Source organism: Saccostrea cucullata, unplaced genomic scaffold, assembly GCF_032062105.1.
Source record: "Saccostrea cucullata isolate Sc308-1 unplaced genomic scaffold, CSIRO_AGI_Scuc_v1 ctg14, whole genome shotgun sequence".
Classification (NCBI taxonomy): domain Eukaryota; kingdom Metazoa; phylum Mollusca; class Bivalvia; order Ostreida; family Ostreidae; genus Saccostrea; species Saccostrea cuccullata.
In genome coordinates this window covers 1,041,229-1,113,317 of record NW_026941090.1, presented here as the reverse complement: position 1 = coordinate 1,113,317, position 72,089 = coordinate 1,041,229, and the positions used below count along the sequence as shown (strand labels likewise).

The window sequence follows — 72,089 nt, the reverse complement described above, 5'->3', positions numbered from 1 at the left end:
CCCAGGCCCGGTCCTTAACACGATCATATTGTGATTGATAGAGTGTTCGCTAAAAATGAATTTGGTTTGCGTATTGCCAGCTATCTACAATTGATTTATCTGACCAAGTTTCTGAAAGATGTCATGGCTTGATGATGTGAATCACAAAGAATCTGATTACGATATCCATCAAATACGACACTAATTTATATACACTGTACTTTTGACCAACTAAGCACTCCCCGAACGTTGGTACTGGTACAGCTATACAGTTTACGTATCTCTTACTGGTCCCAACATATTCTTCGTTGCATATGAAAACCAGAGGCTTGAAATGCAGTTTTATTTCTTAGAATGTGTAACGTATACATCGATTGCCAATCACTAAATTATAAGATAATTAGTCCCATCACAAATGTTGGAATTTATGTCCACATAATTCATAGCGCTGGGGGAAAATGACAAAATCATATCACTTTCAATAATGAGAATATTTCAAATTCTAATAAAAAACCGATTCCTTATGCAAAATGTTTAAAGGATGCATTTAGGCTTTAAAATTATTTATTATTATCCTACGAAAATTCATCATAATTAATCTGAAAGTCCAAACATGTACACTGTATCAGTGTAGTAAGTCTATACAATCTAGAGGCTCCCTACTATCTGAAAGTTGTAGCTTTAATCCTAGTGTACGTGTCTAACAGCATCAGTTTGTTGGTTATTCCATGGCTTATGTATTGTCACCTTCAGCTTCCCGTGACGACAGTTGCGATTCCATTTCACACTAGTAATACAGTGCCAGACACTGACACAATTTGAGAGCTTTTCAGTTCTGCTGAAAGTGGGTCATCTCCTCATGAAGGAGGTTGACAATCTTTTTTAAACATGACAGTGATTGACTCCCTCACTAAACTAATCAAAAAGGAGTCTTTTGAATTCTTGTATAGATATGCTATACATTGTATACAACTATTTTTTTTTTTAATTCAATTCATAGCAAGAGGTCCAATGACCTAGAATCATTCTTCTGATAATTCTACCACTGTTTTTTCTATCCTAAGTCTCTTTTTAATTTGCATTCTTCATTGCCTTATTTTAACAATAATTGAGCAAAGTTGTGCATGTTTTGTCTTGACCAAACTTTTCCAAGATTCCTCATACTTTTATGTAGAGAGTAAGACAAGGAAAACTGACACCTAACATGGTTTCCTGCAATCTCTGATCATTATTCCATCTCAACTGAGTTTTGTTGATGTTGACATAAGAAAACAAGCATTAGAAATGATGCCTCCATTTCTCAATGGAATCATTCTTCATATCTATGAACAATGTACAAATCACATTCTACATCAGTAGTCATAGTATTGTCAGGACTAATCCCTATTTTAAGTGAAAGATATTCCTTATAAGAAATAGAGAAAAAAAAAGATATTACACAAGCATGAAATAGTGTTCTATTACTGGAATATCTTTATATAAAGAGAGAACTTCTTGAGATTTTTTATTAGGATAAATACAATATGAACTTCGACATTTTCTGTCTTTGAACACTTTCTGTTTTTGAACACTTTCTGGCTTTGAACACATTCTGTTTTTGAACACACAGAAAATCTTAAACTGGTATAATGAGCTGACAATGTTAATAATATCTACTAATACTAACTACTAACTGTTTCTAACTAATGCTTTTAACAGTCAAAAATTAAACTAATTACAGGATGCGCAAAAAAATGAATGCATCAACATTCAAAATGCATACAGCTTTATAAAGATAACAAAAAATTACTTTCTACAGTTAGCATGCTAAATTTTCAGTTTTTCTTTTGGTGTAATTCTTGTTTTCCATCTCATTTAAACACAATAATTGTGTAAAACAGACATAACATGCATCAGTATAGAACAATAAAAGGTACAGCAATAAAATGACTGTTCAAAAGAGAAAATTTTTAAAACCATTTGTCTTTAAAGGAATTTTAAAATATGATAATGCATATGCTGTATATATATTTGAATATGCTTGAAAACAGAAAAAAAAGTCACACTTACTTATAAGCATGTACTACACAGAAAAACATTTTTTGCAGTTCTCTTTAAAATATCAATCATAAAGCTTTCTTTAAATATGTCTGTCCAACAGTCAGTTTATAAAATAATCCTTTTGCTCTTAACTAAACTAGAGCAGTTTGATTATCTTGACAAGTTTCCTCTCATCAAACCACTGAATTCCACACATTTTTCAATAAAATGAAATCGCTTTCCATCAATATTTGTTGCTGGCCAAGTTCTACATGAACACATGCAACCTGCCGCTAGAGTTACCTCCCACTAGCACATTTCGTGTCGGGTGGAATACATTGAGGGAACAGACTGATCCCAAACAGTCAGGGTCCGTAAGGTTACGTAGGATCTTACCCTTGCTGTCATACACTTGTATCTACAAAATATGTGAAAATATAGAGACATTTTCCATTATATCTATCATTTATTTTATATAAACGAGTTGAAGTTTAAGGTATCAATGGTTAGAAAAGTTGCTTTACTTGGTACATGTCTAGTGTTACCAAGTCAACTTTAGGTACTGTAGATTCCTTATTTTTCGCGGGTACTTGTTACGAATGGACTCTTCGACATTAAATCGCGAGGATAATAATACACAAATGGACGGTTGGTCTAGATATTTTACATAAATTTTATCAGCATAAAAATAAAGGCGAGTAATTTTATTTCGCATGTGGTGCTTCTCATATTACATGATAATTAAGCCCCCACGTATATTTACAATCTACAGTAGTACTTGTCGTGTGGTACTTTGTCTACTCTAGCAGTATATGTCTAGTAGAAGTCTACTTTTGTCAGTTCATACCTAGTGGTACTTCCTCTGTGTCTACTTTAGTCAGTACAAGTTTAGTCTATCTGTTTACCTGTCTAGGTCTCTCCATACTTCCCACCACAAACACATCTTCACGTAATGGATGCCATGATGCCCGAAATGGAGTCAGCCATCTTCCTACGTGGTTATTGTGTCTAAAATCAAAAACAAAGAAATCTTACATTTATATGCTATTTGTGTACTCACTCATGGATGCAAATACACACAAAAAATCTTTTTTAAAAAGATTTGTTGTGCGTATTTAGTAAAAACTAGTTAAAATATTTCAGACTTCATTACTGCAATGGAAAAAGCAGGTTTCCCTTAAACTGTCTCGTTAAATTTTTCACTTTCTATTGTTAAAGTTTCTTGCACGATTTCAGATTCTTTCAAAGCAAATTATTATTATTATGGCCATAATAAAAATATTCCTCGATTCTCATCCCCGCCCGCCCCGATTTTATACCCCGCCTCGATTTTTTTTAATTCTGTTTTTCTTCGTCTTAATTCAGGATCGGTATTCATCTACCATTCTACTTTCGTTTTATATCCCGTGAAAGTCGACATGATTTTGACAGCTGAAAAGATGGTAATTGCTGTAATACATGCGTATATATTTTAAACAAGGGTCATTGGTTGAAAAAGATTGGCGATGATGTGAAGTAAGAGATAATTGAACCTTTACTATGACTTTTATTCGGGTATTGTAGATAAAATTACACCAATTGACCAGGTCAATAAAAAATCTGCAAAATAGAAATAATAAAAAATATAAAATAAAAGCCGCCCGCCCGCCTCGATTTTTAAAAAAAATTCGGATGAGAATCTAGCGATTTATAATTGTTATGGCCTAAAACGTTGATTGATTTATTTATTAATATTAAAGCCACTAGGTCCGATTCTAATCGCGAAAAAATATATTCGTTTTTCTTCTTGAAAAATAATTGTCCATAAATTGTTTCAACTTTTGTCAAATTATATCCCTAAAGTCTTTTTCTTTTAAAAGATATCTAAATTCAAAAGTTAAAAAAATAATTTTTGTTAGGTCACACAAAAAATAATCCTATGTTGATATGGCGTGAAATCACCTTCAAAAAATTAACTTTATCGCGTACATGTTTATCTCATGAAGAACAAACCCGAGCATTTTTTTCACAAATACTTATACATGTACCTGTACACAGACAATATTTTAGCCTTCGTCACTAAACTTCCTTAAAAATATCTTTAAAAATATCTGATTTTCCTTTATTCTTTAAATATGCATATTAATATAAAAATTACTTTGGATTATATTCAATTAATTTCTTGATTTAAAAAAAAATATTATGATTTAGGCTTCTACTAATAGAAAACATAGGTAATCAGAGATTACAGAGCTCCCCTCAACGAATGTTGTCTTTAAGTAAGGCAAAGTCACACAATAAACCAACAAAAAGTGTACATTCCAAAATGAAAATATTTATGCAATTTTGATTTACTTTGGAATAGAGCTATATAAAAACTTCAAACTAGTTCTTTTTCATGAAAATGTAATTAAAATCCATCATCTGAAGCAAATTTGAGAGTTTTCATCCCTTGATGCATCATTTGTGCAAGTTTGGTTTACACAATGTTATATAAGCCTTATAGTTTTTTGGTAGTAGACCTTCACCCATAACTTTTACCTGGTCCATTATCTGAAAAATGTATGTCTAATTCAGCATCCAAAGCAAGTCCATTAGTGTGCATCCTAATATGCATCATCCATGCAAGTTTGGTCATTATAGGGCTCATAGTTACTTGGAAATGAAACCTGCACCAAAAACTTTAACCTGTTCACTCAACCGGAAAATGTAGGTCAGATTCAGCATCCGAAGTAAGTCTGGTAGCATGCATCCTTCGATGTACCATCCATGCAAATTCGGTCAAAATAGGGCTCAAAGTATCTTGGAAATGAGACCTGCACCAAAAACTTTAACCTGTTCACTCAACTGGAAAATGTAGGTCAGATTCAGCATTTGAAGCAAGCCTGGTAGTATGCATCATAAGATGTATGAAACCTGCAAGTTTGGTCATTATAGTGCTCATAGTATCTTGGAAATGAGACCTGCACCAAAAACTTTAACCTGTTCACTCAACTGGAAAATGTAGGTCAGATTCAGCATCCGAAGCAAGCCTGGTAGTATGCGTCCTTAGATGTATCATCCACGCAAGTTTGGTCATTATAGTGCTCATAGCTACTTGGAAATGAGACCTGCACCAAAACTTTAACCTGTTCACTCAACCGGAAAATGTAGGTCAGATTCAGCATCCAAAGCAAGCCTGGTAGTGTGCATCCTTAGATTTATCATCCATGCAAGTTTGGTCATTATAGTGCTCATAGTTACTTGGAAATGAGACCTGCACCAAAACTTTAACCTGTTCACTCAACTGGAAAATGTAGGTCAGATTCAGCATCCGAAGCAAGCCTGGTAGCGTGCATCCTTAGATGTATCATCCATGAAAGTTTGGTCAACATAGGGCTTATAGTTCCTTGGAAATGACACCAACACCAAAAACTGCACCAAAAATGTTAACCTGCTCCAAAAACCTTAACCTGGTTTCCTTTGCTGAAATTGCAGCATCTGAAACTTTGACTGGTACAATGAAACACACTAGAAACATCTTCCAAGCATGTCTAATCAATATAGGTCACAGAAGTACTTTAAAAGAAAACTGCTCCAAAAAACTTAACCTGGGACGCCGACACCGACGCCGACGGGGACGCCGAGGGTATTACATAAGCTCCCCCAACTTCGTTGAGGTGAGCTAAAAATACTCAGGTTTGAATTATCTTTATAATTAGATACATGTATAAACGATAAATTTATTTTTTTTCAAAGGTGACTTCACAACAGATCTTAACTTCCCATCAGGAACTTCTGTTTGTCAGTAAGGTTTTTGATCTCCGTTTTCCATGTAAGAACTGTTGTAGTAAACTATTAAATCAATCTTATAATTTATTTTTATATATTATCTATGCAATGACGTACTTCTATTGTGTAAGATAATATGTGCCTGTTTCGGATTAAGCGGCTTTAACCACCTGGTGCATTTTTGGCAACCTTTCTCAAGTTGTTGGAATCAAGATATTGTTCAGCAGATTTATTTTTAATAATTAAAACCAAAATGTCTCTGATAAGACTGTTTCTTCACTTATTTGTACTTATAATCATAGAAAAAATAGCACTTGGACTTGAAACCATGGCAATAACAATAAACAGAAAAAAGATTTTAGTTCAGATTCTTTATGTGTCATTTCTTTTTGAAATTGGACTAAAATCATCAGAAAAGTAGAAATTTGAAGAAAAAAAAGTTAACGACAGAAGGTCAGTTATATTGAGATACTACAGACACCTTTTCCTACAGAGCTAATTATTTAAATACCTGATAACTTTTCTCTTTCCCAGTTTTCCAGACCATGAGTCTGAACATTCCACTACACTGAAAATCAAGGATCAAAAATTTAATAGAACAGTTTTCCAATGAAGATCAGGAAAGACTTGCCCATTTCTTTCATCATATATCTTGGAAACTAAGAATGTCTATCTGAAATTGAAGCGGATTCTTTACCATTTTTAAATAATTAATAACTTCCATTAATTAACATTTTACCATGTATTTCATAAACATGGAGAAAAATTGTTAAACTTGACTATAATTTTTCTTAGTTCTGACACTTAAGTTGTAGTTAGTAAACTAATGACTAATAATTATTAAAAAAAATTCAAATGCTTTCATGTAATTTTTAATTTCTGTTTCTATAAATGTTATAATTTATCAAATGAATATTGATTTGTTAAGAATTCTATTTCCTTACTTGAGGGTACCGTCCAGTGATGTGGTCAGTATGTACTTCCCAGTGATTGGTGAGAAGTAGGCACTGTAAACATTCTTACTGTGACCAATCTCGTCCAGCCATTTATTGGACTTCCCTCCTGTCTTCAGATTCCTCATGTCCCATATCTTCGCCGTGCTGTAATGTCATAAAGAATAGTAACTCTTCTTGCATAATTCAAGACAATAACTATATTCAAGAACAAGATGTGGTTTCTATAAAAAAATGAGGATTAATGAACATACTATTCTTTAAAGTTTATGATTTCTTAATCCATAAACTAAGTAGAGAAACTGGATAAGATGTAACAGAGGGAGGTACACATGTAATTTGATGATCTGACACTAAATATAGAATAGTTTACAATGACGTCAACTGACCAGTCAGTGCTGCCCGTGAGGATAACATGGTTGTTCAGGGGATGTACAGACACAGTACGTAAGGACTTGTGATGGAGAGAGTATACATGCTCTGCATTTGTCCTGTAGAATAAAATATATAAAATAAACAAATCTATTCTGTCTTGTATTCACATCTAATCATGATTGTTTTGAACACATGTAAGCTTTCACATTTCATCAACTATGGACATTAAAATAAGACAATGTTTTTTTTTTTTTAAATTGGAAAAAATAACACATTTACAGTATATTAACATGTACCAAGTATAGAGCTTCTGAAATACATGTATCTGCCTCTTTTTTCTTAAATGTGAATATCTATGACTATTTCTTACCCAGGGGTTCTTCTGTCCACAAAAGCAACAGTGCCATCCTGCTGGGAATAAACAAGAGTGTCCGCAGAAACAAAGTCAAAATTCTTCAAAAGATTGTCGTCATCTTCATCTGTCACGTACACCTGTAAAATTAATTTGCAAATTTGTTACAGGACACATAAAAAATAAGATACTAGAAAATCAATATTGATGAATATACCTTAAGCATGAAAAAACATTCTTCACTCTGCATTTCAAAATCAACTAGGGCTAATTGTAACGGGGACCGTTACAGATGTTCCCCAAACGCTCCCCAACTCCCTTTTGGTGCCATATTTCTTTCAGCTCTATTAGATAAGACATACTTTGTGCAATTTAGACTTAAACAACGTTTTCCCAGAAGACTACAAAATATATTTAAATTTAAGCATGACATGCGAGTTCATGTGAATGCATATGGGTTATGATCTATCATCTTTTCAACACTATGTATATATATTCAAAGAGACTTAATATCAAAGCATTTAATCCAGAAGTATTAAAAAATACACTTATTCAAGCATATTTTAATTTTACTCATTTCACGTGCACACACGGTCAAGCATGTGCATGATGACCATACCTTCTTGTAGGGGATCATTATGTCTATCAATATTCTAAATACCATCCTATTTCTTTGAAAACCAAGGAAGTTATAACCATTTAAAGTTTAAGCCAATCAGATTTCAGCGCACGTGCATGCGTGTGATTTAATGACAATTTTTATATATCATATTGTAGGACATCCTATTGTATGCTTATATTTTAAATTTCAAAGCATTTCGTCTAAAAACGGAAAAGATATTGAGATTTTTGTTTCAGCCAATCAGAGTGAAGAACACGTGCACGCACGTGCATGACGACCATACCATCTTGTTGGAGTCTATTATGTCTGTCTATGTTCTAAATCCCATCCTGTTTGGTTGAAAAACAAGGGAGTTATAGCCATTTAAAGTTTAAGCCAATCAGATTGCAGCGCACGTGCATGCGCATGTTTTTACGACAACTGTTATATATCATATTGTAGGTAATCCTAATACATGACTATGTTTAAAATTTCAAAGCATTTCGTCAAAAATTAAAAAAGATATTGCGATTTTTGTTTCAGCCAATCACAGCAAAGCACACGTGCACGCACGTGCATGCATGTGCATGACAATTACACCACCTTGTAGGAGTCCATTATGTCTGTCTATGTTCTAAATCCCATACTGTTTGGTTGAAAAACAAAGGAGTTATAGCCATTTAAAGTTTAAGCCAATCAGATTGCAGTGCACGTGCATGCGCGTGTTTACATGACAATTGTTATATATCATATTGTAGTGCATCCTAAAGTATGCCTATGTTTTAAATTTCATAGCATTTTGTCAAAAAACAGAAAAGATATTGAGCTTTTTGTTTCAGCCAATCAGAGCGAAGCGCACGTGCATGCGCGTGAGTTCGTGCTAATTTGACAGTGTCACATTATCTACAGTATTAATATATCTTTATATGATGAGTTTCAAATCATTTCATAAAAAAATGTAAAAGTAATAGCTATATTAAGTATATCAGTCAATTCACTCATTTCACGCGCACGCACGTGCATGCGTGTGCGCGCAAAATGACCTTCGTTCCGCACACCTACACTACACACCTATTAACCCTAAAAAGGTTTTAGCTCAGTTGGGTGAACAGTTTCTGAGAACACTCGTGGACAAAAAAAGTACCGGAGAAGAAATAAGAAAAAAAATAATAATAATAATAACTAGGGCTAATTGTAACGGGAACCGTTACAGATGTTCCCCAAACGCTCTCCAACTCCCTTTTGGTGCCTTATTCCCTGTAAGCTTCATTGAATAAGACAAACGCGATACATTTAAGACTGTAACTAAGTTTTACCAGAAGTATTCAATTTCAGCATTGCACGCACGCGCATTTGAATGCATGTGCGTAATGACCATATCATCTTGTCTACAATATTGATATATTTTAATATACTAAATGTTATAGCATTTAATCCAAAAATATGTTTAATCTAGTGTATTTGGAATTTTACTCATTTCACGTGCACGCACGTGCATGCATGTGCATGATGACCATTCCCTGTTGTAGGAGTTTATAATATCTATTTATGTTCTGAATCCCATCCTGTTTGGTTGAAAAATAAGGGAGTTATAGCCATTTAAAATTTCAGCCAATCAGATTGCAGCGCACGTGCATGCGCGTGATTTGATGAAAATTATTATATATCATATTGTAGGATATCCTAAAGCATGCCTATGTTTCAAATTTCAAAGCATTTCGTCAAAAAACAAAAAAAGATATTGAGATTTTTGTTTCAGCCAAACAGAGCGAAGGACACGTTCATGCACGTGCAAGCATGTTCATGATGACCATACCTTCTTCTAGGAGTCCATGATGTTTGTCTATGTTCTAAATCCCGTGCTGTTTGGTTGAAAAACATGGGAGTAATAGGCATTTAAAGTTTGAGCCAATCAGATTGCAGCGCACGTGCATGCGCGTGATTTGATGAAAATTCTTATATACCATATTGTAGGATATCCTAAAGCATGCCTACGTTTTAAATTTCAAAGCATTTCGTCAAAAAACAGAGAAGATATTGAAATTTTTGTTTCAGCCAATCAGATCAAAGCGCACGTGCATGCGCGTGAGTTTGTGCTAATTTGACAGTGTCACATTATCTACACTATTAATATATCTATATATAATGAGTTTCAAATCATTTCATTAAAAAATGTAAAAGTTATAGCCATATTAAGTATATCAGTCATTTCACTCATATCACGCGCACGCACGTGCACGCGTATGCGCGCAAAATGACCTTCGTTCCGCACACCTACACTACACATCTATTAACCCTAAAAAGGTTTTAGCTCAGTTGGGTGAACAGTTTCTGAGAACACTCGCGGACAAAAAAAGTCCGGAGAAGAAATAAGAAGAAAAAAGAATAACTAGTGCTAATTGTAACGGGGACCGTTACAGATGTTCCCCAAACGCTCCCCAACTCCCTTTTGGTGCCATATTCCCTGTAATCTCTATTAAATAAGAAATACTTAATGGAATTTAAACTTATCAAGGTCTTCCCAGAAGAATACAAAATATATTTAAATTTAAGCATTGTACGCGTGTTCATGTACGTAACGGCCATATTATCTTGTCTACACTATCTATATATTTTAATATACTTGATATCAAAGATGTTATCCAAAAGTATTAAAAAATACATTCATTCGAGTGTATTTTTAATTTTACTCATTTCACGTGCACGCACGTGCAAGCAAGTGCATGATGAACACACCTTCTTGTAGGAGTCCCTTATATTTATCTATGTTCTGAATCCAATCCTGTTTGGTTAAAAAACAAGGGAGTTATAGCCATTTGAAGTTTCAGCCAATCAGATTGCAGCACACATGCATGCGCGTGATTTCATGAATTTTTTATCTTAATCGTATTGAAGGATATCTTAATGAATGACTATATTTAAAATTCCAAACATTTCGTCAAAAAACAAAATAAATATAGCCATTTAAAGTTTCAGCCAATCAAATTGCAGCACACGTGCATGCGCGTGATTTAATGATTTTCTTTCTATATCGTATTGTAGGATATCCTACTGCATGACTATGTTTTAAATTTCAAAGCATTTCGTCAAAAAACAAAGGAGATATAGCCATTTAAAGTTTCAGCCAATCAGATTGCAGCACACACGCATGCGCATGCTTTCATGAAAATTTTTTTATATCATGCTGTAGATCTTCATAATTTAAGACTTTGTTCAAAATTTCAAAATATTATTACAAGAAACATGAAAAATATTGAGACTTTAGTTTCAGCCAATCAGAGCGAAGCGCACGTGCATGCGCGTGAGATCTTGCTATTTTGACCATGTCATCATGTCTATACTACTAATATATCCTTATATTATGAGTTTCAAAGCATTTCATCAAGAAATAGAAAAGTTGCGGCTATATCTATTATATTAGTCATTTCACGTGTTGCACGTGCGCGCTCTTGCAAGCACGTGCGCGAGGAACATGTCATTACGCATATACAACTAATATAAACTTATATTATGAGTTTCAAAGCATATAGTCAAAAAATAGAAAAGTTACGGCTATATCTATTATACTGGTCATTTCACGTGTTGCACGTGCACGCTCTTGCAAGCACGTGCGCGGAAAATGACCTTGATTCCGCAAATCTACATAACATGTCTACTAACCCTATAAAGGTTTTACCTACTTCGGATGAACAGTTTACAAGATCACTCGCGGACAAAAAAGTACCCAGGAAGAAGAAGAAAAATAATAATAATAAAAAACCGAGTAAAAACAATATGTTCCCCAACTTCGTTTGGGGAACATAATAATAAGAAACAGAGTAAAAACAATATGTTCCCAAACTCCGTTTGGGGAACATAATAAGAAACAGAGTAAAAACAATATGTTCCCAAACTCCGTTTGGGGAACATAATAAGATACAACTCAATTTAAGACCTACCTCATCAAACACAGCCTTCTGAAGATCACAGCATCGAGAAGTTCCGTCGTAGCTGGCCGAGATGATTTGTTGATGATTGTAAGGAGAGACTCGAAGATCGTTGATTGGTCGAGAATGAGGGTGGTAAACAACTATACCATCTGTTTCGTCCGATTTATCTCGCACCTAATTCAGATGTAAATTCTCATGAACAAAATTCAAATGTATTTTGAAAACAGTGGTTTAAAAATTGAAAAGTGTCACCTTTACCCAATAAGCAAAGTGAAAAGGTTTTCAGTTCGGGCTATTCCAGAAAAAAATGTATGGGAGGGTTGGACGGCAGTTCATATATTTTTGTATGGGTAATGGGGACTGTAGCAATTAAATTTGTATGGGTGGTTGTCCTCATCCGATATATTTTTAGATGGGTGGTTGCACTTACCCTCACAAATTTCTTTCATTTCATTTTGTATAAACCGGTAAATCTTGATATTTATTTTAAAAAAATAATAAACTCGTCCTGAACAGTTGTAAAACTGTGTTTACATTGAAAGTGAAAGTAGAATCGAACAAACCGGAAGCAAGGGCAGATAATTATAAAAGCATGTGGTGTCATGACTGGAATGACAGTGGAGGATTGGGACACGGATTCTTTGTGTTCTGGACCCTGGCTGTGTTCAAGTTTCTTTCCAGCAGTTTAATAAAACGTGATTATATTGGTAAATTGAATGATATGACAAATAATCAGAGATCGTTTTCTTTTAAACCGAAAGAAAAAAAAAAACGTATCTGATAATGAACATTCAAGAGCATTGTTATGAACTTTGCAAGTCGAATATTTTACTTTATACCAAATACGGAGTCAAATGATGTTGATATATGAGTTTGTAACAATATAATATGTCCAGTACATACCAGTCCTTAACCTGTTGGGTGTTATCTCGAATTTATTTTTAACTCATTATATACAAAAGAATTTTTTTTTTAAATATTTCAAGAAACAAGTACCTTTGGTTGTTACTTGTAGGTGGGATCAACACTTCGTTGTTTTTTTTTAATATTTCTCTCTATTATAGACAATGCCCTACATAACTTTAGTGCCCCCCCCCCCAAAAAAAAAGAGAAATGAAAAAAAAAATTAACATGCAACTCTTAAGGATTGGCTTTAATTCATTATAGGAATATCATATCTACTAGTGCATGTTAACATGTCTTAGTTTTACTTGAACTTTACACATTACAAAGTCAAGCGTCAAAACAGATATATAAAAATCATTATTATACCACTTTCAGTGGTATGTATGACAGACCTAAAGGGATACATTTTTTAACCTATAGGCTATAGCAGGAACCCTGTGGCCTGTTTTTCAAAAGAACTTTGGACTTGAACTAAAGATTTAGTTGAATGTAAAATCTTACAAATCTGTTGTTTCTGTTAAAATGTATATGCATATTAAAAAAACTTTCTAAATTCTTTTCAAACAGATTAATATTAACCTTTTTCAAAGTAATGGGGAAAAAAAAGAAAGTTTTGTGCATAACATTTCGATTTTCATCATATTTATTAAGTTTTTTCCTTTTTAAACGAGGTCCTGGTTTGGATAGATCCAAAAAACGAACACTCATTTCAAGTCACATAAAGTGCAAATGCTTGAAAAAAGTACCAAAATCTGAACACTCATTTCAAGTCGCATAATTAAAGTGCAAATGCTTGAAAAAAGTACTGGTACATAAAATTTTATTGTATATACCGATATACATAACTGAAAACAAAGATCTTGCAAAAAATTATTTTAATTTAGATGGGTGGTTGTATTTAAAGCATATTTAATTTGATGGGTGGTGGGGGAGAAAGCAATTAAAAATGAATGGGTGGTGGGGTAAAAATAAAAGTGCCTTCCAACCCCCCCATACATTTTTTTCTGGAATAGCCCTTCCTCAAAAATTTGTTACAAAATTGATATATTGACTGTATATCATACTGGAGTGTATATTAATGCCTACCACATCCCAGAATCCCAGCTTCCCCCATTTGTCCCCTGCCATCACTAAGGTACGACTTTCTACAGGATGTATAGCAAGAGAGAAGATTCTGTCTGGCACAACCTTAGACACTCCGTCTCCATGCAACCTCAGCTTGTTTAAATCTTTGACAAAACTGTAAGCATAAATGTAATACTTACTATGTTGCTCTTGGAGATATGTTTCTGAAAAGAATTTCACTATGCCACTTTTTACAGCATCTTGTCCCTAGTACAAATATTTATGTACAACTCTTAAGGTGAGTGATTTCAAAACATTTCTAGATTAGACTGTTTCTCTATGGTTTTCCAGTGTGTGCATGCCAATTTATTTAAAACACCTTTGATATTTACAAAAGCTTTCAAAATGGTCAAGTTAACAAATATTGAAAATGATATATATAAATTCACCTGGTATTTATCCTCTAATTCAAATCATATTCTTTTCTCTGTATGTCTCATTAAGCCTTTTTGATTGGTAAAATATAACAAACAAACCTTGTTAGGGGAGAGTTATCCTCCCTTTTACAGCTGACCTTCACCTTAATGTCATCAAGACAAGACATAAGCAGGTCATGGTCCTCCTTTGGGTTACCTGTAAATAAGGCATCCACCATAGACAAGGGGCCCGAGGGTTTTCTGGCCTAGAAAATAAATAGGAAGCAGAATTAGCATACAGAATTTTCTTGGGAATTATGAAAAAAAAGAAATTTAACACATTTTTCAGAATTATGAATATGGAAGGAAAAGGCACACAAAGGGAATAAAGAAATATTCAATATTAAACAGATGAGTGTAACATCTATATTCAAATATATTAAATTCAATTCATGAACATGTATTTTCTTTTTCAAAAATGTTTATGAAAATCAAACCTTAACTGTATGATGTCTGTATCTTTGAATTTCTTAAAGGATTTCTCTTTTATATATAAAACATAAAATTGTTCATACATGTTCAAACACTGGAGTTTCGACAACAGGAAGTTCTGGGAGTGGCTGGCCATCAGGGTCAATTCTCTGTAACCGCTGGCTCCTCCTACTGGGTAACACTGGTTTAGGAACCTTCATCCTGTACAAGGTTATAACACTAACAGGTTAATACTCAGCCTTAACACTCAAATTAAAGGTTATGGACATCTTTTAAACAGCAAGGTACAAATTCATATTATCTTTCTTGAAAGTTAAATTTGTTTTTACTTTTGAAATTTTCATGGTGATTTTGAGTTATTCAATACAGAACTTCTTTCAGTAGAACTTTCCAAATTAAATAAAATTGGTACCCCCCCCCCCAATTTTTTATTACTAAAATAATTTATCCTATATGATACATGGAACAAAATTGCTTTTCCAATCAATTTATCAATTTCAATTATCAAAATGAAGTGCATTTTTTCTTAGTACAAGAATCAAGTTAAAAAGTCATATAAAATACCTCTTTGTAGCAGGCTTTGGTTTGTATTTTTTAGAGGACATCTGTAACTCCACTTTAGCCTGAAATAACAATTTTTTTTTATAACATAACAATAGGCTAGTCCAAGAATAATATAATATGTATAATATAATAAAAAGTTCTCATATAAATTAATCAGACATAATCTCCTAGTTATCATAATATGTGGTCCTAAATAACTGAAGATCATCCACTAAAAGTAAGTATTACCGTATAATCCCTATTAACCGCCCCTGGCGCTAAGAAAATTGCAAAAAGGGGGTGGTTATTTTGGCATTCTCTTTTTAATATTTAATGTCATATTTTAACTTCTCAAAATCTTTCAAAAAAAAAAAAATAGCAACCACTAAAATAATGTCTAACTTTACTTAAAGTGAAGATAATTCACCCAAATTATGCTAAATTATTCATTTTCCATTGAGAAGTTGGATAATACACAAGTTTCTTTTCACTTTCTTCAATTTTTTATACGATTCTAGTTGACTTTAATCACTGTACAGAGGGCCCTTATTTCCTGACAATTGAAAAAAAATCTAAGGGGGCGCTTATAGGGGCAGGGGCGGTTAATAGGGATTATACGGTAATAAACTTTAGTCCTGCTTTTTGGGGGGTTGAACGGGTGGGGGTGGGGGTGGGGGTTGTGGTTAGAGATTGTCTTCACTAGTCTGTGAATATCAGATTTGTCTCGAGTTTACTTCTTAACTTCTGACTTTGTGAACTACAATAATATTTGGGGGAAAAAGTCAGGTGTCAAGGGGGATGTATTTCTCTACACTTTTAATGATAAATATTTTATGTAGAATTTAATGTTATTGATTATTATTCATGATGAAATAAACTAAATTAATTAACCCCAAAAGAAATATTTCTTACATGTATTTACAGTACCTAAGCAAATCTGCGTTTTAAATAAGAAAATTCTACATTGTTATACCTGCTGAAATCCTAATCTGGAGAAGATTTCTGCATTGTCCTGTATGTTTCTCTGTCTTCTCTTCTCTAAATCCCACTCCTCCTCATCATCATCCTACATCAAGTATAGCAAAGAAAATGTGTAATTATGTATTACTCTGAATTTCCCATGATAATTTAAATCTCTCAAAAAGCTAAAATGCCAACTAATGGAAATTTTAATCCAATAAAAATAAACGCATATACAAATGAATTTTTTTTTCATTTGAAAACATTTAGACTACAGTTGTATTTTTTATTATCTCCAGATCTTCAATCACATTTTTTTAGCAAAAATTGTTGATGTTTGGTTAACATTCTGTTACCAATTACTACATAGATTGAATATCCTGAAAGATATTGTAGCAATATTAGAATGAACTTTTGTTGATTTCACTTTATTGATGTTAACACTTGTCACTAATTCTACTGATAAGTTCACAACTCTCTCTTCTCTGCTTCCTTTACCTCACTGCTGGAGATTTCCTCCTCCTTGACCTTTGACATTTCCTGCTTAGGGACAATTGGCATACTGGGTATGTTTTGTGGTATCGATGTCAGGGGCTGCTGTGTTTCCCTCTTTATAGATGTCATTCCATTCTGCAAATGTAAAATTCAGGATAACTAGAAACTGAAAACACTGTCTATTCATAATAGGCCTACAGCAATTTTACTCTGTCCTATATCAATCCAAAGTAGCATGAGCAAAGCTTATAATAATTCAATCTGGTTTTAAATTCTAATTTGCATCATTGCCTCAACGATGAAGGTTATTTAAATAAGTATACTGTTACAAATTTTCTAACAGAGTATGCCAAAAATTTATTGTTGCACTTGTTCAATTATGCTAGTAACGTTTTTACTAGCAATAATGCACCTTTGCACCGCTCGCTATGTGAGCTCCATAGACAGCATGTACAAATGGAGGAAATTCGGGTTGAAATTTGCACAATTTTTCCAAGAAAATTTTATGAGTCCACGTGAAAAATTCCAAACTCCCAATAATTCTTTACCGCCCAAAGCAACATGGTGGCTTAAACATAACAACAACTTACATGAAAAAAATATAAACAAAGATTTAATTGATCTCCATGCAACAAAACTAATGTTTGCATCCACAAAAACAGGACTTTTTATTTGAGGTAATACTTTCTTTACATAAATTTCTCCAGTATTTCCCATTTTGTCGAAAACTTCTGAGATATGTGTGGAATCTCGATCCAGATGCATAAGAAGTGATTTCTTTGCTTTGTTTTGTTTTCTCCTTTTATTCTTTCTTTTAATGAACTGAGGATAAGCACGCAGCACAGTAAGGTTACGAAAAGGGGGCAGAGCCTAATTTGCACGGGAAAACTTAACTATATGACATCATACAAAACCAACAATTCTCAAAAATACCACAGAATGAGGTGATTTGCTATTATAATAAACCCGTAGAAAACCATTAAACTACATCAAAACTTACTGCAGCATACTGTTTTGTCTTTAAACTTAGTGAAATCCTACATTTCAAGTTATAAACAAGTCACTGATCACAATGCACTTGTTCATGTGACGTCATTTCGTAAATCTTGACGCAGTTTGTATGCAGTTTGAGGCAAATCAAGTTATATTTTCTCGAAGAAAAATCAATTCTAATTTCTATAACAGACCCTTTCACGGTAACTGCAGTACTATACTCTTTTGACTTTTGCAGGGCAAAATGATATCTTTTGGTGAAATATGATACGTTATTAATTTGCCCTGCAAAAGAGTAGTACCGCAGTGACCATGCAGGGGCTAATTAAATAAAAAAATTATTTACAGATATTTTATTAACTATTTCCATTGTTTGGGTAACTGTTCCCTACTTTTTTGTGCGGTGTGGCATGGATGATCATGATTACTTCATATTGAGCTGAATAATTACCAATCTATTATCATGATAACCTGAACTGAACTTCTTTGTTATTTAAATTAATTCATGGAGTAACTGTTTTTAACTGTTGTTCCAAAACTTTCAGAACTTTTGATCGAAGATTGCAATTGCGCAGAAAAAGACATATACCTTGAGTCTCTTATGGCGTTGTAGCTCGTCGCTTTCTGACGGCACACGGTTCCTTTTGCTTCTTCTAGTTGCCAACATTATTGTGTCTTGTATTCTGATAATTCAATTTAACATAACAGAACTTTATGCATAGACATAAAATCGAAGATGTCTATGCTTTATGTTACACAACAAAATTTTGTTACACAACGTTCCCGCGGAGAAGTCGTTTTAATCTTCAAACATAAAAGAGTTCCAATCACTAAAATTAAAACCGGTTTCGTACAATGCTATCCGAATTATAACGCGCCCATCTCCACGATTATGGACAGGCACCTTCCGACTTCGAGTGTCAACCCTAATCAGACCCGATAACTTTGATTTCTCCATTATGAAACATTCTATAAGTTTTATTATCCTGAAGAATCTAAATCTCAAAATTAGGTCAATAGGCAACAATGCTCACCTGATTCAGTAATAATAATAGTAAAACTTCATTGAAAACAATCAGCTAAAATATACTACATCATGAGTGACAACGAAAATAAAGACAATACTTTAATTAAAAGGATATGCAATAGTTGCAATTCATTTTGTATTAAATTTAAGTATTCAGTTTTTCAGTGGCGTAGCATCGTTTTTGAAAGTGGGGGGGCCAGGCAGAGAAAAAATTATATTTTTTACTTACCTGAAAAAGTTGACAACCAAAAAAAAAAAAAAAAAAATTGCCCGAAGTCGAAAATCTTATTTCGTGGGGGGGGGGGGGGGGGGGGGGGGGGGGGGGGTAAACTTTTTTTCAGTCTCAACTACTTTTAGTACCAATTCTTATACTACATTTTGGGTACATTTCTAAAAGTCGGGGGGCCAAACAGGCTTTGAATTAACATTTCCTATAGTGTAAGTGATGATTTTGGACACTTTTCTGTATGCTCCATTGTGGGCCCAAATTGGTTGAATAAATATTGAATAAATATTCTATTCTATTCTATTCTAAGTAAGGTTGGGAAAAAAAGTGGGGGGGCCAGGCCCCCCCTGATACTACGCCCCTGGTTTTTCAGTTGTCGCAAGTTATTATATAAAAATTTCCAAAAGTGACTACTACTGAATCCAATATCTCATACGATTGCATAAATCTTTTTCCCCTTCTTTTGTGTATTTTTTAGCCAAATAATTTACATACTTTATTTAAAAAAATAAATAAATAAAAAGTCAGAGCTATTGAGAATGTTTTAGCCACCAATCTTGCCAAGATATCCAAATTATAGTTCTATCAAAAGCAACAATATATAGATATAGATTGTGAAAAAATTTAGATTTGAACCCCCAGTATCTTGAAGTTGTATTATAATCCATCAGAATAACACAGACGACTTAATAAGTTTAGAGCAAGTCAGTAGAAGGGAGAAGTTTTGTAATGTAATGTCTCCCAAACATGAAGGATGAAAATTAAACTATGTTGTCTCCCTTCACACCACAATAATATTACAAGCGAGCATGCAGGGTGAAAGCTGTGTTGTCGAAAAAAAAAAATGTCAAGGTTATGAATATATCTTCATTAACTCTTTACAACTTACTGAACTGTTATGCAGCATACACTAAATGTTCACGTCATAGAAATAGAAATTTACCATTTCCCCGCAAGCACTTTTTAGCGTGGTACACGTTTCTCTAAAGTTTAGCGTAAATAAAATTATGACGCTATATTTTAATTCAAAAATAACTTTTCTTATTTGATGAGATTTTTGCAAGCATAGAATAGAAGGAAATTGGCATTAAATTAACGATTAAATGAACTTTTTAAAGTGCGTGAAAATGCGTGATTGCGGGGAAACGGTTTATGCGTATTTTGCGTTAGAAATAGGAAATGGTATATGCGTTAAAATGCATGACTGCGGGGAAGGGGGTTAATCAGCAAACAAAAATACATGGCCATTTATTTATGTCTGACAGTTTTATTGTCACAATAAAAATTACAATAGTTACTATAAAATACAACACCACTGACAAGTATGAATATCTTCACTAGACAAACACAGTTAACATACTGTAGTTAAAAAAAATTAAAGTTATAAAATTATCAAAACAACCAATCTTATGCTATAAACAACTATTGATACAAACACTACATTAAAGATATACTTGTTCCTTGTTTCTTGAATACAGTAATGCCGAAGTTGTAAAATGCTTATCATTTTTAGAGAATGAATCTAAAGAGTGATAAATATTGTTGTAAATCTACCTGGTACCTTAAAAGAGCTCTCCCCTCTTTATTTTAATACAATAGTGTACATATATACATGCAATTAGAAGACCTCTGAACACTTTAGCTTTCATTGTTGTCAGAAATTTGAGGCAAAATGCCTCAACTTCCAAATTTTGGTTAAACCTTTTGGCTACTACTAATTGAAAATAGGAGTAAAATTATACACCCCCACCTCCCGTAGAATGATTATGACATTTTTAACGTCATACAATGGTGGGTTAATGTTTTCACTATCCTTGATCAGGGATATGAAAATTGTTTTCCATAAATTCCATGGTTTATGGAAAAAATCAAGATAACAGAGTAGATTTACAGCAATAACATGTTTTTTAAAGATTAGGAAAATGAATTTAATTTAGTAATGTTGAAAGACAATACATAGGATATATACAAGTTTGGGGTAAATGACTGATTCATAAATACTGAAAAAGATCTTGAATACATTAGATCATTAAATAATTACCAGTGAGTAATATCTACAAAATCATAATAAGTGTCATGTAAACTTTGCCTCTTGGATTACAACCATTTGTAATAACTGCCAAATATTTTTAAAAAAAAATGTATAAAGTTAAATTATCAAAGGAGGGCAACATGGCTGCCCAATAAAATTGTAAGGAAGAGTCACAAAGGTAATTTTAATAAAATAAAAAATTAAAAGATATCACAAAAATAAAAATTATTTTCTTTACATGTGACTGAAAATATTGGTCTTACTTTATCATGGTCCCAAAATTGTTTGATATTTCAAAATCTTAGTTCAACAAATTTATTATGTTTATAAAAAATTTGACTTAAATTTAACTACAGTTAATTCTCGAAAAACCGCCACCTTTTGTAATTTAGAAATCATGGCGGTATAACGAATTTGGCGATGAATTGAATTTCCCATATTTTAGAAAACAAGAAGTAGAGTTACCGTTCTTAGAAATACCATTTAGCATTTCTATTCTTAATATTACATATACATGTATATAAAAACATATTTCTGATTGAAAATACTTCAAGTAATTTTTTTTTCACTCAAAAAATGTGCAGTTATGAAATAAAGACAAGAACATGTGTATGCATGTACATCTGCACGTCTGATATTGAAAAAAAAACATGCCGGGTGGATCGTCGTGATATATTGCCGATAGTATGTAAAATGCATTCTTGAATAAATTCATTGTTTATGGCATCATTGTTAATGAAACGTTCACATTTTATACCGTATAATTATCATTTTCAGCAAACTTTGCATTGTTAAAAGTAGAGATCATCAAAATAATATCGTTTTCGGCTTACTTTAACAACGACCGCTTTCGTGGCGAAACCGTAACTAAATATTTTCAGTAAACAGAAAACAAAATTATTATAACAGTTCATGTTAAAATTATTGTTTATTTTATTCTTCTTTAACTACTTAATTGCATGTACCTTGTTTGGCTTTGCATGCTTTACAACAGGGATAGTGTCAACCAATTAGCCGCGCTTCACTGACCACACGCACCTGTGGCGGTATATCGAGATAATTGACACTTAAAAATGGACGTTTGTTGTGAAAACAGGGTGGCGGATGGCGGTATGCGAATTTGGCGTTATAAAGAGAATTTTATATAGCAGGAAAAACGTTCTTGGGAAATCATGGCGGTATTGCGAAAATGGCGATGAATCGAATGGCGATAATTCGAGAATTGACTGTATATTGATGTACAAAATGTATGTTTGTATGGTGAAACACAAAAATAAAATAATAAAAACATTTCCTATGGAAATGGAATAAAATATATGCAATTATTTTTCTACTTAGGCCAGGTAAAATTAATCTTTAGATTCTCATCCTAATTTGCAAAAAAATTGGGGCGGGTGGGCGGATTTTATTTTTTATTTTTTATAATTGTTAATTTATATATAGGCCTAAGTATCAACAAAACAATGGACGCCCCGTACACATTTTTTTCATTACCTTAATGCAAATATGAATATATTTAATTCTTTTCATATTCTTTTAAATATTTAAAGAAAATTTTTGCTTTAAAAGTTAAATATTTATTGTTAATTAACAAATTATCAAGTACACATTATACGGCACACCCTGAACAAAATGAGGTGCATGGGGATACCAATAAATTGTGTATGCGTGACTTCTTATTTTGCAAAATCTATATAAATGTTCTAATAATTATTCTACTGAAAAATCTAGGCCTTCTCTTAAGTCTGTCTACGATGTTGTAGATTTTTTTTTTATTTCAAAGCTAAGTCACACAGCTGGAGATCGTTATACATAACTTGACCAGGTGTCATTTTCCTCGTCTATTTTTACTTAGTTACAATCTCTCTACATACTTGCTCCTGCCAGTGATGGTATCTATATGTGTTTATGCTATTTTTTCTTCTCTGCCTTCTCTATACTGACAAATTATCTTTTCCTTACACATTTAAACTGCTTTTATTGCCGATTTTTCTCCATTCTTCAATTGGCGTTTTTGCTATAAATAGCGACACGCGACTTTTAATACAGACGGGAGATAACTCTTAAACTTTGACCCAAATTCTTACTGAATAAAAATACATGAAAATACTCAAAAAATCAAAATAAGATACATCGGGGCGGGACATTTTGAGAGGGGCGGGCGGGGATGAGAATCTAAAGATTAATTTTATATGGCCTTACAGTGTTTACTTTAATTCTTTTAAATAGAACAGAAAAGATATCACAATAATACATGGCTTTTGTAGAAATCAAATCCTAGTTAACTACATAAATGTTTATTATAAATACACTACAACATATTAATTCTACAAATAAAAGAAAAATTATCCACTTTATTCCCAAATTGTCGGAAAGATTAAAAGTCGTTGAAATCAGGTTTTAAATTTTCTGAATGCTGAAGCTGTATCGGCTGTTGACTATGATATGATCACTAGTATGACAACAAAATGGAAAATACAATCAAAAGCAAGTACAAATATAAAGATGAACTGCACAATAACTACCGGTATGTTACAAGTGAAAAATAGAATCTAATTCTACGGGGCATAATCTATGATCTCCATAAGATGAACAATATTTTTACATCTCTCAGACAACATGCAATATTAGAAAATTTACAACAAATGAGAGTCTGTCATCATTAATCTACCAATGCAATTTGTACATTTCTTGTCCCTCATATGAATTAAATATCTAATATTATTTAACTAAAACATTCCACCTCTGCTCAGATCTAAAATGTTCAGCTTTAGAACCACACACGAATACACGTAAACAAAAAAGACAAGGCTTTTTTTCCAAGACATAGGAACCTATATACATATGTAATATTTTCATTCAGTTAATGATATATGATCATTTATCCCATCCTATACATTTATGTAGTATGTTATACAGATGTGAAAAGATTTTGTAGAAATGTTAAATACATGTATGTCTTGAGCACAAGTACATGTACAATGTTCATTTTAATTCTATATTGTACCTAGGAGTGCCTACCAATAGGTTACATTGTACCTATTGAGCATAAATACATATACATTTTTGTTGTATCACTGAAACAACAATTATTGCACATCCCTTCTCAACAGAAAGATTCATGAAAAACATAAAAATACAAAGTAACACTCATGCATGAGACTCAACAAGTTATACTCATCAATGAGTCATATTCAACATACATATACATGTACTAAAAAATGAATTTTTCCATTTTTAAAAGTTTCAAAAGTCACAAACAGTAGAGCATAAAAAACCCCCACATTTTTAATGAGGACCTTTCTATTTTACCTAACATGTACACACTAGCTTATCAAACCTTTCATAGCCTAAGTAAAAAGTATGAAGTAGATATTGTACAAAATATACAGTTAAATAAAGTTTTCATCAAGAAACCAATACATGTACCTGCAATGGTCGAGAGGAAAAATATTTATTAACAATATATTTAGACAAATGATGAAGTACAACCCTTAGATCTACAACCCTTAAATTCCCCCATGTAAAAATGTGGAGGTTTGTCAATAGGAGTCTATAAAAGACTCAATACCTGTAAAAGCTGATCTAAATACTATTCTAAATGTGTTCAAATGAAATCTCACATCCAGGAATGCTAGCTTTAAAGCCAATGCAGCAATGTTTGATGGAAGCCGGAGTGAAGATGGTGTGGTCACTGGTTTCTCTTTACATGTAAGTGATGTTCTGGTTTGAGGCTGATGATTTTTATGAGATGATGGCTGGTTCTAATGATATGACAGCAGCATTCTATATTTAGTTATTGTACAGATTAGCATAGGGTCCTGCCCCTCGTGTGGGATATGGGGATTTCTCTTGACATCTGGCCATTTCGTACACGACATCATCGTTATTTGCATCATATGGTGTGTATCTGCTGTTGTAGAGGTGAAGCAACACAGAAGCCAAAATAACACCAAACAACTGCAAATAAAACACAAAAGCTTGCATTGCCACATAGAGTACTTTTGAATCATTTTAATTCAGAGATTGGGGAGCTAGGGAGGTTCTATGTTTGTGTGCAATCAAAAATCTTAAATTACTGAATTATGAGGACTACATTTCTTGGATAACACTGTATATTCACAAAAGATTCAACAACCTCCATGTTGAAAAGTTTAAGGTTTGTGTAAATGTAAAATTCATGGGAGAGGGTGACCCACAAAGTTCACAAGCAATGGCAGATCTGAAGAAATTTAATAAGTACCTCTTAAACATTAAAAATTGGTAAAAATTCATATTCTTTTATTCCAACATCTTTTTTACACAAAAAGACAATTTTTCTAATTAATTAATCATTTGTAAAAACTATTCCATTGATGCATATCCAAAACGCATTGTTTCTTACAATTATCAGTATATGAACTGTCAACTATTCCACAAATGGAATTTCTTTCAAGTAATTTCAGTAAACATGTAGGGAGGTTTACATAGAGTGAATTAACAGAAAAAAAGGACAGAGAGAATGAAAACATAATTACCTGACAAGCTAATACACCTATGGCCACTCCTGCAGCAATCCCTAAGTTGTCCTTGAAGAACTTGACAACTGCTTCATTGCAAGGCTACAATAAAAAGATAACAGACTTTATTACATATCCAACTGTGTATCACTTAATTTAACTGTTGAATTAACATAATCATGTGACGCCCTGATCCGACTTTCTGGATCACTACATTGTGGTTTTCTGAATCCATATCTCCACTCTCTGAAACTGATCATGTAGTACACAGAAATATGATGTTATTTTTCTTGGGCATCGACGACAAGAGTGGATCATCAGATCAAACTCAACGCTTTGCCTCTCGTTTGATCCAATGATCCGCACCTGTCGAATTGACGTGATATTTCCCTTCAGATCAAGTTACTGTTATGATAATACATATGTCTTTCTTACATTTCTAATGCTGATATACTACAATTTATCCATTGAATGAAATTAACTTTTTCCCAAACATGTAATTTTCAAAATAAAAATAACATTTTTGGGAGAGGGGGACTTACTGTTTTCCATATTTGAGGGTTGACACTACTACAGATGAGTGGATTTTGACCAGACAGTTGATCCAGACAGATGGGACAGGCCTGATAAGAGGTGTCCTGTGTTTCTTTGTTTCTGTCGTAGTAAGTGCAGCAGCTGAGAGGAGCGTAATTGTCCTGGGTATAGCCTATGTTGCCACCAATCTGCAGGTTGTTACTCCAGTCAGACCCCTTGTAATCTGTGTAGCCTTGTCCACCACAACATTCAAGCTGCAACACATAAACAGTCAATATCAATGACAAAACATAAATGAAAGATGTTTTATCTATTTGGACATTTTGGAATTGTTACACAGGTAAGTTTTTTCTCTAATGTTTGTCTACCTCGAGAAAATTTAAAATGTTTCAAACATATGTTAATGTAATTTTCAGTATTCAACAAGATGTGTTTGTGAAAAACTGCGCCTGGCAACAAAGTTTGAAAAAGCTATTTTTGGCATATATGTCACAGTCAAGGTCATAAGGTCATTGACCTTGCTGTCATTTGAAAGAACTTAATTAGTGGAGTATGTATACCAAATATGAAATTTCTATCTCCAATGGTTCAAAAGTTATGGGAAAAGTTTGAAAAAGCTATTTTTGGCATATATGTCACAGTCAAGGTCATAAGGTCATTGACCTTGCTGTCATTTAGCTTGATGTCCAAATATGAAATTTCTATCTCCAATGAAAAGAACTTTTTTAATATATGTCACAGTCAAAGTCACAAAGCATTTGAAAGAGCTTAATTAGTGGATTATGCATACCAAATATGAAGTCTCTGTCTCTCACAATTCAAAAGTTATGGTGAAGGTTAAAGTTGACAACAGACAAACAGACAGACAGGACAAAAACAATATACACCCTGGATCTATCATTCCCGACGCATAAAAAGTGTAACATATGATGAGCATACTTAACCACAGTACTTGTATCATGATTTAGGCCACATCAATTTAATTTCTTGTTCGTCGGACATTTGATGAAAAAAGTAAGAGTGGGTAAGCGGTTGAAAAATAATATTATTACTTTTTTGTTGACAAAATGTTTGGGTGGAGCATGAAAAAAATTGAGCGGACAATTAAATTTTTTCTGATTTGCAAAGTAAGCAGATTAAAAATACAATAAATAGAGCAAAAATGGAACAGAAAATAGCACTGAATTCCCATGGAGCAGGAAATTTCAATCAATATTATTTGTATAGATTTGTTTAAATACAAGCGTGCAGGTCCGACGAACAAAATTTCTTATTGGTGTGGCCTTAGATATGACCAATTTCATCTGCCAAGTTCCTAAACATAACTTCATTATTCTGGACTGCTACACAGGTTAGGAATTAATTGAATTTTGCTAGAAATTCTTTGGGAATCAAATTATATACTGTAATCTGTCTTAGACCAGTACTGCCTGATATATGTGTAACAGGAAAGGAGAAGTATGTACGAATGAATAAAGGATCGAACCCAGGCCCCCTAGTCAAGTGCTCTACCAACTGAGCTATCAAGGCCAAGATATAAGGCCCACCATCTCATTCCTATTTTGCCCTGACAGGACTTTCATCTGGAAGTCCAGGGGTGATCAACAATACCAAATTATTTAAAAAATATTTAGAAAATGTACTGTGCTTGACAGGGAATTGAAAATGGGACATCTGTACCACGTTAGGTGCTCTACCCACTGGGCTACACATGTCAATATCCATAGTCCTCCATGAATAACTGAGGAAAATCAACTTAATTACAGCTCCAAAACTTTGTTTATAGTTAAGTCATACCTCACTCTGCATAAAGTCAAGGGCCCGAGTCACCACAGTGTTCTTTCCATAGTTATTGGGAACAATCGTCACAAAGGTATTCTTCAGCTTTATCTCAATCTTGAAGAAAAAAAAACAACACTTTATATTGCATGTTGCTTTTAATCAAATATAACCCTAAAATACAGATTCTTTTCCTTCATGAAATTCTAATGATTAAATATTTCAATATTTAAAACAATCAATCGCTTTGTTTCAAGTAACATCATTAGTTTGACTATTGTTTATATAATTTACACAAGGTCAACTTGAATATTACTCAACTTTTTTTGTTTATCAAAAAAGAATCTACTGTGGATTAACAATTTTTCATGACACCTTATTTTTGCAAAATGGTCATTTCTCATTTATTACAAGTAGCAAAGCAATTTCACACATACAAATATATCCTACAATGAAATTTTTGAAAGCAGTTGGTCTTGCATAATTGAAAGAGAATAAAGGTTGTTTACTGTGAATAAAAAGTGATAGAAAGTATGAACATTACCTCATATCTGTAAACATAACACCACACAGTCCCTCCAATGAGAACCAGCATCGAAAGGACCAGACAAATCAGATACTGTCAATTAAAGAAAAATATTATAGCAATAAATAATTAAAAACAGTTCTACGATATCCCTTAATAAAGTTAATATTTTAACTGGTGTGTGACACTTAATTGACACAAAGTTATCAGCACTATCCACTACCCTTTCTCATCCAAGTCACTGACAGTGCTACCGTGGTCAGTAAACAAATAGTAAATGGTCAAATTTTACAAATGGTAAATCAAAATTTGGTTTTTGATAGTGATTTAAATTTATTTAGATATTTTTGACTATGACCAATATAATGAATGTCTTGCTGAAACAGATCTTACAATGATGAGGAGACACTTCCAATTTGGTTTAATGGCTCCGATGATTCCGATGAGGCTGTAGACCACCATGAATCCCCCTGCTGCAACAAACACGTAGATGACATACTTGGACTGTTTAAGGTCGTCTGATGCAGCCTGGTACTCGTTCACAAAGAAATCCACCAACAGCCAGAGAGAAAAACCAAATATTGCTCCACCAATCAACTGTAAGGAATTACAAATGGTTTAATGTTTGCATGTTGATATATTTTACTTTCATCAAAATTAATTAATGAACATAAAGTCATAATGATTTTTAAATTAAAAATACATCACCTAAGATCATTTAAGTATACCCACAAATAGTAAAACCATAAAATGAATGTAAAGGGATTTTGAAAGTTAAATAATCTATAAGTCGGGTTCTTTTTGTCTTCACGCAGTGATAAAATTCATAGTTTAAATCACACTAATACAAACGAAATCTTGTAAATATAAAGTCAAGTCAACTTCATTATAAAATACCTGTATATGTAAACATTGTATTAAAAAAAATCCAAGGTTTGAGGGAAAAAAACATTGAACAATTCACCCAAATTTTTTTTTAGCATAGTTTGATTTTATTGCTGATTTTTAGAGAACCATTAAGGGATGGTGAACATTAATCAATAAAGAAATATTAATACTTTATTAGAGAAGCACAGCTGGCAATTGATTCAACACTAGCACTAGTACAGGGCTTATAAATTTTTATTTACCGGTGTTGTAGAGTAGGATTTCCCCCATAGCCAGCTTTCCCCCCAGAAAGAGTACCCCCTCTAGAGTAGGATTTCCTCCTGAGGGGAAATATCACACCTGAGGCAATTTTCCTCCTCTTTCTTTCTCAGAGTAGGATTTACCCATTCTTATAGAGTTAATATGAACCACAGCTGCAATGTTTTTGTATAAAAAACGAACAACAAACTGATTTCTAATTTGTAAATGAGTGTTTTTCTACTCATGTAGTAAGAATTTTAGAAGCAAAAATTTCAAATCATGGAGTCTCAACCCAAATATTTAGTTTAAAAAGAACTGTCCAATAGGGACAAATACCCCCCGCTGGGTTTTTCAGAGAAGGTGCCAATTCAAAAATACTTTATGGATCTAGAGGTGTTCGCAATTTACTTACAAAAATTTAATACATTGTAATTCCATTGTAACATTATTTTTTTTATTTAATTTTGTTATTTCTGCATTAAAAAAATATATTGCAATTATGTGTTATGTCACTCTGCAAACTGATTGTTGAAAAAAAATCATATTATACAAAATCAAATTAATCTTGATAACTTTATATCAAATTCAATTGAAAATAAAGAGCTGGTCATCCAGTAATGAAGTGCTTTGACAGACAATAAATTACAATTAAGAGAATAAGAGAAGAGAGATCTTTAATTCTTGTGCCTGATTCCCAGGAGATTACACATGGTTGATAATAAGATGCCTTAACTTCAACTTCCCACACCAAACTCATTAATTATGTTCCCCAAACGAAGTTGGGGAACATATTGTTTTTACTCTGTTTCTTATTATTAAGGTCTTCCGTCTTCAGCGGAAGACCTTACTGTTATTCTTAGGTTTCTTTTCCACTATTTTTATTATTATTATTATTATTGTTTTTTTTCTTACCGATTTTGTGCACGCGAGTTCTCGAAAACGGCTCGCTCGATTTTCATGAAACTTTCAGGACTGATAGAGCATGAAAAAATCTAGATATATATTTTTTTGTTTTAATGACGTCACTTCCGGTTTTGAGATTTTCGCGTTTTAGTGATTTTCAGAGGGTCACTTTGTCCGGCAGTTTTCTGAAAAACCACTCAACACAGAAGCATGAAATTTTCAGTGATGCTAGAGCAACCTTTGGAGAAGTGAATTTCATATATCACAACCACCGGAAGTACGAAGTGCCGACGCTCGCTATGGCCAGAAAATAGTCCTATCAAGAATTTCAAAATTTTTAACACCTTTTCTACGATTACTTTTTACCTAGAAATATTTTGTTAAAACATGTAGAACAAAAAAAGTATAGAATTCCAAGATCTTTCAAATGAGACCTCGAAAAAAGGGCTGGCCCTTTAAATTAGGGGCCGAGAGGGTCCGAATGTTTTTCCTATATATCTCAAAAAGTATTTAGAATTTGTAATTCGTCAAAGAAGCAAAGTTGTTCAAAATGTCAAGCCTAATCTATTAGAGTCGTCAAAATACGTCCGGCGTCGTCACTTCCGGCCAAACCGGAAGTGGTCGAAAACACGTTTTTCTGCCGTTCTTGACAAGTTTTTGGGTGTCATATGTCTCTGGGAGCATAAAAAGTAGTTTTTCCGTCCGTCGTCGTCACTTCCGGTCAAACCGGAAGTAGCAAAAAATGGCTTATTTTGAAGGTTTTGATGCAAAATTGAAATTATAAAGTCACTGGAGACAACTTAGCTCAATGCTTTCTTTTGTTCCGTCACTTCCGGCACTTCCGGTCAAAACCGGACGGAAGACCTACTCGTTGCTTTGCAACGAGCTTTGCTCTAGTTATTATTAAGGTCTTCCGTCTTCACGGAAGACCTTATAGTGATTCTACTGTTTCTTATTATTATTATTATTATTATTATTCTTTTTATTATTTTTTTTCCAAATTTTGTGCACGCGATTTCTCGAAGACTACTGGATGGAATTACATGAAATTTTCAGAAAAGATGTGTCGTAACATGAATTTGATCTATCTGAGCGATTTTTTGAAAATTCCTATCTGGTGCCAAGTTACGGGACATTTCCTGATTTTAAAATGACATTTTGTCTGTGGTTAATCTCAAGAACGGTAAAAGATATCAATGTGAAACTTTCAGGGATTATAGATTGTGATAGATACTAACCAGGACGCGACCTTTCGTTCGTCGTCTATACTTCCTGTCGTTCGGAGATGAGAATTGAAAAAAGCGTATTTTCTAACTTTTTTGTTTTTCAATATTATTCATTTATTTTTGGAATGTTAATAGAGACCATTCTATTGATGTTTACTATATAAGTTGTTTGGATATTGGGTTATCTGAACTCTAGATATTAATATTTGAAAATCTGAAGCGAGCCCAAGATGGCGGCTGCCTCTGTCAACTCCGCCATTTCGCGAGTAGGGGTTTATGGAGGCAGCTGAGCGTTTGATTGAACGATTCTGACATAAGGATACATGAAATGTAAAAAACTACTTCGACTCTCACGTAGTAGTGAAATGGTTGGAGGAGTTACGTCCCGTTACTTGTTTATATTATAATAGCTAATCAATAAAAATATTGTAATTAATTGGTCAATTGACAAAAGAATTATACAAGTATCATTGATAAATGATGTTCTGTTAGAAAATAATAATAGTGTTGCCAAAAGAAAGGCAGTCTGTTGTATTTTATCAATATGATATCTGATAACTTATGATCATTGATTAAGTTGAGATACAAGGGGGCAGTACAGCCAACTGGCTTGTGTCTTCACTTTGGTACAGAATCCATTTGGTGTAACGATCAAATCGGATTGTGCAAAGTTGCTGTAGTTAGTGACTAGTTAAAATGTAGCTGTGTGACGTTAGCTATAGGTTTGTCATTAGGACAGAGAAGCTCTTACAAAGTAAAATCATACTGTGTAAGTATATTGTAGCCACTTGGCTAGAGTTATATAGGCAACTTGGTAAGCAGTAATACACCAGGCAGGTGTTAAAGGCTAAATCAAGAGGCACCAGGCAGATAGATGTTGACTTATATAGTCAGTTATACGAGTATAGTGAGGCAATTATCAGTTGGCACCAGACAGGTGCCGGTATTAACTGAAGATAAATAATTATACAAAGCACTTAGGTCATTTGATTTAAAGACACCTGGCAGGTGTCATATTATTATCTGTATATATTGCATTCAATCATATCCCCAGTAAAACTCGGTAATCCGAGGACAGACCTACTGACCGCTCAAATCCGACACGTTACAGTAGTACGTTGCAATTGAGTCAATCTTAAAACTTAATTTCCGTTTCACTGCTTTAGTGTAACTGGGCTAGATACGATATGTATTGTGTATAATGTGTTACATATACTTTCTTAACGTCGAAATAAAATAAAGGCGCTAAGAATGTTTTATTTTTAAAATTTAATTGATGCTATCATACCTATCTAATAGATCAGTCCAAAGAAAAGGCGCGAATATTTACTCGTGGCGTTTGGCGCGAAATTATGAATGCTTTTTATAATTCTTCGACAGACTGTTGCAAAAGTACCGTGGTATACACAAGTATATTTAGAACAATACTCCCAATAGCTTAATGGTTAGCGCGTTGGGTATATAAAAGTAAAAAAAAAAAGCGCATTCACGTTGGCGACATGGTTTCAATCCTCCTTGTGACCAAAATTTTGAATCTCTTTTCAGCTCGATTTTACGTGGGTTTCTTTTCCTAAAACGGACGGAAGACCTCTCGTTGCTCGCAACGAGATCGTATCTAGTTCTTATTCTTATTTTTCTTCCTGGGAAAATTTTGTCCGCGAGTGATCTTGTAAACTACACATCCGACTTAGGTGAAACCTTTTTAGGGTAAGTAGGCATGTTATGTAGATTTGCGGAATCAAGGTCATTTTGCGCGCACGTGCTTGCAAGAGCGCGCACGTGCAAAACTTAAAATGACCAATATAAAATGGATATAACCGTAACTTTTCTATTTTGTGACGAAATGTTTTGAAACTTATAATGTAAGGATAAATTAGTAGTAAGCACAAGATGACATAGTCAAAATAGCAAGATCGCACGCGCATGCACGTGCGCTTCGCTCTGATTGGCTGAAACTAAAGTCTCAATATCTTTTTTGTTTTTTGATAAAATCATTTGAAATTTTGAACATAGTCATATATTAGGGAGATCTACAGCCTGTATTATAAGATTTATCATGAAAGCATGTGCATGCACATGTGCTTGCAAGATCTCGCACGTGCAACACGAGAAATGTCCAATATAATTGATACAGACGTAACTATTTAAATTATTGATGAAATGCTTTGAAACTCATATTATAAGTATATATTAGAAGCATAAACAAAATGACATGGTCAAAAAAGTAAGATCTCACGCGCATGCACGTGCGCTTCGCTCTGATTGGCTGAAACTAAAGTCTCAATATCTTTCTTGTTTTTTGATGAAATCCTTTGAAATTTTAAACATAGGCATGTATTAGGATATCCTACAATAAGATGTATAGCAATTATCATGAAAACGCGTGCATGCACATGCGCTGCAATCTGATTGGCTTATGCTTTAAATAGCTATAACTCCCTTGGTTTTCAACCAAACAGGATGGGATTTGGAACATAGATAGATATAATGGACTTCTACAAGATGGTATAGTCATCATGCACACGCATACACGTGCGTGTACGTGCACTGCAATCTGATTGGCTGAAACTTTAAACAGCTACAACTCCCTTGGTTTTCAATCAAACGGGGTGGGAATTAGAACATAGATAGATGTAGTGGACCTCTACAAGAAAGTATGCCATCATGCTCATGTATGCACGTGCTTCTACGTGAAATGAGTAAAATCAAAAATACAGTTTAATGAGCGTATTTTTTTTTTTATACTTTTGAATTAAATACTTTAATATTTAGTATATTGAAATATATAGATTGTATAGACAAGATGATATGGTCTTTACGCACATGCATTCACATGCGCACGCGTGGAATTCTAAAATTTGAATGAACTTGGTACTTTCGGGGTAAATGTTGTTAAAGCCTCAAATGCATAGAGTTAGTCTTATTTAATGAAGCTTACAGGGAATGTGGCACCAAAAGGAAGTTGGGGAGTGTTTGGGGATTACATTTGTACAATTAGCACTAGTTTATCTTTAACTGGATGCATGTCCAGTCATTATTCCCAAGAGATAAATAAAATTACATTATCTTCTGTGCTATGTAAAAACTGTTTTTAACACTTGATGATGTTTCTTTTTTTAAAGTTTATATGAGTAGTTTTAAGCTGTAGTATTTTTGTACAGATATTCATGCCATCATGCTCATGTATGCACGTGCTTCTACGTGAAATGAGTAAAATCAAAAATACAGTTTAATGAGCGTATTTTTTTTTTAATACTTTTGAATTAAATACTTTAATATTTAGTATATTGAAATATATAGATTGTATAGACAAGATGATATGGTCTTTACGCACATGCATTCACATGCGCACGCGTGGAATTCTAAAATTTGAATGAACTTGGTACTTTCGGGGTAAATGTTGTTAAAGCCTCAAATGCATAGAGTTAGTCTTATTTAATGAAGCTTACAGGGAATGTGGCACCAAAAGGAAGTTGGGGAGTGTTTGGGGAACATCTGTAACGGTCCCCGTTACAATTAGCACTAGTTTATCTTTAACTGGATGCATGTCCAGTCATTATTCCCAAGAGATAAATAAAATTACATTATCTTCTGTGCTATGTAAAAACTGTTTTTAACACTTGATGATGTTTCTTTTTTTAAAGTTTATATGAGTAGTTTTAAGCTGTAGTATTTTTGTACAGATATTCTAGATTCTATGTCTCAAACCTTATATACATGAGCCCAAAATGAACAAGTCAATTAAAATAAAAAATAAAACCTGTAAAATGCAAAAAAATGAACAAAAAGAGTTGAAAATTCCAATTGAACACCTTCATATGGTGAATAATGAGTGTACAAATTTTCAGATTAATCCTTGCAATAGTTTCTGAGAAACGGTCTGGACAAAACCACAAAATAAAAATGAAAAAACACCTGTAAAATTCAAAATAATAATCGAATCAAGATGAAAATATCAGGTGCACAACTTCATATGGTGAATAATATTTGTACAAATTTTCAGACAAATCCTTCCAATAGTTTCTGAGTAATGGTCCGGACAAACAGACAGACAGACGGACATGGTGATTCCAATATACCCCCCCTAAACTTCGTTTGCGGGGGGTATAAAAAAAGAAATGCACATGTAAATATCCTCAGAATTGATGTTTCAGCAAAATTTAGCTCAATATCTCCCTTCATTTAAAAAAAATATTGCGGAAAATTCTCAAAAATTGAAAAGGTCATCATAAAAAAATTATTGAAGTGGAATAAAATGCAAACTCGAACCTCATCAAGATACATGCCATACCAAAATCAGCTCAATATCTTCAAACATTTAGAAAAAAAAGTGTGGAAAACCATTTGGGACAGACAGTTGAGACAGCTAGACAGACAAACGGACTGACATTCTCATTCTTCTTATACGTATGTTCACCACATCTGGTAACCATGTTTAAGAAGGGACACTTGTAACAATGTACCACCCCCTCCCCTTCAAAACATAAGTACATCAATTTTTTTATGGGGGGGGGGGATTGCACTCTATAACTACTACACAGAGTAGGATTTCCCCCGGAAAATTGACTCTGGTGTGGGATTTCCGTAAGGTAAATCTGCTCTAGAACGAGTTTTTCAGGTAGGAATTCCTACTTTAAAGTCAGTTTTCTGGGGGGAAATCCTACTCTAGAGCCAGTTTTCTGGAGGGAAAGATTTTAGGGGGGAAAGCCTACTTTACAAGACTGGTACATCTGGGATGCCTTACAAAACAAAAATTTGAACCTCCACTGTGAAATCATCCCTGTGACCTGAAGCAATTCTCTCAACATTTTTGAACACTTTCTCAACATTTTGAACACTTTCTCAAATTTTTAATGTCACATTTTATTATGTGAAGTATTTAAAGTTTTAATGATCTTGGTTTTTTTTTACCTAAACAATGTAACCCATTTTACTTTGAACAGAGGTGCTACTGTGCTAGAAAACAGCACAGGCTCTTGTATATGTACAACACACCATAAATGAAAATTTTCTGCATAAAAGTAATACAAAGACCTGTTTTACCTCTTCATGAAATTAAATAAAACACAACAGCTTTCACATGTTTATTGCTCTGTCATAAAACTGCCACCTCCTAGTAGGTAGTAAACAATTGTAAATATTGAAACTAGCTATACCCTGTATACCCAAATTCCCTATCTTACACTGCATGAACTTATTCAATGTTATTTAAAATACTTGATTTGACCAATAGCAGGTTCATGCAATTATTAAAGCTGATATATTAATGTAATAAAATTTTATCTTCTTCAACTGCCTGTGCAAAAGGCTTTTTTTGAAAATAAATTTTCACATAATTCACATTGAAATTCTCTACTTAAGGTCATTTCCCCAAATGTTCCATTTAGCTGCAAATGCACTGTATCAAATACTGTGTTCACCGAACAAATAAAAACAAAATACGTAAAAAATAAAACATCTATTCTAGCTGCCAACACACATATGGCATGCTTAATGATGCAAAATATAAGCTATGGTAAATGTATATGAATAAGTTGATATTACTGAGCAGTGTGCCAATTTGACCCAAATCATAATCACCATCTAACCGTACTTATACATGATATAACCTACTTAATACTCTAAGAAGTAAGGCTAATTTGCATTTGATATCATTTTAGTTCACAGACTATAGTGGATAAAATATCAGATTTTTTTAAGCGTTCGCTAGCAGGGATGCTTCCAGTAAAAAAATGGACCCCATAAAATCAATACTGTAATCTTACTTAATCTAGAGGAGAATGCTTTTTTACCAATGGAGGCTTTTTTACCAATTTTTTACCAATACCAAAAAGACAATTATCATGGCTCGGGGAGGCTCCTAGTGTCTTTGTGTAAAGAGACAATTGGACAGAATATTAAATATTTCATTATTTGGAAATTATTAGGTTTCATTATTTGGAAATTATTAGGGAAGACAGTATATTCTGGTCTGCATCAATTAAGTGAAGTTGACTTAAAAGGACAACTGCATAGAACTAAAGCAAACTACAATGTACATGTAATTAAATAAAATGAGAATTTTTCAAACACTACATCTTGTGCATGATGAGAAATACGTTTTATACCAATCAAAAATTTACAGATTGATCATCCACTAAGCCAATCCTAACTATCTACAATTTGCTAAAATCCTAAAACACTTAAGAGTCAAAGAAATACAAGAGAAAATCAGTACCAAGAACAAATGGAAACAATACGGCACCCACTTGTCAAGCTTAAGAGGTGTACTTGTAAGCAATGTGTTTTAATTGTTTCTTCAGCAGCTTCCTGTGGTGAACGCTTTAAGATATTTTCTTCAATACCGACTTTATCACCATTCTGCATTCTCATATTTAAAGCTTGTGTGGTGTGCAAGCAGCTGGGTAATGTTTTGTTCCCTCTCCAGATTTCAATTTTTTAAAGAAACGTTTTTAGATATATAAAAAAAGAAGAAATTAATGAATGCATGAAAAGAGATTGCATCGACTTGGTGAATAACTTCACAAGATGTATATGTATCCTATTCCATCATATGCTTTCACATCAAAGTATCAAATAAAATTAAAAATTTTAATTATAACAAAATGATTAAGATCATTTCATATTCTATAACCATGATAACAAAATATATGAGATGAAAAAAAAGAAACCTTTTTTATTTGCGAAAACATATAATTCAAAGCAATGTCTGTAGAATCTCACCAGATTTCTTCTGATAATTTACAGAGTATCACACTACTGACACAAAAATTGATTTTTTTCTGTCAGAAACCTACAGTTATTGGATGTTCGATAATGAAAAAAAAATTCCCAACATTATCTTGACTGAAAAACTATCACTCCATGGTTTCACAAATTAATGGAGTACATCTTTACTCAAGCGTGAACTTGCAGAACAGAACAGATTTCGCATTTTTCAATTGATTTTTGCACCTTTATTTTGATTACTATTTTTGATATACCAAGCTAGTAAACTGGGATCAGTTAGTCACCATAAACTTAATATCTATACCCCATTGGCCCAGAATTCACTAAAACTAAAGCACTTTAGCTATGTATTTATAATGAATGAATATGTATATGAATGCCTTTTGTCGATCTTGGAATATTGTATCATTATAAATCAATTCAAAAATATACTGACTGTGGCTCTATAGACTATTCTAAATGTAAATGGTAATGCAAATGGAAAACATTAATTGGCAGAGATGTTATGGCTCTTTATCATGATTATACATGACAATGGCAAAACACAATACATGTAATACTATATAAGTACAATCCTAATACATTTATACATTACCCTAATTGTTGTTTGATTGCATACTTCATATTCATAAAGTGAGTCTATAATGTTGGTTACACACATTATTTCATGGAAGGCTTATAATATATGGATAATAAATTTGCCAGTTTTTATTTTCTAGAGGTGCATTTTCTGTCTTAGGTTCTACTCCACATATATGAAGTGCAATTAAATATTCACACACACACTGACACTTATTCACTTTTAGGATTTTATGACAGCTAGACAATGACATTGCATGACAGACAATGTTTCCAGACATCAACAAGATATGCTAAATAAATGTACATGTACCCCCCCCCCTCCCCCCCAAAAATAGCATACATGTACCATGTATTTTTTCTGCATGGATATATACAAAGCCAAGTTTCTCATAGTTAAACTGAATTAAACAAATAACCAACTAGCTGTCAGTGACATTGTGTTTGTAGAACTATTCTACACAACAATATTAAGACAATATACTGGTATATGTAATATTATGACAATACATGTATATATGTAATATTCTATTGGTATGAAAACAGAGACCCCAGCATTAGTAGACACATACTCTATAATCAGTAACCCCTGAGTGATCCAGACCAATACCCATGATCCCTATTAAGTCCATACCACTTCTTTTCCTAGTCCTACCTCTTTACATTCCCAACCCAGATTCTTTTACCCCTCACAGGACCTTCTCCTGTAAGTCCAAGGGTAGTTAGTGGCACCAAATATAACAGTAAATGAGAAAACTGAATTCATGACTGAACCAGACAAGAATCTGAGCCCAAGACCCCTGAATTACTAAACAGGTGCTCTACAACATTCCTCCCTCCTTCAGGGTCCTCATCCCTATAGCCTTCAACCTAGACCTTCCCTGGCAGTTCTTTCACATGATATTTCCAAGGCATTGTGTCAGCCATCATGAGATACCCAGGGGTGATAATATCCTTTTTTACCATGTTTACTGTGGTGAGTAATAGACAAGACCACTCATGGGTATCTGACATGGGTGTCTGACTGCCACATATTTCTATCTCAATGGTCAATACAGTAAAATGCACTTATAACGTTACGAAGTACCAAGGATGAATAATTTTGCTTTATTATACATGCTATTCACTTTGTTAGTTAGGTTCACAATATAATTATTTTTGAAGTGTGGCCATGGGGGAATGAAATTCATGTTTGCTGTAAGCGTCCCCAATTCATTTTGAGCATACTAATGCTATAAATGTAAACTGTGTTTTAGCATTTGTTGTTATGAGATACTCCTTTTCCCCTCTCATTTCACAGTGCCAAAATATACATTAGGCAATGAACGGTGTGACTGTGTTCATAACAAAAACTTTCAAGTTTGCAATTTTTGGACAAAAGCCACACATACATGTATATGTTAAATATATGAAAAGCATTGTACTTCTCTAAAACATCTTTAATTATTTGAAAACTCTATATTAATCTAACTGTGAATTCTAAATTAACAATTTACTTTACTTTTTTCCTCATTTATTTCAATATTTATGAACTTTCCATATGATTTATAAAGCAGTATACAGAAGGAATGAAAATTTCACATGTTGTAAATATTAGGTTATTACAATTCGAAAAGCCATTCATATATTTTACTCTGGTATTTCATAAAATACCTAAATGAAAGTGGTTTTCAAAAATGTTATTTTCTTCTGTTAATCACAAAGAATTTGTCATGAAAATCCCAAAAACTAAAATATGCCATTCGGGTTTCACAACTTACCCATATCAATATAGCATCGGTTATGACGAAAATTCTCAAGCATCTAACCCCACTTTCACTGCGGCATCCCATTCTGAATATTTTTTTTATCAGTGTCTTTGAAAATGTGTACTTTCTCTGTCACATATTTTTTGTCAATTTTTCTTGTTGTACGACTACATTTGCTACTTCCGCTGCACTTGTTTACCCGCAAGGAGGCGTTGTTAGTCATTTGTCTGGTTCTCATTGATCAACAGTACCAGTTTACCATGTGGATTTGTTGATATTCGGTGACAGGTGCATTATGGCTATTTGACCCTTTTTGGTACCCTTTCAATCAGGGATTTTAAATTTGGAAAGACTGAATAAGTAGTACGTTTGCCGAATGTTTCAATCAACATAGAATAAAGATATATAGGCATATTTTCTACAACTCTGTTCTCAAAATGAAAGTTGTTCACTAATCACTAGATAGAATGTTCTATCGTTAAAATTATATTGTCCTACGGACCCGGTTTAACGGTGAGGGCTTGTACCGAGACACAGTTAGATTATTCTAACTAACTAATCACTTGTTGATAATTCCATTGGATCTTGTCATTTGAGAAATTTCACTTTAACATGTTTAAATGCATCTTAATTTTAAATGACTAATCTATTCTGTTAATTTTCTTTAACTGATTACATAATAATTGAGATTAATATTAAGAAAAGGATGTTTTTTTTCTTTCTTTTTTTCAGATTAAAAAAAATATTTAATAAATTATTAGGCAAAGTCTAGTTGTAAAAAATATAATATTATGATTATGGAGTGGACTTGTACAGTAAAGTTTACTTCTATCGATCATCCTAGCAATGCCAGTGATCCTGCATGAGTCAACATGTTGCCATTGTACCCCTGGCAATTAAATTTCATTCAATATTTTGGGCGTGCTTTAATTAATTTCTATATCTCATTGATAGGCACTATGCAGTCAAATTAAAGCTTTCATCTTGTTCATAGATAGTTGGGTTAAAATTCAGTTTACACCTCAATTGCACATGTTGTTTATCATAGTGCATGGTTGAGAGATGAGAAAAACAATAAAGATTTGTAAATTTTTCAGAAAGACTTTGCTAAATCAGCCCACAAAATACTGAATGATTTGTCAGGGGTCCAATGGCAACTTATGGAATCAGGACTCCTGGCATTGCAAGAATGTGTTTCTATGTGAATTGATTTTTCCAATATAGGCAATAGTTTATGTTCAATCAAGGGCCCCCTGACAGGCATGAAAGATTGTTCCAGTAAATTAAGTCATCTCTGATTTATAGTGACATGGCATTAAGAAGTTGGTGTATGAAGAAAGCCTTCTCCTATTCTTGTCTATTTACAATTAGGAGACACCTGTTCTCAGGTAAGAAGGAGTAAAAAAATGTAAATACGTGTCCTTCAGGGAAGGATTCTTTCCACCAAAATATATTGTACATTTTTAGTATGGAATATATTTATATGAGCTACAGTTAGCTATTTCCATTCATCTCAGACATGCAGTTGTACACTGTAACAGGAAAGCCAAAGGAGAAAATTTTTAGACATGCAGTGTATAGGGATCATTTGCTTGTGGTATACCGCTAATTCATGTTCTGGTACTATTATGTATACAATTCCTTTAAAATATGTACTGGTTAATTTGTAGCATGGTTAATACTTCTAGGGTAAAATTATGAACTGTATTGTGATTTAGTGTTTCACCAGATCTTTGATTTAAATTAAACATACTGAATTGATAAATTTTTAAGTCATTTTCGTTTTTTTTTCTCTTGCATTATTGTAACAGCTAATTGACATAATATAATGATAGTAGCATAGTGCTTTCAGCTGAATAATCCATCTCACATTTTGCAGTTCTACCAATCCAGAAACCATCAAAGACCCAAACCTGTTGTCATGTAAAAACAGTGAGTGGAAAACTAAATCTTCAGATTACAGGCCACAATGGAATCTGCTCAGATTCAGATGTACATCATATATCTGACAATAGTGATGAGGATTTAAGTTACAGTCCTAGGTCTGTTGAAGACTCATCAGAGGAGATTAAACATGTACCAGTGATGGTAAAGAAAGTCCTGGAAGTTCTTAATCCTCAACAGGGACAGGTGACCACATTCACACTTGTCACATGTTTATTCTAGACTTTACAGTTACACTGTATTTCATAAGTTGTGTTTATTGAAGTTTATTACATTAGCAGGGACCTTTTTGAATGCGTCTTTTTTCTAGATCATTTTATATTTATGTTGTGAGAATTTTTTGCAGTTATTTATTGATATGACCTTTGGAGCTGGGGGACATACAAAGGCTATTTTGACCGAGAACCCTGAGGCCCGAGTGGTATGTGTGGATAGAGACCCTCTAGCCTTCAGCTATGCTCAGGAACTGGCCAAATCCTACAAGTAACAACTAATTCTGAATCTAATCCATCTATGTTGATAATGTAAATGTAATACAATGTACGTAGCAACTTTTAAATCAAAGCAGTCACTTGGAAGATTAGGTTATCTAATTGATGCTTAAAATTAGTCTATAAATGAAAAAAAAAATCTTTTTGAATTTATACAAATATAATACATCTACTTGGTTGTATGTTTCTAAATGCAGCATGGATTTGATATTTAATAGATGAAAGATTTAGGGAATTTTTCTACCATGATTACACATGATAGAGCAGCATATATGATATCATGTCTCCTAGGTTGTAATCATTCCAATATATGACATGATTTATTTATATTTAATAGAAAAAAGAAATAAAGTCAAACAAAATGTGCATTACCTGATTATACATATAAATGTATAATATATAATGTCCTCATTTAATGTACAGTTAATAGTGAAATTTTTGCTGAAATATTAATTTCATACATTGACAGGCCAGGTCAGGTGTTAACTTGTTTAGGCAAGTTTTCTGAGACACCACAGATACTTTACCAGCTTGGGATAACCCCTGGATCAGTGGATGGGATTCTCTTTGATGTGGGGGCTTCCTCCATGCAGTACGACCAAAGTAATCGAGGGTTTTCCCTCAGCAGAGACAGCCCACTGGATATGAGGATGGATCAAGGGAGGTAAGCAGATTTATAATGCAGTGAACAAAAAAATATGAAACAGGTGCTTGAATAAATTTATTACCCGGTAGTCTTGAAGAAAATAGAGTAAACATACCATTCAGCTTTTAATGAAATGAGACAGTGAACTGAATTTAATTTTCCAGGACATTTAAGATATGATGTAAGCTTAACAAATATAAAAAATTACATTTATAATAGTCCAATCCACACTTTGCAAAAGTTATGTCCCTTGGCCGCCATCTTAGGGGATAAACCCATACAATCCACACACTAGCCTTTGTAGTTTGCAGGTTTGTAACTTAGTCATTTGACTTTTAAAAAGCTCTGCCTTTTATGTATTGATTGCCCCAAGATGGGGCTACCCACACATTGAAAGAAAAAAAAATTAAACACAATGGATTTATCAGAGCATGTCAATGCCCAAATATTGGTAGCATAAAGAGGATAAATGATGTTTCTTTCCCTATTGACCTTTTGGTTGACCCCGCAAAGGGAAACAACTTTTTCAAAGTGTGGATTGGACTATTGTATAAAATCATCCTTCCTTGCCACTTTGTTATAAGCATGTTTTGCTGTAGCTGATGACTGTCAATATGTTAAATGTTTACAGAGATCCAGATAGTGTCACTGCCATGGATGTGGTCAATCACCTCTCTGTCCAGGAACTGAGGGACATAATCAAGAAATACGGAGAGGACCACATTGCTAATCAGATCGCCCACGCCATTGTAGAGGCCCGCTATGTCATGGGAAAAATAACTACCACCAAACAGCTGGCAGAAGTCATTGAAAATGTTTTTGAAGAGTAAGAATTTTAAAATAAAAATACTGAACTAAGCTACAAAAATACCTGTTATAATTTTTAGGAAAAATGGTGTCTTACATATAGTTATTAAGAAGTAAAGAGTGTATATTAGATGAAATCTATAAACAGGGAAAATACTGATAAAATGTGAATAGATTTTCATGGGTCTTGTAAATGTAATTTTACTTTTACAAATTGAATTTATCTAATTTGTTACACAAGCCTCCAAGCAGAGCTACCCAGTATTCTGAGCACCCAGTATATCAAAAATCTTAAGAAATATACATTTGTTCTTTATCAATGACCAAATCATTTTAATAATAATTTTTTTAAAAAATACATGTACAGTGTAATTCATTAATTGTATATTTTCAGGAATTTTTTTTCTCTCTATAATAATGCTCCTTTTAATATGTAAAAATGAATATTGCAATTCACAGGAAAATCTTGAGGGACAAATTAAATAGGAAAAGCCATGTTGCCACTCGTACATTTCAAGCCTTGAGAATCTTTGTTAATAACGAACTAAATGAAATCAACAATGGATTAGAGGTAGCATATCACTATCTAAAACCAGGAGGTGTTTGTGTCGGAATCTCATTTCATTCTCTAGAAGACCGCATATTCAAGAGACATTTCCATGGCATTGAGATGGACGAAGCCAAAAACTTGTCAGTGAAGCAGAAGTCACGGATGATGCGGGACCACCACCAGAAATACGACAAAGAACTGATCAAGATTATCCTAAAGAAGAGGTGGATTCCCGTCAGTAAGAAGGTCACGACCCCTGAAGAGGAAGAGGTTCTGGAAAACCCCCGGAGTCGATCAGCTAAGCTTAGGGCTGCCATAAAATCTGCAGATGTATAACTGATACAAGAATATGCATGAACCTTAGTGTACATTTTAATTTATGAATTCTAAGTATCAATTTCCATAAGTTGGTTATTTTTGGTTTTAAATATGTTGATAGTAGCTGTAAAATTCGGGATTTTTGTAACTTGCATTTTAGGAATCGATAGGCCAAAATCTGATTGAAATGCATGTAGTTGTTTTTGAAAGAAATATATTGTAAATTATTGCATTTTATTAAATTCTCAATTTTAGTAATTATGAAAGTGATTTTAATGATAATATAGAAAAATCCCCATTCTCATTTAGTAATTTTGATTTTGTACTTAAAATTCTAAATTCCAAATTCATTTACAACTTGTTAAAAAAAAGTTATGATATAGCCATCCTACACAAATTTTATATGACTGAATAATTCCTATATCTCTGCAACTGATTAGTTAAGATTGGTTTTGTTCACATGCACAATATTTTAGGTTTATAGTTTCATTTCCCCTATTATTGAAAATAAAATTCATGAATTAAATATTTCTCTGTTTCTCTGTCAACTCATCTGTCTGTGTGTCTGCAAAAACTTTTACCTTGCCTATAATCTTTGATTGGCAGGAACTAGTTCTTTCATGTTTCACCTATGGGATTTCTTGTTACAAGAGCTGTCTTTGGATATCAACTAATTTGACCTCTTGACCAAGGACTTTGCCCTCTTTTGCAAAATTTTACAAAGCTTATCCCTGACAATAAATTCTAAACCATAGATGTTGGGGGCTCTTATATTTCACAAAATAAACACAAGTAATGGTTCAATTTGGATGTTCCAAATCTATTTAAGTCCAAAGAATCAATTTTAATGAGAGGACTAAAAAATATCAATAAGCAAAAAAAAAAAAAAAAAAAAAAAAAATTGAACTGCCCAAGTCCTATTTCAGGGAAAGAGGAAAGGCTTTAAAAATAAAATGTGCCTGTGTTTGACCGTACAGCAACAAAAAAGGGGGATTCAGCTTCAAAATAACAATTTATGTAGTAAAACTACACCAAACAGAAGTTTTCAGATAAAAATGGGGGAGGGGTACACAACCCCAACCCACCCCCAGCCCTGACCACCCACAGCGTGTACTTCGGGCCTGCTTTACAAAAAATGTTTATATCTATTTTCACTTTGGAGGGTTTGGGAGAACTTGGAAAAAACTTGCGATTGACTAATCTATTTATAGTTCAATGTAGGAACAAGACATGATTACCCAGCATGGCAGCTCATGACGACGGTTGAAATTGTTCAAATACAAGTAAACTCAAAGGTCATGGCCAAAAGATTTAAAAAGGTCTATGTCAAAAGAAATACACATGTAAAATAGGAGAGCACCTGCAGCAAACGTTCAGAAAGTATGCTCAAGGTTAAATTTTTTACAAAATAAGGTCAAACTTCAAGGTCAAGGTAAAATAAATTGGCAGTTTTAACAGAATTTTTTAAACCAAATTTTATGTTTACAATTCCTAACTAAGGCGTCTTCTAATGATCAGCCAAAAATTTGATCAACATTTGTTGATTAACAACAAGATACAGAACTTGAAGTTCTTCATAATGTAAACAAGGTCTGTGCCTTGTTTCTGTTTACATATATAAAATATCATATTTATAACAAAATGAAAATCAGCAAATCACTAGAAACTGTCGAATCTTATTTAGAATTAACTTTTTTTTTTACTGAAATTCAGCTTCGGACGAACATATATTTGTATATTAATCTATGTAAATAAAAACATGACACGGACCCTGTTTACATAACAAAGGTTTGGAGCTCTAAATCTGTCTTGTATCTCGACAACTGAAATTCAAATTTTTGATAATCATTAGAGAAACCTTTGTTCATTTTTTTTGAAAATGGTTAAATGAATTTGAAAATTTAGGTGAAACTATGACCATGCCCTTTTAAGGAAAATGGTCTTGATACAAGGAACACATCTGTATAATATAAAAATCTCAGAAATAAGCATACAATGTTTTGTTGTACATGTATTTTTGAGAAGTTGTGTAAATCAGATCTAGATACTTAAAACTCATAAATACTTGTAGAATATTTGAAATCATTTTTCCAAAATCAGTAACATTGAAATTAATTACAATTTTTCGACATTTTTACAACATTTCTCGAAATAAATTATAGTCCAGCCATTGTGACATCTTATAGACTGCTAAGGCGCAACTCGGAAAATCACTTACCTCGTCAATGGTATTTTTTGCATTTTTTTTTTTTGGTTAGGACACATTCTGATTGTACACACACGTACTATGAATTTGCTATTAAAAAGATGCTCGAGTTTCTGATTGACAATATCTTCATGTATGTAGTTTTGCAGGTCAGGTCTTTCAACAATTTGTTAAAATTCCTATGGGCCCAAATTGCGCCCCATTACATGTATTAGCATACCTACTTTTGTATTCATATAAAGCAGAATTTACTCACAAAGTTATACACTGTATATATGTACATGAGAAGAAGAAAACACGTTGCCTTCAACTTAACATTTAAATCTTCTGACGTATCATTCGTGATCAATAAATTTCATTCATATCGACGTGATATATCCAAGTGAACTTGAAATAAAAAATGTACCTAAAATCTGACGCATTTATTGGATATTTTATCAGAATAAGACGTTAATGGCAATCAAACAAAAGTTTATGACAAACGTGATGACTTCAACTTTTCTATGAAATATATATATGGAGATAACGAACATTATTCAAGCTCAAAAGTCCATTAAACAATACAAATTTAAAATAGAATCAGAGCAAACACAGACCTCCGAAATATCAGAGGTGGGATCAGGTGACATGGGAGTGAGTATCCCCTGCCGACAAGCCACACCGTTGTCATGATCGGGAAATAACGGAAAATCCGTCTTCAATCCAGTGTGTAAATAATTGGTATGAAAAAAAAAGTCGGTCCACATTTGACTCAAATAATGAATGCTACATTGTTTTTGCTGACAAGTTCATTGTATCGACCATGGACCTTACGAAATGATGACTTTAAACAAAACTGCTGATATCCTTGTTTCATCAACTTGTTTGTCAATAATTTACCTCGTTTTAGATTGATTGTATGTTGTTTTACGTCCCTATCGAGAATTTTTCACTCATTTAGAGACGTCACCATATACCGGTGATGGACTTCAAAGTTTGACCTTTACTTGCACTCAGTAAGGGTTCTGAGCAGTGAGGGTTCTTTTTCGTGCCAGGACCTGCCGTGACACGAGGCCTCCGGCGGTTTTTAAGGTCTTATCCGAAGGACCTTTCACTTCAAAGTGCCAAGAGCATGGCGAAGGAACAGTTGCTACCCATTTTTTATCGACCTAGGTCAGTCGCAGTCGAAATTCTAGCTCACGACTTCCCTATCACGGAGCAAGCGCTCTACCGAATGAGCTACCGTGAAAGGTCCTCGATTTTAGAAATTGAACACACGTATAGCATGCTCTTGCATATCGAATCAACTGAGAGATATAAACTTCGTATGCAGGTGATGAAAGTATATTGCTGCACAAGTAATAAGGGAAGTTACAAAAGTTGAAGTCATTATGTTAATCACAGCGCTTGGTTGTTAGATTATCATTAACGTCTTTTTCAAGTAAAATATCCAAATACGACATCGATGTATCAGCTGCATCCGTGGTATCTTTTATCTTAAGCTCACCGGGATATAGAGAAATCGCGACATAGGAATGGAAATAACCTTATTGACAATACGTCGTCCATATATCGAAATGTCAAATGTTGAAGACCACAGTAAGTGTTTTCTTCTTTTCACGCATAAGATTTTGCACAAATTCTGCTTCATATGAATACAAAAATAGGTCTGGTAATTACGGGGTGCATTTGGTACCTATGGGAATTCCAATAGATTGTTGGAAGACCTGGTTTCTAAAAACAACATAGATATTGTCAATCAGAAAATCAAGCATCTTATGATGTCATCTTTAGAGTACTTGTGTGTACAATTAGATCGAGAATGTTTTTTAACGAAATTATTTTGCAAATGAACAATGAAAATGAAAGTAAAGCTACGAGTTCCAATTTTATTGAAAATCAGATGTCAATGATATAAAAAAGGTTGTACTTTAATTTATCGAGAGAAATGGTTGTGTACTAAGTTGAAAAGTGTCAAGTTTTTTAGCTGATTTTGGTAGAATCTTGTGATTTCAAATTGTCCATAAGTTCCTTGGAATTTTTTAGTATCCACATCTGATTTACACCACTTCTCGAAAATTTTGTTTCACAGTACTCTTGAAGTTTTACCTTCACTACTGCATGGTAATATCTTGGTGAGGAGTAAAAAAAGAGGCTTGGTTGAACATTTACTGGAACCTGAAACCTGCTTCAATCTTTGTAAGAATTTTTATGACATTTTGGACTCCAGTATAGATATGGTAATTCAAATTCATTTTGCTTGTTTCGGATACAAGTATTAAAAATATTCAAAACTGACATATGATTTCAAAGAATTTCTTCCTTAGAAAGGGAACTATGAGTAGAAGTTGGATAACCACTTGTAGAATTAAATCCAAGTTCTTCTGAAGTATAATTTATATAATGAGCTTTACAGACGAAGACAATACATGAATGTTGTTACCTGCTTTGCTAGCAGGGACCAGTATACCTACTGATCCTGTATCTATCAATTTGTAGTGTTTCAATGGACTTTGAGCTTGAATAATTTCATTATTTTCATAATTTATGCATCTCTGCAAAGCCTACCTCCCGAAATATGATTTTTAAATGATCAGATCTAGAGATTACATCTTGTTACTGCAGTATGTTGTGTTTTGACTAAAGTTTCATCCATTTAAATAGGACTAAAATCTAGGAAATTCGGAGTTTGTGGTAAGATAAAATATTTAATAAGAAGAAAATTACTATTATTTGCTATAAACTTGTTCAAAATAAACGACTTCATTTTTATTAATCATAAATGGTACGTTAAATCACGATCGCAGGCTGATTAGTGATATAAAGAGCTCTTTTTCTTTGCATTGCAGACCTTGGTGAGGTATTCTTTTAGATTATTCTGTTGAATACATTCTGTGTACACGAATATTGTTTAATTTCCTGAAATGATTGAAATGCTGCTAACTACTTAGTTTATAAATATGAAGGGTTTATCGTTACAGGATATTCCTTTGTCATTAGATTTTGTCAAGTCCTGACATTAATAATAAGAGAGTGCTTTAATGATGATTTGCTGTCTACAATATCTAATTGAGTTATGATAAATAACTGATTATTTATTGTGATGCATAATATAAAATCTAAGGTTCAGAAATGAAAAAGTCACAATGCAGGTTAAGAATTACGGTCATTTCACATGTTCATGCTTTAAATAAAAATTAAAAGTCAATTGTGATTTATATTGCTGGAGGCTCTTAATCGGAGTGTATTGAACAGGAGCTAATATTTCTACAGGTAAAATTGAACTATTTTTATAAAGATGATTTCTTTGACTACTGTCATTCCAATTAACTTATTTCTAAAAGTAAAGCAATAAATTGCGGTGTTTCATTTAGGAATATCGTTTCAACGGAAGCTTAAAACCTTTCCTTCATTTTATATTTCTTTTTGTTCGTGAACACATTTAATCATTTTTATGAATTCATCTTTGAGTGACATATTTGTCGAATTATAAATTAATGCTTTGTACAGCAACTAACATCTTTGTAAAACTTCTGCATTGTCTGTTAAGTTCCTAATATTTAATATACAATACACACTACACAACAATTGTTAGTTTATTAACTCCTATTTATTTTTAACAGAAAGTATGTAACTATTCATTGTCTGGTGCTTTATCAAAACTTAACGGTAGATTTCATTTTCAAACAAAAAATACTATTTACTTAACTTACTGTCCTGTCTATCAATTTGTAGTGTTTCAATGGACTTTGAGGAAAATTTCATTATTTTCATAAGGTAAAGCCCGTTATGCATAAATTATCCTACGTTTCCCAAATATGATTTTTGAGTCTGAAAAAAAAATCCTAATATACAGTGTATTTGCTTATATTTCCATTCAATTGTTAAATAAAATTGTAGATTTAGATTTTAAAAATGAAGACTAATAGATTTAAATTAAACGAGGCCTCCCATGTCAGTTTCAATAGTCTTTGCCTCTTGACGTCAAACACAAAGACAGCCGCACAGGATTCACATGCATATTTGACCTCCTCAGCACCAAACACAAAGACAGACGCGCACAAGATTTAAATGCATACATGGCTACGTTAAATCACATGACCTATGGATTTGTAATGTACATTCCTTGATTAGTGAAATAAATCAACTCTTTTTCTATCATTGCAGACCATACACTTGCCGTGTGCTACTTAGTCATGATTTTGTTGAAATTACATTCCGTCGTCAATTCAAAATTGTCCATACACCTTCATCTGCACACGGAGTTGATATCAGTTGATTCTAACGCAATTAGTTGCTCTTGGTATGAAGGGTTTTTTAAAACGAGGTAAATTATTGACAAACAAGTTGATGAAACAAGAATTTCAGCAGTCTTTTTTGGTATGTTCTATGGTCGATACAATGACCTTGTAAGCAAATACAATTTATTATTGAGTCAAATATAAAAACTTTTTAATAAATGAAAAGTTCGCCATTATTTATACAATTTTGACGTCGATTTTCACATTATATCTTGTTTTGACAAAAGCAAAAAACGGTTTTGATTTAAATTGGTATAGGATTCTCACTCCTCCATGTATTCAACCTCTGAGTTTTGGTACAGGTAAAGTTGAACCTTTTTCTAAAGATTTTCTTTTGATCTTACTGTCATTCCAATATTATTTCAAAAGTAGAACATGTTTTATACAGGGATATCAAGTTTTGACCTAAGTTATATGCATATATCCATATGCAGGTGATGAAGGTATATTGCTGCATAAGTAACACTTTTAATATTAAAGTTAAAGTCATCACGTTTATCATAGATTTGGCTGTTAATTGTATATTAATGTTTTTTTAAAGTAACTGACATCATTATGTGAAAATTACAATTGTTAATTAAAAATACGTCGAAGATATATCTAAATGTCTAGTTGAAGGCTACAACGAGTGTTTTCATCTTTTCACGCAAAAGATTTTGCACAAATTTTGCTTCATATGAATACAAAAATAGGTCTGCTAATAACAGTGCGCAGTTGGTATACCAGGGATATATCTTTTGATTGTTAGGATTCTGATCTCCAAAAACAGCAAAGTATACATGGTAGGTCAAATTTTTTGATTCTTTGTGTGTATTTTAAGAATGTTTTAAACAAAATACTTTTGCAAATGACCAATGACAAGGTAAGTAATTTTACGAGTTCCTGTTTTTATTGAAAAAGCAGCTGTCAATGATATCAAAAAGACTAAACTTTAATCGTGGGGAATGATTGTGTATAAAGTTTAAAAGTCATTAAATTTTTAAGCTGTTGATTTTGGTAAAGTCTTGTGATTTCAAATTGTCCAAAAGTTCTTTAAAATTTTTAAGTATCCACATCCACCACTTCTTGAATATATTGAATTTACGTATAGTAACTCATTTTGAGTTTCTGAGGTTAAATATAATGAAATTAACATTTGTTATAACGAACTTTCAAAGATCTTAAAATTTACTAAATATGAATCTGTATTTTTAAGGATTTGTATATAAAATTCAATTCATATATAAAACCTTAGTTCAAATTCATTTTGTTTTGTAATTTCAAAATATTTGGTAAATACTATGAAGGAAAAAAACCATATTGCTAACTCGCTACAAATGTTTATACGAATTCGTTATACGGATATAACGAATTACAATATAGCGAATTAAATTAAGTTCCACTTCGATATAACCGACTTTTACTGTAATGAGCTTTAAATAGCTATATAGCTTTACTAAGCTATTCAAAACAGCTTTATTTAGCTATCGATATGTAGTTTTTCACAAAAAAGTTTTTTTCAGAAATAAACAAAAAGTCGCATGTATTGGCTCTTCGTGTACATGTATGTACCGTGGGCTATCAAAACAAGAACCTAGTCAAAGACAGTTCTAACATTGCAGTTTTTGAATACTTTTAAGCAAAAAAGAGAATTTCTATCGTTCGAGTAACTATCCACTACCCTGTATGCGTTGAGTTATAGATATGAGTGATTGCTTCTCATATTGTTGTACTAATTTAGTTTCAATCAAATATCTAGTTGACCATAATTGGTCTCCTTTATAAATTTATTGCAGAAGCAACTGTATCAATTGCGTTATATAGCCCTAAAACGTCAAGGAGACGTACTTTGATGAGAGATGTTTACATTAATTATTTTCAGAAGAGTTCAAGATTTAATATCATCACTGCACCAAGCAGCTGAGAAAATTACACAGTTAGGGAAAAAGTGAGGTAAAATAGCTAAGTTAAGTTAAGCTACGCTAAGCGGCTTAATCAAGATGTATAGATATATAAAGCTATATATCTTAAATCAAGGAGATTGTACTGGACTTGTCAAGGTAAAGCTTGAAAACAACAACATTGCAATCAATCTAAAACCTTGAACTATTAAGAAAAAAGTCGTATTTCAGTTTATGGCATAGTTTGAAGTTTCTCGAATGCATGAAAAACTTCAAGGTCAAAAGGTAAAAAAAAATTCTGGTATACAACGACAGGACTTGTCAGAAGGAATAAACCTGTGAAATATGAAAGTTATAGTACGAACTTTTTAAAATTAATTGCCAATTAAATTTTTTTTAGAAAATGGTTCAAACACTAAATCAGGTAAAAAATAAAATATTCAAGCCCTAGCACTAATTGTTCCAAGTTATATCCAAGGTGAAAGATATTTTTTTTTGTAAATGTGGGTCAAACTCCAATGTCAAGAGGTCAAATTTGGAGGTTCCCAAAGAAAGGTCTTGTTACAAGAAATGCACCTATAAAATGTGCAAGCCATAGCCCACAGACTCAAAAGTTATGGGCAATTAAGGCTAATGCTTTTGCAGACAAATGAACGAACAGACAGACAGACTGGAGAACAGGACAAAACCGGATATAATTTAACTAATCACGGGTAATCAGGATAACAAGATGTAGTAATCTTCATATATAATCGATAACTTCCCAAGGTGGATGTTATTACCTTTTCATTAATGAATAATTATAATAGTTAATATTTCTTTTTGTTTGGCGGAAAATAATTCATCAAATGTTTTCTTTGTTCCTTTTTTGAACATAATAAGAAAAATCATTTCTTTTAACAAGAAAGTTTTATTATATTTCTCAAGATAAAAAAAAACTAGTTTTCGTGGCACTAGGTTGCGTCATTGCTTCATGTAATTAAACGTTAAATCCTTACAGATGTGTTTTACCGTAAAACATTAAGAGGGTTTCTCACATTACTGAACTATTATTTAACCATAATAATAAAACCATTTGTCAAAATTTTGTAATAATTAGGACTATTTCTGTTATTGAGATGTATAAATACTTTTAAAAAACATGAAAAAGGAAACGTTAAAGTAAAATCCAGCAAGCTGTCTCCATGAATGGCAGTAGAACTTTCTGCTGATAACTTTATGCTGTAAAATAAATATAGAAGTAAGGTAGGTGTTTTTCATGAATTTCAGTGTAAAAATTTATATCTGTCGATCTCTTAAATATTAAAGCTTCCATTATTTTACTTTTTACTATTCTTTTCAGAGAATTGAACCTTTGTTGTCAAAAAAATTAGATTTTTGGAGGGCCATAAAGACCATAATTTTACTTTTTACTAAATTTAAATAGTGGAAAAGTGAAACTTTGTTGTCAAATATGCTTTTTCCTAATAGTGGAAAAGTAAAACTGAGATGAAAAGTGAGCTCGTCTAAGTTTTATGGTCCCCAGGCCTCGTGCTTTGTTTTTAATTGTTGATTGATTTATGGATTGAAGACTGTTATGTTCTGTACCCTTTTCACTGTAGATTGTGTCATCAAGATGTATCACTACACATATTTTTATGTTGAATAGAAGAAAGTTTTTTCTCATCTTCATTTTTTCCTAAACGACAGCCCCCGTTTTTCATATTCCTATTTCCCATTTGTTTAACTTAAGTGCTAAACATGAGGATGATAATCGTTTGTTTATTTTTTTATCGTTCCTTTGAAATTTTTTTACTCATATTGAGACGTCCAGTTGCCTCTAATCGGCACTTACGGCCTTAGAGCAGTAATACATCTGTTTACTGCCTACCGTTCACAGTAGTTGAGTCGAAAGAGCGCTGACGGCTCTTGATCGAAAGGTCGTGAGTTCGAATCACGGCATCGACTGACCTAAGTCGATAAAAATGGGTAGCAACTGTTCCTTCGTTATGCGTTTGGCACTTTGAAGTGAGAGTTGCAGGTCCTTCGGATAAGATCTAACGAGCCCCCGTGTCACTGCAGGCATTGGCACGAAAGAGATCTCTCACTTCTAAATGGCCTCTGAGTTCTGAGAAAAAGCTAAAAAAAAAACTGAAGCTCTTCACTGCTATATGGTAAAGTCTCTAAACGAGTGAAAAAATTCTCGAATAAAACGTAAAACAACATACAATCAATCAATCTTTTCAACGCCAATACATTCACTGTACTGCGACAGGGGATTTGGAATTCAAGGACCTATCTCCGCATCCTGCAGAGGGATTCGAACTCGCGTCGTAAAGATCAACTTCTTATTCCGCGACTCGATAACAAAGTTTTAACGTTCTAACCACTGCGGGAATGACACATGAATGTTCTGAAAACGAAAGCATCTTTATTATTTAAAATTAAAAGAAAGAGTTTTCTATGACTTTTACTTATAAAGGCATCGTTTGCATACAGGTTCGTTATCTCCAAATATTTCATTGGTATTTTTTTTTCTGTTCGTTTATAGATAAAAATGAATTCAAGTGGCAGCGTTGCTGATGCACAGAACATCCAATATGACCCAGTAGATATTGGCACCGAACCATCCATTGTTTTTCTTGCCATTCTCATGGTCACTGGTACGGTGGCCAACGGCCATGTTTTTGGAATCTTCTTTTTCCGTTATAAAAGAAGGTCAACATACGTCATTTTCGTTCTTGCTCTGGCTTCAATCGACCTGCTTATTTGTGTTTGTGACCTTCCATTAGAAATATTGGATCTGAGGTACCCGTATAACTTTTATAGTGAGGTAGGATGTAAACTTTACAAGGTAGTGAGTGCAACATTGATTTTGAGTTCTGTATTTACTTTGACACTCTTGTCACGTGATCGTTTCAAAAGAATTCGCCAACCTTTAAGTCCACAATGGTCGAATTCTACATGTAAACGATATATATTAGCAGTGATATTGCTAGCATTTATTCTTGCTGCCCCCGTTACGTACATCCATGGTCTACACGTGGTGAAACTCTCTGATGGTACTGAAGTCGAAAAGTGTTTCTTTGAAGACGACATTGACGTAAGATATAACCTTCCTTTAATACATCTTTCTGTTCTTTACCTGATTTTTATTGGATGTTTGGTAATCCTAATCGTGAATTATACTTGTATCTGGATCACTGTTTATAACCGAAACAGGAAAACGTTGTTCCATCAAGCAGGCAATAAAAGAGAAATGTTACCAAATGTAAGCAAGGAATATCGAAATTGTTTAACTTCATCTGCAGTAAGCGGAAGTCCTGATGGGGTCATCTCGAATAACCCTTCTGGCGATTCAGCGGAAATGGACTTGCATCCTTTGAGAAAAATAGACAACATTCACACTTTTCAGGGTCGAAGATTGAAAGTGTTTCCGAAAATTCAGAAGAGAAAACTCTTCGTTGGCAATCATCGTTCAACAGTTATAATGTTTATAATAACCGCCATCTTCATTGTCGTCTTTCTACCCTATCTTGTGCTTGGGGTATTTTTGTGTTTGAAAGAAAACTTTAAAGCTAACATGAATGAGGTAGAATTAAGTGTATATCGCCTTTCAATGAGACTAATGTTTTTGAACAATGTTGTTAATTGTTTTGTGTATGGTATTTTCGACCCCAGATTCAAAAAAGTCTGTAAAGAATTTTATAAAACTTGCATTTGATTTTATCAATTCAAAAATATCTAAACATGTATCATATCATTTGTTCATTATTAAGACTATCAGATTTGAAAGTAAACCTTCTGTAGTAACTGTTTATCTGAAAGAATGAAAATTTCCAAAAACGTTCGAATTCATAAGTTTTTGATTATGTCCTTTGTTGTAAAATGCTTAATAACGTTTTTCACACTAATTGTTGGATCATTATGCACACACTGAATTGTCGACGGATTTTCCCGTCATTTCCCGATCATGCAGGAGCACACTGCAGGGGACGCTCACTCCTCGATGGCACCTGATCCCACCTCTGATGTATTGAGGTCCGTGTTTGCTCTGTTATAATTTTCTTTAGTCTTAAATAGACCTTTGAGCTTGAATACAGTTCGTTATCTCCATATATTTCATCATATTGATTTCTTAGTTTTATTGATTTTTATCCCCAGAATATTTACATTTATAAGCTAAATATTAATAAGTATATAGGTACATGTGCATTTATCAATACAAATACCTAAAAAATATACAAGTCATAATTTTTGTGCTATTTTGCTGGACAAAGCACATTTCCTAATCCATCAAAGAATTCGTTTGAAAGAAAGAAAATTTGATAAAGTCCTGAACTAAATATGTATTTTCTTTTTTCATAGCAGGATATAATTACTTTTTGCTTGTACTGTATTGCATATCAATTAAAACCTAAATATGATTTATTATTCACTTAAGTAAAAAATATAACCCAGATCCCACGAAAAGCTATTCACAAGCAAAATATATACGGCATCATTCTTGTGTGGGTGCTATTAATACTTAAACAATCTATAAAATATCAGTTGAACTTTAAAACTCTTATATGAAAACGATGCTGGAGTTTCTCATTGGCAGCATTTATTTTGTCTTCGGATAAAAATTCTGCTCATTTTTTGCTTACCGGCCTGTTTTTATACATGTACGTATTATTATCTATTATTGTGAATTTTTTTTTTCTTCAAAAAACATGAGAAGTAAACAATTGTTGTGGTCCTTAAATTGAATTCAGATATATTGTCGACGTTTTATCAACTACAATACTTTATTTTCATGTAATATACATTGTATTTCGACATGATATATCCCATAGTTCACTGAAATAAAAGACACCACATAGTTGACCATATCTGCTTCATGTTTAGATGTTTTACTGACTATAGACGAAAATGGCCAGCTAACAACTAGACTGTATTACAAACGAGATAACTTCAGCTTTTTTTTTATTGCTAACTTTGTTTAGAAGATGATTTTCCCAATGTACATGTATTTCTATGTTGAACTTTGATCTCCCATTGTGGCCCCACCTTACACCCTGAGGAGACGATTTTATTTGAACAAACTTGAATCTATATACAATGTCAAGAAGGTTTCACACACCGTTTTTCACTCAGAGAATCAAATGAAGAAGATTTTTAAAAGATACCACCAAATTTTCACTATTTCTTAACTATCTCCATTACGAAAGGGAAATGACCCTTCATTTGATCAAAATTGAATTCCCTTTACACAACGTTATATTCTGCTAAGATAAGTTGAAACTGGTCCTTTGGTTTTGGAGAAAAAGAAAAAAATTGTGAAACCTTTTCGACAACAACGGCGATGGACAAATTACGATCAGAAAAATTAAATTTGTATTGAGATAACGAGCAGTATTCAAGCTCAAAAGTCCATTCAACAATATAAAACAGGAGCAGAACAAACACGGACCTCCAAAACATCAGAGGTGGGATCGGGTACCTTGGTGGAGTGAGCATCTTTTTCATGTCTACTTCAGAGTACCTGGTCACACCTGCCAAAATGTGCTCCCAATGACATGATTTACGAGAAATAATTTTGTTGTTGTTGTTGTTGTTTCTTTGTTCGGAAAAAATGGACAATGTAATGTATAAATAATTGCCTAACAGTTAGAAAAAATTAAAATCTTACGTTTTAACAGTCAGCATTTGACTCAAAGGTGAATTGCATTTGCTGACAAGGTACAAATATACATGTAACTGTATCGACCATAGAGCTTACAAAATTATATGAATTTGCTGACAAGGTACAAATATAACTGTATCGACCATAGAGCTTACAAAATTATATGACTTTGAACGAGACAGCTGTTATTCTTTTTAATCAGCTTGTTTGTCAATAATTTACCTCATTTTAAAATTTGTACATACGTCGAACATACTCTTGCGTATCGCATCAACTGGGAGATATAAACCCCGAATGTAGGTAATGAATGTATATTGCTGCTTAAGTAAGGAAAGTTGACGATTGAATTACCATTAACGTCTTTTTCATGTAAAATATCCAAATATAAAACAGATGTGTCAGACTCTGTGGTATATTTTATCTCAATCTCAGCCAGATATATCGTACCTACATAAGAATGAAAAAACAGAATATTTATTGACAATATACGTCTATATATCTAAATGTCGAGTTGAAAGCTACAGAAAGTATTTTTTCTTTTTATATATAAAATTGTGGACAAATTTTGCTTTATAAGAATTTTAAAAAATGGGTCTGCTAATAATGGGGCGGAATTGGTACTATAACAACTCTGAAAGATTGTTGGAAGACCTGGTCTCCAAAAACCACATAGATATTGTCAATCAGAAAGTCAAGAATCTTTTTCATGTCTACTTCAGAGTACCTGTGTGTACAATCAGAATGTGTTTTGATAAAATAATTTTCCAAATGACAAATGACAAGGTAAGTAAATTTACAAGTTCCATTTTATTGGGCTAAATATTTCTATTTTGTTGTTGTCTTTGTTTGCCCCCCCCCTTTTTTGTGTTTCAATTCATGTAATGTTTTGGCTTTTCAAACAAACCATACATTAATGTAAAGGAATTTACATTCACATTTCCAATCCAGCTAGAAAAAATAATAATGTCATGAAGGTTTTAACAAACTTCGTTTAGTACTTTAAATTTGGGACTTACTTCTCTTTCGATATGTAAAGAATATATGAAATGTCCCAAAGACCAACACAAGGAACGAGTATTGTCATGTAAACCTTTATATTTTTAAAAGTTAAAATGAAACTAGTATGAAATTTATAATTCAATGAGTAAATAATGGCGTAACAGTTAGTATGAAAAATGTCTGTCAGTATTTGATTCAATGATGAATTGTATTTGCCGACAAATTTATTGTATCGACCATAGAACTTAGGAAATGATGACTTTAAACGAGTCTGATGATATTCTTGTTTCATCAACCTGTTTCTCAATAATTTACCTCGTTTAAGAAATTGTACATATATAGAGCATGCTCTTGCGTATCGAATCAACTGAGAGAAATAAACCTCGTACGTAGGTGATGAAAGTATATCGCTGCATAAGTATGAGACTTATAGTTTTGCGGACAAAAAGACAAACAGACAGACGGAAGGACGGATAGGGCCAAAATTATATACATCCGAGTCTTCGAGTACGGTGGCATAAAAAAAGAGATAAACTTTACAACTTTTAATTATTTCTATTTTTTACAGTTTTTGTATAAAATTGTAGCGCTAGCAGCGCATTCGTTCGAAGATGTGTTTAATTTTTTCTCATGTAAATACTTGTTCGTTTATTTTGAAGATTTAATTCAATTCAGGTCAGCATAGCATGTTGATCTTAATGTCGTTTTATAAATTTTGTCTTTCAAAAACGTATTTAGTTAGAGACCCCTTCTTTAATTGGAGTTAATATTTAGGCTGTTTTTATTTGTCATATTTTTCTTTACAAATTAGTAGAGCAAAACACAACTTTCAAAGATGTTTAAATAGTTCATTCAGGTTGTTACTTCGACCTAGTTTAAATTTCAACCTCTTTATTAAAGGAATAACAAATACTGTAAAAGGTTTTTTTTCTCCTTAGCCCAATGTTTGCGAAAATATTTAAAAACAACGTGATATTCATTAATTTACTCATTACTTTAAAAAAAATTATCCAGTTGTTAAAAAGAGTTATCCTTGTATTCTGTAAGGCAAACAATGAGTAAAAACTGCATGAAAATTTGTCGCGATCAAGAAATGTTCACAAAGAAAGAGAAAAAAGAAAATCGTAGTATCGAGAAAACAACCCATTATATGGAAGACAAGTTAATATCTTTTTAGCTTTTGTAATTTTTTTTTTCAAGAAAAAAGTAGCCAAGCAATAGCATAATTTGTATGTATTTTTTCCTTTTTATGGATGAGGATATACATGAAGTATATTTTCAATTGATGCCTCATACCACATTAATGAATTTTTTTTACAAAGTCTAAACATTTTACAATCACTGTAGATATGTACTTGTTTTCTGTTCACGAGAAATCATTTAAAGACTAAGCATAAAAAATGTTATTTTCTCTAAACACCGAGTTGGAAAGTTGGAAAGGATATGCCAACGCATGTAATTTGATCTGTTCTTTTGTGCTGGATGTTTTTGTAAATAGTTAATTTTAGATGTCGAACATAACCAGTTTGCCAATAGTATTTATATTCAACTGTGCGTTCACTAAAAAAAAAATTCTGAAGATTGATTTTTCCGAAGAGTATAAATCTCAGGTTCACTGTAGTTTCGTTTTTCAAAAATATATTTGATTTACTGATATCACGACTCAACAATAGCCCCTGTTTCAATACGCAAATTTTTTGTGTCAAAATGCAATATAAGTTAGTAAATATGCTACTTAGATATTTACACATGCAAAACTAAAGAAAAGCATTTGGTTAAAAATTGGAGACAAAGTTTTCTTGAATTATCAAATATCTTTCACATGTGACATAACTGCTAGATGCAACTTAAATGTATTTATACTGATAAACAAAATATGTATATTAACGTGGGTTTGACATTCAACTTATTGATGTTTTCATGCAAACTAGCTGATGATTAGTTTCAACTTATCTCTTATGTCAAGATTGGTAAGTTGCCTATGAACATACATGTAAATACGTCGCATATTAACATTTTGTCTTGCATGTCATCTAAGTTGCATGTTAACATAAATAAGTTGCATGTCCACAAAAACTTATTTGATTTTTGTGAATTTTTGAAAATCCCCTAAAAGTTGATCTGATTAAAGATACAAATTTCTAGCAAAATAGTTTTTGTTTAAAAAATTGTGTAGCAAGTCGATTTTAAGAATTTGCAAGAGTTTATATAATCATATTTAAAAGCCTTTTATTTTCAATGTACATAGGCGATTTGACGAATGAATGTACTTATAATAACATTAATTCATTTGATATTTCTTTCTCGATATTAACCCTAAAATTCGCCAATCATCTTATTTCAATTTCTATCAAAATTTTTACTCATATTGAGACGTCCAGTTGACTGCACTCGGCACTAATGGCTTAAAAAGAGGTCCCTTTGATGCCAGCACGTACACTGTACCGCAACAGGGGACCTGGAGTTAAAGGACCGGCCTCCGCATCTCGCAATGGGATTCGAACCTGCGTCGTAAAGATCAACTTCTTACTCCGCAACTCTAGAAAAGAGTTTTAACGCTCTTACCGCAACTGCGCGAAGGATACATGTTTGTAATGAAATGATCTTCTGAAATAAAACTGGTATTTTTCAATGATTTTGTTTGTCAAGTTCTTTGATGAAGACATCTCTGCATACTGTTCTTTATCTCCATATGCTAGTAGTTCATAGATATATTTTCCGTTTGTAGATAAAATGAATACAAGTGGCAGCGATGCTGATACACAGGACATCCAATATGACCCAGTTGATATTGGCACCGCACCATCCATTATTTTTCTTGCCATTCTCATGGTCATTGGTACAGTGGCCAACGGTCATGTTTTTGGAGTCTTCTTTTTTCGTTATAAAAGAAGGTCAACATACGTCATTTTCGTTCTTGCTCTGGCTTCAATCGACCTGCTTATTTGTGTTTGTGACCTTCCATATTAGAAATTTTGGATCTAAGGTATCCGTATAACTTTTATAGTGAGGTAGGATGTAAACTTTACAAGGTAGTGAGTGCAACATTGATTTTGAGTTCTGTATTTACTTTGACACTCTTGTCACGTGATCGTTTCAAAAGAATTCGCCAACCTTTAAGTCCACAATGGTCGAATTCTACATGTATACGATATATATTAGCAGTGATATTGCTAGCATTTCTTCTTTCTGCTCCCGTTACGTACATCCATGGTCTACACGTGGTGAAACTCTCTGATGGTACGGAAGTCGAAAAGTGTTTCTTTGAAGACGACATTGACGTAAGATTTAACCTTCCTTTAATACATCTTTCTGTTCTTTACCTGATTTTTATTGGATGTTTGGTAATCCTAATCGTGAATTATACTTGTATCTGGATCACTGTTTATAACCGAAACAGGAAAACGCTATTCCATCAAGCAGGCAATAAAAGAGAAATGTTACCAAATGTAATCAACGAATATCGAAATTGTTTAACTTTATCTGCAGTAAGAGGAAGTCCAGATGGGGTTATCTCGAATAACCCTTCCGGCGATTCAGCGGAAATGGACTTGAATCCTTTGAGAAAAATAGACAAAATTCACACTTTTCAGGGTCGAAGATTGAAAGTGTTGCCGAAAATTCAGAAGAGAAAACTCTTCGTTGGCAATCATCGTTCAACAGTTATCATGTTTATAATAACCGCCATCTTCATTGTTGTCTTTCTACCTTATCTTATTCTTGGGGTATTTCTGTGTTTGAAAGAAAACTTTAAAACGAACATGAATGAGGTAGAATTAAGTGTATATCGCCTTTCGATGAGACTAATGTTTCTGAACAACGTTGTTAATTGTTTTGTGTATGGTATTTTCGACCCCAGATTCAAAAAAGTCTGTAAAGAATTTTATAAAACTTGCATTTGATTTTATCAATTTAGAAATATGTAAACATGTATCATATCATTTATTCATTATTCAGACTATCAGATTTAAAAGTAAAGCTTCTGTATTAACTGTTTATCTGAAAGAATGAAAATTTCCAAAAAAGTTCGAATTTATAAGTTTTTGATTATATCCTTTGTTGTCAAATGCTGAATAACGTTTTTCATACTAATTGTTGGATCATTATGTACACACTGAATTTCGACGGATTTTCCCGTCATTTCCCGATCATGCAGGAGCACACTGCAGGGGACGCTCACTCTTCGATGGCACCTGATCCCACCTCTGATGTATTGAGGTCCGTATTTGCTCTGTTATAATTTTCTTTAATCTTAAATAGACCTTTGAGCTTGAATACCGTTCCTTATCTCCATATATTTCATCATATTGATTTCATAGTTTTATTGATTTTTATCACCAGCATATTTACATTTATAAGCTAAATATTATATGATAAGTATATACGTACATGTGCATTTATCAATACAAATACCTAAAAAATAAACAGTAAAATTAACCAGTAAATAGGGAACGTGTATAAGATTAAAATATAGATATATTAGTCTCTGATAACTATATGCCGAACACTAACTTATATCTTTTTGCTTGTACATTGAATCAATTAAAACCAAATTTGAAAGTTTTGTAAAAAAAAAAATAACTCTTTCCTTCAATTACTTAGACGTAGGGCTTTTACTGTACGACATTACATGCTTTGTTGATATGCAAGAAATGAATAAATCAATCTTTTTTGCTTAAAATATCAGCTGAACTTTTAACTCTATTACATTGAAACATTTTAATTAAGATGTATTTAATAGAAAACATTAAAAGTTTTCTTACGTTTTATGAAATAATTAGTTCACCATTATAATTAAAATAATTCTTTGAACTTTATGATGTAAAAGGCCTGTTTTTATTCTGTATTATTATCTATTATTGTGAATTTTTTTTTTAAAAACATGAAAGATTAACAATTGTATATTAGTCTCTGATAATATATGTCGAACATTTTATCAAATATCAATACTTATGTAATATACATTGTATTTTGAAAAGATATATCCCCTTCAATTACTGAGAATACAAAGAGATAACTTCACATTGCTAACTTTGTTGACCATGATTTTCCTTCATGTATTTCTATGTTTTATCTCCCATTGTGGCCCCACCTTACACCCCGAAAATGGCCAAACCTAACATATACTGTCAGACTGTATCACACACACCGTTTTTCACTTCAGAAGTTTTTTTATTGCTGACTTTTCTTATTTCTTAACCATTTTCCACTACGAAAGGGAAATGTACCAGGTATTTGATATATGTTGAATTCCCTTTACACAAGGTTACAGCCTGAGGAGATAAGTTGAAACTGTTTTGATTTTGTACAAACATTGTGAAACCTATATACAAATGTCAGAAAAATTAAATTTGTATTGAGATAACGAGCAGTATTCAAGCTCAAAAGTTCACACACAGGAGCAGTTTCTCAAAACATCAGAGGTGGGATCGGGTACCTTGGTGGAGTGAGCATCCCCTGCCGACCGGTCACACCTGCCATGTGCTCCCTGACATGATCGAGAAATAATGGAAAAATCAGTGGACATTGCAATGTGTAAATAATGGCCTAAAATTAGAATGAAAAACGTCAGTCAGCATTTGACTCAAGGATGAATTGCATTTGCTGACAAGGTACAAATGTAACTGTATCGACCATAGAGCTTACGAAATGATGACTTTGAACGAGACAGCTGTTATTCTTTTTATTTAACTTGTTTGTCAATAATTTACCTCTTTTTAAATTTGTATATACGACGAACATGCTCTTGCGTATCGCATCATCTTCAGGAGAGGAATAAACCCCGTATGTAGGTAATGAAGGTATATTGCAGCTTAAGTAAGGAAAGTTGACGATTGAAAAGTTAAAGTCATCATGTTTATCATAAAGCTTTGTTGTTAAATTACCATTAACGTCTTTTTCATGTAAAATATCCAAATATGATACAGATGTGTCAGACTCTGTGGTATCTTTAATCTCAATCTCACCGAGATATATCGTACCGACATAAGAATGGAAAACAGATTGTTTATTGACAATACGTCATCGATATATCTAAATGTCGAGTTGAAGGCCACAGAAAACATTTTATTCTTTTCATATATAAAATTGTGGACAAATTCTGCTTTATAAGAATACAAAAATAGGTCTGCTAATAATGGGGCGCTTTAATGGGAATTCTAACAGATTGTTGGAATACCGGGTCTCCAAAAACCACATATTGTCAATCAGAGACTCAAGCATCTTTTTCATGTCTACTTCAGAGTACCTGTGTGTACAATCAGAATTTCTTTTAACAAAATAATTCTGCAAATGGCCAATGACAAGGTAAGTAAATTTACGAGTTCCATTTTTATTGGGCTGAATATTTCTATTTTGTTGTTGTTGTTGTTGTTTCTTTGTTCGGATTTTTTGTTTTTGTATGTTTCAATTCATTTAATGTTTTGGCATTCAAACAAACCAAACACTAATGTCAAGGAATTTACATTCACATTTCCAATCCAGCTAGAAAAAATTAATAATCTTACGAAGGTTTTAACAATCTTAGTTTAGTACTTTGGGAGTTACCTCTCTTTCGATATGTAAAGAATATATGAAATGTCTCAAAGACCAACACAAGGAACGAGTATTATCATGTAAATCTTTATGTTTTTAAATATTAAAATAAAACTAGTATGAAATTTATAATTCAATGAGTAAATAATGGTCTAACAGTTAGTATGAAAAATGTCAGTCAGCATTTGATTCAATGTTGAATTGTATTTGCTGACAAGTTTATTGTATCGACCGTAGAACTTACGAAATGATGACTTTAAACAAGACTGATGATATTCTTGTTTCACCAACCTGTTTCTCAATAATTTACCTCATTTAAGAAATTGTGCATATGTAGAGCATGCTCTTGCGTATCGAATCAAATGAGAGAAATAAATCTCGTACGTAGGTGATGAAGGTATATTTCTGCAGAAGTTTGAGACTTATAGTTTTGCGGACAAACAGACAGACGGAGGGACGGATAGGGCAAAAATTATATATCTGAGTCTTCGAGTACGGTGGCATAAAAAAGAGATAAACTTTACAACTTTTAATTATTTCTAATTTTTACAGTTTTTGTATAAAATTGTAGCGCTAGCAGCCCATTCGTTCGAAGATGTGTTTCATTTTTATGCGCCCGGATCCGAGGCGTATATTGTTTTTATCCTGTCTGTCTGTCTGTCTGTTTGTCTGTTTGTCTGCAAACTTTAACCTTTGCCATAACTTTTGAACCATGAAAGTTTGAGACTTTATATTTGAACATTTAAGCTCTTTCAGCTTTTTAATTTTTTCTAAAAATTTTTACTTTAGTTTTTGTATAAAATTGCCCTTTCACACGCACCAAGGTCAATGACCTTGTGACCTTGCATATGCTTATTTGTTCAAGAGAGAGACTGTGTTTCACTTTTTCCACCAAGATCAATGACCTTGTGACATATATGCTAAAAATACTTTTTCGTTTATTTTGAAGATTTAATTCAATTTAGGTCAGCATATCATGTTGATCTTAATGTCATTTTGTAAATTTTTGCTTTTCAAAAACGCATTTAGTTAGAGTCCCCTTCTTTAATTGGAGTTGATATTTAGGCTGTTTTTATTTGTCATATTTTTCTTTACAAATTAGTAGAGCAAAACACAACTTTCAAAGATGTTTAAATAGTTCATTCAGATTGTTACTTCGACCTAGTTTAAATTTTAACCTCTTTATTAAAGGAATAACAAATACTGTAAAAGGTTTTTTTTTTCTCCTTAGCCCAATGTTTGCGAAAATATTTAAAAACAACGTGATATCCATTAATTTACTCATTACTTTAAAAAAAAATTATCCAGTTGTTAAAAAGAGTTATCCATGTATTTATAAGGCACACAATGAGTAAAAACTGCATGAAAATTTGTCGCGATCAAGAAATGTTCACAAAGAAAGAGAAAAAAGAAAATCGTAGTATCGAGAAAACAACCCATTATATGGAAGACAAGTTAATTTTTTTTAGCTTTTGTGATTTTTTTTCAAGAAAAAAGTAGCCAAGCAATAACATAATTTGTATTTATTTTTTCCTTTTTAAGAATGAGGATATACATGTAGTATATTTTCAATTGATGCCTCATACCACATTATTGAATTTTTTTTACAAAGTCTAAAAATTTTATAATCAACGTAGATATGTACTTATTTTCTCTTAACCACGAGAACTCATTTAAAGACTAAGCATAAAAAATGTTATTTTCTCTAAACACCGAGTTGGAAAGTTGGAAAGGATATGCCAACTCATGTCATTTGATCTGTTCTTTTGTGCTGGATGTTTTTTGTAAATAGTTAATTTTAGATGTCGAATATAGCCAGTTTGCCAATAGTATTTTTATTCAACTGTGTGTTCACTAAAAAAAATCTAAAGATTGATTTTTCCGAAGAGTGTAAATCTCAGGTTCATTGTAGTTTCGTTTTTCAAAAATATAATATTTGATTTACTGATAACACGACTCAACAATAGCCCCTGTTTCAATACGCAAATTTTTTGTGTCAAAATGCAATATAAGTTAGTAAATATGCTACTTAGTTATTTACACATGCAAAACTAAAAGTTCTTGAATTATCAAATATCTTTCACATGTGACATCATAACTGCTAGATGCAACTTAAATGTATTTATACTGATAAACAAAATATGTATATTAACATATGTTTAACATTCAACTAATTGATGTTTTCATGCAAACTAACTGATGATTAGCTTCAACTTATCTCTTATGTCAAGATTGGTAAGTTGCCTATGAACATACATGTAAATACGTCGCATGTTAACATTTTATCTTGCATGTCATCTAAGTTGCATGTTAACATAAATAAGTTGCATGTCCAGAAAAACTTGTATGTTGACGTAATTTAATTAAATAGGTTAATAATTAATAACTAAGGTGATATTTGGGAATTTTTGAAAATCCCCTAAAAGATGATCTGATTAAAGATACAAATTTCTAGCAAAAATAATTTATGTAAAAAAAATTGTGTTGCAAGTTGACTTTAAGAATTTGTCAGAGTTTATATATAATCATATATATATATTTACATTTGCAAATGTTTTCCCTTATATAACACTATTTGAACAAGGCGTTTTTACATCTGCGTAAAACACGTTCGTCATGTGACCATAAATTGATTGTTTAGTAATAAGCAATCTACGTAATTTGATAGTGACGTCATAAGCGATCGACGTTATCAACACATTCAATTTATACCGTTGGGTTTCGAAAAAAAAAACTTTATGGATTTCAAATATTACTTAAGTACCTTACTATTTGTAATAAATCAGTCACAAATGTAAATATAAGTCATAAGGTGTCATTTTTTCGAGTTTTATTGGGATGTAAAACGGGTTGGCACATGATCAAATCTTCCTTAAAGCCCTTCGGGCTATATGAGATTTGATCAAGTGACCAACCCGTTTTACATCCCAATAAAACTCAAAAAATGATACCTTATTTCTTAATTAAAAGTATTTTATTTTCAATGTACATAGCTATAGGCGATTTGACGAATGAATGTACTTATAATAACGTTAATTCGTTTGATATTTCTTTCTCGATATTAACCCTAAAATTTGCAAATCATCATATTTCAATTTCTATCATGCAGCAAGGAAAAATGATTCTTTCCAAATCAGAGGGTCAATATTGGGGTGGATTTTTTTTTCTTGTTTTCACAGGTGAAAGGGTTTTAAAAATGCTCTAAAATACTATAGATCTTTAAAAATAATTTGATTTTTGTAATAAGGAAGCCATAATAGGGTCATAAGAGCATACATAATTATGCATTTATTCCATCGATGCCCACAGTTTAGTTTATATTGTATAGTTAAATGCGCATTAATCTCCATAGAATTCCTACTCAATCTTACCTTTTTCATTTTCTCCTGACAGTGTATAGATTTCTTTTTCCAAACTGCAGGGAGGGTTAAAATCTTTTCAAATAACCGAGAACCAATAATACGATTCTTTACGTAAATATATGATTTGGGATACAGAGGGATGTTGATAAATGGCACCTGATCCCATCTCTGATGTTTTGGAGGTCCACGTTTGCTAGGCTCCTACTTTGAATTGTTTAATGGATTTCTGAGCATCTGAATATTGTTCGTTATCTTCATATATTTACATTTGCAAATGTTTTCCCTTATATAACACTATTTGAACAAGAAGTTTTTATGTCTCCGTAAAACACGTTCGTCATGTGACCATAAATTCATTGTTAAGTCATAAGGGATCTACGTAATTTGATAGTGACGTCATAAGCGATCGACGTTATCAACACATTCAATTTATACCGTTGAGTTTTGAAAAAAAAATTATGGATTTCAAACTTTACTTAAGTACCTTACTATTTGTAATAAATCAGTCACAAATGTAAATATAAGTAATAAGGTATCATTTTTTGAGTTTTACTGGGATGTAAAACGGGTTATTCATAAATGAGCCTTTTCTGATCGCCTGTCGTCATTCTTTAACTGACCGTTTGTCTAGCCATTCACATTTTTAAAAAACTTTTTTGTCAGGAACGATTGGATTGGTTGTGTAATCGACTGGATATTAACCTATATACCAGAATATTGCATGCAAAAAAAATATTGCGTAAATCTTATTTTTTAAATATTTCATAAATTATTGTACAAACAACCTTAATAGCTTCTTAACGATACTTCTAACAATAAAGATAACAATTATCAGGTTCATGTAAATAAATCAGTTAAGGTCAAGATCTAGTAAATGAAGGGTGCCTACAGATTTATCAAATTTGAAAAATAAATTCCTTTATTGATGCTTTACAACATTAGCTTGGTCAAATGAGGTGTTTCACATTTTGAAGGTAAAAAACTTTTTTAAACTGTCATTTTCAATGAAAAATTAAGAAAACCGGTCATGAATATGGTTTTTTTCATATTCGCCATAGGATATGCATCCAGATTGCCTATATACTCAGAAAACGGTAATTAGTATGTTCATGGCCTCTTCTTTAAATCAATATCAAATTTAATATAGGTATCCGGTTTACTTTTTATATGATTTCAAATTGAATGTCTTGGAAATACCTTATTTTCTACATAATTCTGCTGAAGATGTAAAGTACGGGAAAAAGAAAGTTGAAATTGATTATGACGTCATAATGGATCTAGTACCAAGAAATTAGCCTCAAGTTATTTACTAGATCTTGACCTTAAATCAGATATAGTAACAAAATACCCATCCCTTTTCAATACCCTGAGTGCTTTTTTAAAAATCAATGTTATATTTAATTTTTAAAATGCAGATATTAAAAGGACTTAGTGAGCTTTTTTGTGTCGCAATATGAATTTCAAATGCACTGTCTCAATTAAAACTCGGTGCATTGCATGTTTGCATTTCTAGTTGGACATAAAAAAGGATTTATGGTGATTAATACCCTAGTGATAATATTAATCATCCAAAAACTCTAAATGCAAGTATGCCACTCAGGCTAACATGTAAAGGAATGCAAAACACAAAATTTACATCAGAGTGTATGGCGACCATAATT

The 72,089-nt window shown here is 32.7% G+C and overlaps 4 protein-coding genes and 1 pseudogene across 4 annotated transcripts; 3 read left to right on the top strand and 2 right to left on the bottom strand.

Annotated features, from left to right (window-relative positions):
• Positions 1 to 1,422: 1,422 nt before the first annotated feature.
• LOC134257082 (WD repeat-containing protein 76-like) lies at positions 1,423 to 18,539 on the bottom strand. The gene is made up of 14 exons (XM_062739725.1): positions 18,418 to 18,539; positions 16,839 to 16,970; positions 16,354 to 16,446; positions 15,402 to 15,460; positions 14,921 to 15,038; positions 14,466 to 14,611; positions 13,951 to 14,104; positions 11,968 to 12,132; positions 7,447 to 7,568; positions 7,091 to 7,192; positions 6,693 to 6,848; positions 6,260 to 6,316; positions 2,904 to 3,006; positions 1,423 to 2,416 (listed from the first exon to the last, which is right to left on the bottom strand). Exons 1-14 carry the CDS (start codon positions 18,493 to 18,495, stop codon positions 2,267 to 2,269), a joined length of 1,635 nt encoding a protein of 544 aa, XP_062595709.1. The 5' UTR covers positions 18,496 to 18,539; the 3' UTR covers positions 1,423 to 2,266.
• Positions 18,540 to 23,317: 4,778 nt separating this feature from the next.
• LOC134257171 (tetraspanin-7-like) lies at positions 23,318 to 40,959 on the bottom strand. Its single transcript, XM_062739816.1, has 7 exons — positions 40,777 to 40,959; positions 28,845 to 29,048; positions 28,470 to 28,544; positions 27,944 to 28,042; positions 26,155 to 26,400; positions 25,631 to 25,714; positions 23,318 to 25,073 (listed from the first exon to the last, which is right to left on the bottom strand). Exons 1-7 carry the CDS (start codon positions 40,846 to 40,848, stop codon positions 24,906 to 24,908), a joined length of 948 nt encoding a protein of 315 aa, XP_062595800.1. The 5' UTR covers positions 40,849 to 40,959; the 3' UTR covers positions 23,318 to 24,905.
• A 58-nt stretch (positions 40,960 to 41,017) lies between these two features.
• LOC134257129 (probable methyltransferase-like protein 15 homolog) lies at positions 41,018 to 46,010 on the top strand. Its single transcript, XM_062739776.1, has 7 exons — positions 41,018 to 41,052; positions 41,989 to 42,152; positions 42,644 to 42,894; positions 43,055 to 43,191; positions 43,669 to 43,863; positions 44,477 to 44,671; positions 45,112 to 46,010. Exons 2-7 carry the CDS (start codon positions 42,074 to 42,076, stop codon positions 45,536 to 45,538), a joined length of 1,284 nt encoding a protein of 427 aa, XP_062595760.1. The 5' UTR covers positions 41,018 to 41,052; positions 41,989 to 42,073; the 3' UTR covers positions 45,539 to 46,010.
• Positions 46,011 to 56,422: 10,412 nt separating this feature from the next.
• Positions 56,423 to 57,698, top strand: LOC134257102 (neuromedin-B receptor-like). Its single transcript, XM_062739743.1, has 2 exons — positions 56,423 to 57,556; positions 57,645 to 57,698. The coding sequence occupies exons 1-2, from the start codon at positions 56,423 to 56,425 to the stop codon at positions 57,696 to 57,698; spliced, it is 1,188 nt and encodes a 395-aa protein (XP_062595727.1).
• A 5,567-nt stretch (positions 57,699 to 63,265) lies between these two features.
• On the top strand, positions 63,266 to 64,434 carry LOC134257101 (neuromedin-B receptor-like; annotated as a pseudogene).
• Positions 64,435 to 72,089: the final 7,655 nt, after the last annotated feature.

Excerpts from the sequence above, each read along its gene's own strand:
- LOC134257082 (XM_062739725.1), bottom strand. The coding sequence starts at position 18,495 with ATGTTGGCAACTAGAAGAAGCAAAAGGAACCGTGTGCCGTCAGAAAGC. Across the intron at positions 6,317-6,692 it reads TCACTGGACGGTACCCTCAA|TGTAGTGGAATGTTCAGACT; the intron begins GTAAGGAAATAG and ends CTTGATTTTCAG. Across the intron at positions 2,417-2,903 it reads GTATGGAGAGACCTAGACAG|ATACAAGTGTATGACAGCAA; the intron begins GTAAACAGATAG and ends CATATTTTGTAG.
- LOC134257171 (XM_062739816.1), bottom strand. The coding sequence starts at position 40,848 with ATGGGATGCCGCAGTGAAAGTGGGGTTAGATGCTTGAGAATTTTCGTC. Across the intron at positions 25,715-26,154 it reads ACCCTCAAATATGGAAAACA|CCTTGCAATGAAGCAGTTGT; the intron begins GTAAGTCCCCCT and ends TTTTTATTGTAG. Across the intron at positions 25,074-25,630 it reads TAGGTGTATTAGCTTGTCAG|TTGTTTGGTGTTATTTTGGC; the intron begins GTAATTATGTTT and ends TTTTATTTGCAG.
- LOC134257129 (XM_062739776.1), top strand. The coding sequence starts at position 42,074 with ATGGCATTAAGAAGTTGGTGTATGAAGAAAGCCTTCTCCTATTCTTGT. Across the intron at positions 43,864-44,476 it reads ATGAGGATGGATCAAGGGAG|AGATCCAGATAGTGTCACTG; the intron begins GTAAGCAGATTT and ends AAATGTTTACAG. Across the intron at positions 44,672-45,111 it reads ATTGAAAATGTTTTTGAAGA|GAAAATCTTGAGGGACAAAT; the intron begins GTAAGAATTTTA and ends TGCAATTCACAG.
- LOC134257102 (XM_062739743.1), top strand. The coding sequence starts at position 56,423 with ATGAATTCAAGTGGCAGCGTTGCTGATGCACAGAACATCCAATATGAC. Across the intron at positions 57,557-57,644 it reads TCGACCCCAGATTCAAAAAA|ACTATCAGATTTGAAAGTAA; the intron begins GTCTGTAAAGAA and ends TTCATTATTAAG.